The sequence below is a fragment of the Hyla sarda genome, chromosome 2 (assembly GCF_029499605.1).
Source record: "Hyla sarda isolate aHylSar1 chromosome 2, aHylSar1.hap1, whole genome shotgun sequence".
NCBI classification, from domain to species: Eukaryota; Metazoa; Chordata; class Amphibia; order Anura; family Hylidae; genus Hyla; species Hyla sarda.
The window spans coordinates 375308588-375372018 of NC_079190.1; the positions used below are offsets into that span (position 1 = coordinate 375308588).

Below are 63431 nucleotides of genomic sequence, written 5' to 3' on the forward strand. Positions count from 1 at the left end.
ACATTATTTTTTCACTACATAATGATGAGAGAAAACTAGATTTGGTAACATAACAAAAGGAGAAAAAAGTCAAAGGATCTGAAAACGTTCCAAATACATTGTATGCACACATTTATTTATTTTATTTATTTCTCTTTTTGGCAGGATCCAGCAAATTCCACACCTTGCTGGATGCTTAAAAATGTTGTTGTTGTTTTTTTTTTTTTTTAAAGCGTAAAAATCTTTATCTATGGTGTTGGTCTATGCAAATGTTAATCTCTAAAAGAATGTACAAACAGGCATAATGGGGGAGATTTATTAAAACCTGTGCAGAGGAAAAATGCCCCAGTTGCCCATAGCAACCAATCAGCTCACTTCTTTCATTTTGCAGAGGCCTTGTTAAAAATGAAAGAAGCGATCTGTTTGGTTGCTATGGGCAACTGGGCAGCTTTTCCTCTGCACAGGTTTTGATAAATCTCCCCCAATGTGTTACATCACTCTCTGGGCTGCGGGCAGCATGGGGTTGCCAAGCCCTGAAGCTCCCATTCACCTAACATCACTAATCACACAGAAAAAAGTAACGTCACTTCTTTTTTTTGCACCGTTTCCCTGCTCCCACTGAAGTTCACTAGAGAGGGGTTTTCAAAATTGAAATAAAATCATTTTTTACATGGAAATCGCTGTGGTTACCATGCCAAAAACATGCAGTTGTAAGCATGCATAAATAGGACTCAAGATGAAAGCGTCATGGCTGTGCACTTACAGTACACACAATTTACAACTAATCATGTGGAACAAAAAAGTGTTGGGGGAGTAGATGCCCTTATTGTGCTGTGCTAAAAGAGGAGTCCCAATGAGGACATAAATCATCTTTTTTCCAAACTGAATAACCCCATTCTTGGCACTGCAAGCCACCCTTGGTCGTACCCCCCCCCCCCCCCCCCCTCCACCCTGCACAGGCTCTAGTTTAGCTAAGTTTTTCTTATACAAAGGTATCCACAGTTGTACACAATATTCCATGTGTGATCTGATTAGTAATTTGTATAAAGCGAAAAACTAACTTGCCATGAGTATCTACACTGTTTTGATGTATCCTATGATTTTACTTGCCTTGACAGCAACTATCTGGCATTGATTGCTAAAATTAGGTTTACTGTCCACCAATATCCTCAAGACCATTTCTTCAGTAGCAGTTTTGCTCGGTGTTATCCAGGGGGTTATCCAGGAATAGAAAAATAGACTTACTTTCTATCAAAAAACACTCCCCATCTGTCTCCAGGTTAGTTGTGGTTCCGCAGCTCAGTTCCATTGAAGTGAATGGAGCCAAGTTGTGAAATCACACTCAACCTGGAGACAGATGTGGAGCTGTTTTTGAAATAAATTAGCTGCGTTTCTATTCCTGGATAACCCCTTAACCTTTTCAGGACGTAGGGCGTATGCATACACCCTATATCCCGAGTCCTTAAGGACGTAGGGCGTATGGATACGCCCGTGGGAATTCCGGTCCCCGCGCTAGCCGGTTGGGGACCGGACCGGGATGCCTGCTGAAATCATTCAGCAGGCATCCCGGCACATCGTCGAGGGGGGTCCTGAGACCCCCCATGTCGGCGATCGGAGAAAATCGCATGTCAATTCAGACATGCGATTTTCTCCTATTCCGGGCTGATCTGGTCTCTGGTGACCCGATCACCTGGAAAATAGGGATGATCGGAGCTGTCAGTGACAGCCCCGATCATCCTGAGGGATAGGAGCAAGGTTGCAGCACTGCGATCTCCTCCTATCCCCTGCCATAAGTCAGAAATGAGTTCTGACCAATTACAGTGCACGACAAGGGGGTTGCCATGGAAACCCCCCGCTCTGCCCACCCCTGGATGTCGGGCAGAACGGGGGGAGAAGATGGCGGCTGGTACCTGGAAAGAAGATGCCATGGGGACCGCCGATCTTCAGTGGAGACTGCGGAGATCAGCTGCGCAGGTAGGGAAGCGACGGTGGGGGGGGGGGGAGGAAGGTGGCAGTAAAGCGATCTTTACTGCTGTCCTTCTAGTGGTTGCCAAACTGCAACTCCCAGCATGCCCAGACAGCCAAAGGCTGTCTGGGCATGCTGGGAGTTGTAGTTTTGCAACATCTAGAGGGTCACAGTTTGGAGACCACTATTACAGTGGTGCCCAAATGGTAGCCCTCCAGATGTTGCCAAACTACAACTCTCAGTATGCCTAGACTGCCCAGTTATGCTGGAAGTTGTAGTTCTGTAACATCTGTCCCTTCAGATTTTGCAATTTTCATGAAAACTTAGAAAATTGCTGCTATATTTTGAAGCCCTCTAATTTTTTCAAAAAGTACAAATATATCCATTTTATGATGCCAAAATAAAGTAGACATATTGGGGGAGATTTATCAAAACCTGTCCAGAGAAAAAGTTGCTGAGTTGCCCATAGCAACCAATCAGATCGCTTCTTTCATTTTGCAGAGGCCTTGTTAAAAATGAAAGAAGAAATCTGATTGGTCGCTATGGGCAACTGGGCAACTTTTCATCTGGACAGGTTTTGATAAATCTATCTCATTGTATTTGAGAATCAATATAACATTTATTTGGAATATTCATTTTCTTTACAAGCAGAGAGCTTCAAAGTTAGAAAAATGCAAAATTTTCAAAATTTTCATGACATTTTGGGATTTTTCACCGAGAAAGGATGCAAGTAACGACGAAAATTTACCACTAACATAAAGTAGAATATGTCACGAAAAAACTATTTCAGAATCAGAATAATTGGTAAAAGCATCTCAGTTATTAATGCAGAGTCATTAATGCATAAAGTGACAGTGGTCAGAATTGCAAAAAGGGCTGCGTCCTTAAGGTGAAAATGAGCTGCGTCCTTACGTTGATTTTTTTTTTTTTAATCAACTGGTGCCAGGAAGTTAAACAGATTTGTAAATTACTTCTATTAAAAAATCTTAATCCCTATTACTTATTAGCTGCTGAATACTACAGAGGAAATTCTTTTCTTTTTGGAACACAGAGCTCTCTGCTGACATCGCGAGCACAGTGCTCTCTGCTGACATATCTGTCCATTTTAAGAACTGTCCAGAGTAGGAGAAAATCCCCATAGCAAACATATGCTGCTCTGGACAGTTCCTATAATGGACAGAGATGTCAGCACTGTGCTCGAGATTCAGCAGACAGCTCTTTGTTCCAAAAAGAAAATAATTTCCTCTGTAGTATTCAGCAGCTAATAAGTACTGAAAGGATTAAGATTTTTTTTATAGAAGTCATTTACAAATCTGTTTAACTTTCTGGCACCAGATTAAAAAATCCACCCATTGTACCCCTTTAATGCATAATTGTATCATTTGCTTCTTTGGTCCTAGTACATAACCTTACATGTACCTATATAAATCTTAATTTTCCATTCTTCTTACCAAGGCTTCAAGTTTCCCAAATCTCCTTGTAATAATGTATTATTCTCTTCTATGTAGATTATTTTCCAGGGCTTAGTATCATCTGAATATATTGAATTTATACTCTGTATCTGTTCACACATTCGTATTTTTTATGTTTACATGTTATCTAAAATTATTAATACCTTTCTCTTTAAATCATCAATGTTTTCCCTTAAACACTAAAAATACAATCTAGAAGAACATTGCTACTTTTGAAAAAAAAAAAACCTTGTACAAATTAATCAGTTTTGTTATGATCAATGGACGATTAAAAAAAAATAAAAATATAAAAAGCCAGACAATAGACTTGGTGTAAGAAAACAAATAGTGTGCGTGTTACTTATCTGGGAGCAGGTTAGAAACACAAGCAATCAGAGCTGAACTAAAATCAATAGACCTCTTTACATTGTATAGAAAACAAGCTGGATTCTGTTTATTCACCCATAGAAGACAAGAGATCGGCCATCTAACCTCTACATTTTACTAGCTATGTTTGATGGACCTTATAATTTGAACCGACATGAGATGTAGCTTGTATTTATTACGGAACGCAATAAACATGGGTTCGAACGTATGCACTTTTGACAACATGTCACATGTAAGTTCAAACAGTGCGTAGGAGAGTGATGGCTAGCACTGCTGCTGATGTCAGCCGACACTAAGCAGTACCCCTCTAGGAAAACGCACTGCTACCGCAACTCTACAGCAATGCCGAAATAGTGGGGCTCCGTCCCAAACAGATGCAGTCAAGCAGTAAAAGTACAAGAAGTGAAGCGGGCGGCAACTCACTTAAAGGGGTACTCCGGTGAAAAACTTTTATTTATTTTTTTTTAAATCAACTGGTGCCAGAAAGTTAAACAGATTTGTAAATTACTTCTATTAAAAATATTAATCCTTCCTGTACTTATTAGCTGCTGAATACTACAGCGGAAATTATTTTCCGTTTGAAACACAGAGCTGTCTGCTGAATCACGAGCACAGTGCTCTCTGCTGACATCTCTGTCCATTTTAGGAACTGTCCGGGGTAAAAGGAAATCCCCATAGCAAACATATGCTGTTCTGGACAGTTCCTAAAATGGACAGAGATGTCAGCAGAGAGCACTGTGCTTGTGATGTCAGCAGACAGTTCCGTGTTTCAAAAAGAAAAGAATTTCCACTGTAGTATTCAGCAGCTAATAAGTACAGGAAGGATTATGATTTTTTTAATAGAAGTCATTTACAAATCTGTTTAACTTTCTGGCACCAGTTGAATTAATATTCAAATGAGTCCATAAATCTGCAGATAAAAAATAAAATAAAAATACAAATAAAATAATTCCGTGAAAGGTGTTTGGATTTGTGGCAAAATGACTGTAACATAAAGTCAATTAAAAAATTAATAAAAAAGTTGATGAATGGATGATACAGAGTATCTCTCACCACTGCTTCTGGCTTGATCTGTTGTAATAGATGAGTCGCAGCCTTGTGTTCCTCATGTGCCCCAATGAGTAGAAGGGGGCACAGGTTGATATGTCTCCCTTAGCAGCCCCGTTGGCAGGGGGGCGCAAATAGATGTTGCGTACCGTGAGCTCCGATAGCGGGGGAGCATGCAGCAGTTTCAGCGCTGGGGACCTCGTTCGCTGACCGGCTTAGCACAGACGGCACTAGTCTGGCACTCTGGCAGGAGTGCCAGTCGGCTCGGGTGCGACAACGGGTCTGATGATGGTGGTACGCCGGGAGCAATGGAAGGTCCAGGATTGGCGTCCCACGTGGAAGCAGGAGATGAGGCTATGCGATGCAGTAGATGGTAAGGTTACAGCCAGGCAGGGCGGAGTAAGACAGGTAGTACGGAGGTAGTATGGAGTAGGAGTAGTACTCCGCCCTGCCTGGCTGTAACCTTACCATCTACTGCATCGCATAGCCTCATCTCCTGCTTCCATGTGGGACGCCAATCCCGGATCTTCCATTGCTCCCGGCGTACCACCACCATCAGACCCGTTGTCGCACCCGAGGAGACTGGCACTCCTGCCAGAGTGCCAGACTAGTGCCGTCTGTGCTAAGCCGGTCAGCGAACGAGGTCCCCAGCGCTGAAACTGCTGCATGCTCCCCCGCTATCGGAGCTCACGGTACGCAACATCTATTTGCGCCCCCCTGCCAACGGGGCTGCTAAGGGAGACATATCAACCTGTGCCCCCTTCTACTCATTGGGGCACATGAGGAACACAAGGCTACAACAGATCAAGCCAGAAGCAGTGGTGAGAGATACTCTGTATCATCCATTCATCAACTTTTTTATTAATTTTTATTGACTTTATGTTACAATCATTTTGCCACAAATCCAAACACCTTTCACGGAATTATTTTATTTGTATTTTTATTTTATTTTTTATCTGCAGATTTATGGACTCATTTGAATATTAATTTATACAGTATACTGTTTTTAAAAGTGCATACAGTTCCGTCAGTTTTTATAGAAAAAAAAACATTTTTGAAAAACGGATTGAAAACAGTATGGCAAAAGTGTGATGTGAACCCAGCCTAATGGTGATGCTGCTGCAAAAACCTTCTAGAGGAGGGGCACAGTTGGGTGGTGGTATACCTATCACTTTACGATATCCTGCTATGTGGAAATTCTGTTCTATCTTACCAGATGCAGCAAACCACCCAAAATAAATAAATAATAAAAATTACAAAAGCAATTTTTTCACTCCCAACAGGGTATACTTGCTGGAACGTTTGGTTTAAATCATTGTATTTTCCAATACTTCCATGTGTATTTTTACACCAGCAGGCATCTGTCAACAAAAAGGAAACCTTTAGGCACCTTTATTTTAGTGTTAAAAAGAAACTGTTATTTACCATGGGTTACTGCAAATCGCTGTAACCTTGACATTAACTTAGCCTTGAAACCACTTTAAGGGTACGTTCACACGTACAGGATCTGCTGTGTGTTTTTGCTGCATATTTTCTGCAGCTGATTTTGCTACCCAATTGAAGTTAATGGGTAGCAAAATCAGCAGCGCAAAATATGTAGCACATGTGACCGTACCCTAAAACTACTTGAATACATTCATTGGTGACATAGCAGTGTTATACAGGGCCTTCGAGCTCTTAGGCAGTGTTGTACACGTGTTTTGAGGTTATTTTATTGCCGGTTCGCAGAGAACTTGTTCACCCTAGGGCTGGGAGGTATGGCCAAATATGTGCATTGCGGTATTTTTGTAACTTATGGCGGTTTCACGGTATATAACGGTATTCCCCCTACCCCCTCCCCCAAAATTAATTATCAGCCCAGCGCTGTCCTCAGGGTACTACTCACGTCACCCACAAGTGCTGGCTCCTCGTCCTGCTTGTTGCGGCCGCTGGCGCTGACACTCTCTATACTGTGCGGTATCCCTATGCCCGGGCTCCAAAAGTTATGCTGGGGACTGGAATGTCGGACAGCCGTCAGCCTATCACCGGCCGCAGCGATGTTCTGCTTCGGCCAGTGATAGGCTGAACCCACTGTCATGTAAGAAGTCGGCTTCTTACATGACAGTGCTCTCAACCCATCACCGGCCGAGGCGGAACATCGCTGCGGCCGGTGATAGGCTGATGGCTGTCCAACGTTCCATCCCCGAGGAAGCTGGTCCAGACCGATGGGGAAGGAGAGTTAAAGTTTATTTTGTTTACCTTTTTTAGCCCGGGCATAGGGATACAGTATAGAGCAGTGGTTTGCAATCTGCAGACCTTCAGATGTTGTAAAACTACAACTCCTAGCAACGGCTGTCCGGGCATGCTGGGAGTTGTAGTTTTGCAACATCTGGAGGTTGAAGACCACTGGTATAGAGTGTCAGCGCCGGCGGCAGCAACAAACATGAGGACCAGGAGGGCAGCTTGCGGGTGACATATGTGAGTAGTAGCGCTGGGCTGATAATTAAAGGGGTTATCCAGGAAAAAACTTTTTTTTTATATATATATATATATCAACTGGCTCGAGAAAGTTAAACAGATTTGTAAATGACTTCTATTTAAAAAATCTTAATCCTTTCAGTACTTATGAGCTTCTGAAGTTAAGGTTGTTCTTTTCTGTCTAAGTGCTCTCTGATGACACGTGTCTTGGGAAATGCCCAGTTTAGAAGCAAATCCCCATAGCAAACCTCTTCTAAACTGGGTGTTTCCCGAGACAGGTGTCATCAGAGAGGATTTAGACAGAAAAGAACAACCTTAACTTCAGAAGCTCATAAGTACTGAAAGGATTAAGATTTTTGAATAGAAGTAATTTACAAATCTGTTTAACTTTCTGGGGCCAGTTGATATATATAAAAAAGTTTTTCCTGGAATACCCCTTTAATTGGGGGGTAGAACAGCGCTCGCGGTCACATATGATTAGTTCCCAGATGAGGGGACAGCACAGCGCTGGGCTCATTCATTCCCGAGGGGGGGGGGGATTGGGGGCAAACCGGTATTGCGGTATGGGTTAAAATTCATATTGTGCAGCCCAAAAATTTTGGTATTCGGTATGAACCGGTATACCGCCCAGCCCTAGTTCACCCCCAAACCAAACTTTTTGAGAAAGTTCGGCAAGCCCACCGAAGGAAAAGTTTTCAGTGGGAATTGTTGAAGGTTGTAGGTGGAAAATGATATTCTTATAGTACTTCTACGTTTTCTACAGTGCGAAAACAATAGTTACCAGAGTCTGAATCAAGTACTGTATAAGAGTCTGGCTATCATTTCAGATCACTAGGTGACATTGCTCTGTTTAGTATCTGAAAGCGAACTTCTGCCACCATGTGTTAGAAATGAAGCACTTTTAAAGGAAAAGTTCACACAAAAATCAGAAGGTGTTTAGTATGTGAAAAAATTGTTTAAGGGTAATACTTCACATATTATTGACAAAGATACTTTATTAGGGTACGTTCACACATACAGGATCCTGCGTGAAGTACCCTTAAAGGGAATTTATGTCCCTGTACTAGAGCCACATGCATTGTGTGTTGCGGTATCGTGCTCAATACCTCGCTGTATTACAAACTGTAAACTATATTATATACAGTATCTAATGGAACATTGCACAATTATTATTTTATTTGCCAATGTATTCGTAAGGAATATAATAGAAAAAGGCTCTGTATCACAACAGATTACAAAAGTCTATGGAGGGGGTCGTGTATTTAGCAATAATAAACTTGTAAATAGGAGATTTTATGGAAACGCATTTACTTTACTTTGTGATTATGTTGCTTTTTGTTACTTTCATGAGATAATAATTGTTTATCTTTATATACACACTACAATGAAATAACGGCATGCATCTTTGGTATTTGGCCCCTAAATGTTAGCATCAGATCCTTTAAGTCCTGTAAATAGTGAAGTGTGACCGCTATCGATCAGACTTGTTTTCCAAGCACATATAGCAGATGTTCAATCAGATTAAGGTCTGGGGAATTTGGAGACCAAGTCAGCACCTTCAACTCTTTGCCATATTCTTCAAACCTTCTAGAACACATTTTGCAGTATGCTGCTAACTGAGGGCACTGCTATTAGGGAATAGCTGTGCAAAGGAGTATACTTGGTTTGTGAACTCAATTCTTGTCTCCAGCCTCATTCCACTAAGAGAAAAGAAGAGAAATAATAATGGCAGCATCATATTTATAAGGGTCAGGTATGCCTAATCCACCCGCTGCTTTATCCTTAAAGGGAAACTGACAGCTGGTTCACTTATACTAAACCCAATACACAGAGCTATATTAAAAATAATTGTGCGACAAAATTGAAGAAAAAATGCCATTTTGTAAATTTTGTGGGCTTCCGTTTCTACACTTATCTTTATTCTCTAGGTCCATACGATTAAAATGATACCCTACTTATATAGGTTTGATTTTGTCTTACTTTTGGAGAAAATCATAACCACATGCACGGAAAATAATAAAAATGTCCCTTTTCTGACCCCTATAACTTTTTTTTATTTTTCTGCATATGGGGCGGTATGGGGGCTCATTTTTTTGCACCATGATTTGAAGTTTTTATTGGTACCATTTTTGTTTTGATCGGAATTTTTGATCACTTTTAATAAAATTTTTTATGGTATAAAAAGTGACCAAAAATACGCTATTTTGGATATTGTAATTTTTTTTTTTACGTGTACACCATTGACCGTGTGGTTTAATTAATTATATATTTTTTGAGTTGGGGCATTTATGCACGTGGCGATACCACATATGTTTATATTTATTTACATTTTTTTTATGGGAAAAGGGAGGTGATTCAAACTTTTATTAGGGAAAGGGGTAACATCACATTTATTAACTTTTTTTTTTTGCAATGTTATAACCCCCATAGAAGACTATAACATGCATTACATTAAGCAGTGTTATCGGCGGTCAATTGCGCAAGCCTGGATCTCAGGCTTGGAGCAATCAATTGCCAATCGGACGTGCAGGTAAGGTACCCTCCTTGTGCATCCCAGCTGATCGGGACCACCACGGTGGTCCCGATCAGCCCGACAGCCGGGAATGTTTCTTTTTTTTTTTTTACTTTAGATGCGAGGACCCCTCGGGTCGGTCCCGGCGGCTAACGGTATCTCATCCTGATCATGTACATGTACTTTGTATGTGTCTGTCACCTACATTTCTCTCAGAATTAGCTTTATTTCTGAAATACCTTAATTCTATCCACCAAAACAGGGGGGCGGGTACTCACTGTGATAACCACTCCCCCTCCTCCCCCTCCCTCTCCTCAGTCCAGTGCTTCCCAAGCAGGGTGCCTCCAGCTGTTGCAAAACTAAAACTCCCAGCATGCCTGCACAGCCAAATGATGTGTGGGCATGCTGGGAGCTGTAGTTTTGCAACAGCTGGAGGATATGATTGTAGTCCCCCTTTATTACACACACACACACACACACAGGCTTCATATATTATAACACATACACATTAGATAGACACACTGATATACACACATACACATATATCCACACACACACACACACACACACATGCAGAGGCACTTACTTTTTCGTCTGCAATGCAATGTGATTCTGCCTCTCTCACTGCTGTGTGAGAGTCGGCAGCAGTCTTCCTGCCCCTCCCCTTCTCTTCACATGAGTCTCTGCAGTGTGGACAGCCCCTCCCCCCTCCAAACGTCCCGGAGTCCAGGACGAAGCAGTGTTCACAGAAGCACTGAATGCATTCCAGTGGCAGAGGGGGCAGTTGTTTGACTGGGTTTTTCTATATGAAATACTGAAAATTTTCTAATGAAAGCAATTGCAAAACCTATTGGTTTTGCATGATTTACAACATATCAAAAGTTTTTATATCTGACTGTGCCTATTTAAGAGGTTAAAGGGGCTATGTGGGGACCAAAAAAGAAAAAAAGATACTATGTACTTACATAGTCCCCCGGCTTGGTTCTGGAACCCTTAACTGCTCCCTGATGCATCTCGGCAGTCCTCACTGCTGAGACCAGTGGAAATGGGGCGTGGCTCATTGTTATGATGTCATAAGGGGTGTAGCTTGACAAGCTGATAGAGGGGATCCTTGGTTGGACTATGTTAAAAAAAAAAGTAATGGTGTGTTGGCATGACAATGTAAAGGTGCGTGGCTTAAAAGGGGAGAAAACCATTACAAAATGTCACATGATCTCTGTCTCTGTTGGGAGAGGGTGAAAGGAGATAGAGTAAACAGAGAACAGCAGGTTTTTCTTCACTTTCTGCTTGTAATAGTATATTACAACAGGGGAAAAGGGACCAATACAGGTAAAAAGTCTATATTACAATACGTTGGTCTGGTTATAAAGGGACAAAATATGAATAATTTTTGCTATCTGTAGTACCCCTTTAAGATCCATTACGCAAATAGGTGTGACCCTAGCCTAAGAAGATCATGAAAGATCATTGGAGTGACATTTGTAATGACCATAGCAAACCTTGCGTTGAGCCAATCACATACTTGGCCATATCCCTTTGCATAGCAGAACGTGACAGCTTTAATGCCGTTCAATGCTGTAATTAAAGCTGAAGCCGGGTGCGTATATCAGCAAACTGGAAATTGCAGAGACAGACAATACATGTGTCGGAACGCCAATCATTTTAGGGGATGAGCTGAGGAAGCAAAAAGGAACAACATAGAAATCAGTGTTAGTTCAGTGAAACGATGATTGTATAAATTATGGCCCATTAGATGCCTAAACTTAGAAGAAAAGTCTGAGGCAATTACTGTTAGATTGGCAGTAAAAAAAAGCCCAAGAGTATGAGCTTCCAACTATTAATAATGCAACTGCGGTGACAGTCCCATATACAAGGCACAAAAACGGAGCTTTCTCTAATTAACGTTTTCAGCTGTGCCAATATATACATTAAATGAAACTTATTTTACAGTGTATTGTGTGCTTATGTCTAGACATGGCAGAATTGGTTTTGGCAAGTTCGGGATTTAGAGCAAACGGATGAAGAGCAAAGAAGATAATTCACTTTTTTCTAATTATAGTATGTACATCCAGCATACAGCATGAAGCCACTTCTGTACGCTCACCTGATACTTACAGCTACATTTAGTAACAAGGCATTATGAAGCAAACATTGGTTACTATTTTAAAATCTACCTTGAAATCAAATGGTTCTTTGATACAAATTGCTGCGGATGAATCACTTACCATATCCAACAGTGGCCTCTAGTGGTAGTTTGTATCAATGCAGGGGATTTACAGAAATTAAAACTGGACACATTTGGAGATTTATGCAACAGTGAAAATTGTACGTGTCAAACCTTGAATTACTGTGTTTTCTAATATGGAAATGATACTGTTCAGAATAGCGGATGTTGAACACCTTAAATCATAGTATCACCTCGAGCTATGGATCTGAAGGCTCTAACAGTCAATGGAACACTATGATATATTTTGTGTTAAAACAATGCCAGGCAACCAAACAAAAGGATCACATCATCTATATACATAGCTACATTAGAACACAATCACACATTGTCACATCATCTATATACATAGCTACATTAGAACACAATCACACATTATCACATCATCTATATACATAGCTACATTAGAACACAATCACACATTGTCACATCATCTATATACATAGCTACATTAGAACACAATCACACATTGTCACATCATCTATATACATAGCTACATTAGAACACAATCACACATTGTCACATCATCTATATACATAGCTACATTAGAACACAATCACACATTATCACATCATCTATATACATAGCTACATTAGAACACAATCACACATTATCACATCATCTATATACATAGCTACATTAGAACAAACTCTAAATATGCACGCACTACAAAGTTTTGTATATTCACAATAGTAGGTAAAGTGCCCTAAGGAAAAACCTGCATGTGCTGTCCTGTAAATTACCCATTTTTGTGATTTCTGTATATACAGTGGTCCCTCAGCATACGATGGTAATCCGTTCCAAATGGACCATCGTTTGTTGAAACCATCGTATGTTGAGGGATCCGTGCAATGTAAAGTATAGGACAGTGGTCTATAACCTGCGGACCTCCAGATGTTGCAAAACTATAACACCCAGCATGCTGGGAGTTGCAGTTTTGCAACATCTGGAGGTCCGCAGGTGTTAGACCACCGGTAGATGAAGTTGTACTCATCTGTCCCCGCCGCTCCGGACCGTCACCGCTCGTCACCGCTGCCCCTGATGTCGCCTTCCATCGCTGTCGCTGCGTCCCCGTGGTGTCCCCGACGCTCCGGCAAGGCCTCTGCTTCCCCGGCATCCTCGCTCTCCGTCGCCACCATCACATCGCTACGCACGCCGCTCCTATTGGATGACGGGACGGTGTGCGCAGCGACGTGATGATGACGATGGAGAGCACCGACGATGCAGAGGATCCCAAAGAGGACGCGCCGGAGCCCCGAGGACAGGTAGGAGACCATCACCGGAGCACACAGGGCACCGTAAATGGCTATCCGGTGGCAGCTGAAGCAGTCTGCACTGCCGGATAGCCGCTTATGCGATGGCCCCGACATAGAAAAGTATCGTATGTTGATGCTGCCTTCAACATGCGATGGCCTCTGAGAGGCCATCGTATGTTGAAATGATCGTATGTCGGGGCCATCGTAGGTCGGGGGGTCACTGTAAAACATACTCTTTAAGAATGTGTGTAGAATGTTAAACCCTCGCAGTGAATAAGAGCACCACACAACTGCAGCAAATTGTGAAATGGCTACATTCACAACTAAAAAGCAGCCTGTATTTTTGGTATACGTCAGCATGCTAGTAAAAGAATACTGCAGTGATGAGACTTTATCCCCTTTCTCTGCAAAACCAGAAGATTCATGGGAAATGTAGGCAGCATTAGAAGAAAATTTCAGCAATCAAATAGGAATAAAAAATGGATGAAAACCCATGCCTGTCACTAGAGCTGGGCGGTATGACCAAATATGTGTATCCCGGTATTTTTTTAACTTATGGCGGTTCCACGGTATATAACGGTATTTTCACCCCCCCCCCCCCGCCCCAATCATGTGACCCCCGCGCAGTGTTCGGCTCCCCCCCCCCCAAATCATGTGCCCCACCAGCACTGTTCTGCTCCCCCCAATTAATGATCAGCCCAGCGGGGTACTACTCACAGATGTCAAGCACTGCCCTCCTCCTCTTTGTTGGGGGCCGCCGGCAATGGAACTCAATGTACGCCAGTGGTCTCCAACCTGCGGACCTCCAGTTGTTGCAAAACTACAACTCCCAGCATGCCCGGACAGCCAATGGCTGTCCGGGCATGCTGGGAGTTGTAGTTTTGCAAGAGCTGGAGGTCTGCAGGTTTGAGACCACTGCTGTACGCTGTATGCCTATGCCCGGGCTGCAAAAGATACAGAAAATAAACTATAACTTCCCTACGTCGGCCACACGCTGGGGACTGGAACGTCGGACAGCCGTCAGCCTATCACCGGCCGCAGCGATGTCCCGCCCCGGCCAGTGATAGGCTGAGCCCACTGTCATGTAAGAAGCCGGCTTTTTACATGACAGTGGCCTCAGCCTATCACTGGCCGGGGTGGGACAGCGTGCGGCCGACGTAGGTAAGTTACAGTTTATTTTCTTTATCTTTTGCAGCCCGGGCATAGGGATACAGTGTACAGCAGTGGTCTCAAACCTGCGGACCTCCAGCTGTTGCAAAACTACAACTCCCAGCATGCCCAGACAGTCGTTGGCTGTCCGGGGATGCTGGGAGTTGTAGTTTTGCAACATCTGGATGTCTGCAGGTTGGAGACCACTGGCGTACAGTATAGAGTTCCAGCGCCAGCGGCCCCCAACAAAGAGGAGGAGGGCAGTGCTTGAAATGTGTGAGTAGTACCCCGCTGGGCTGATAATTAATTGGGGGGGGGGGGGGCAGAACAGCACTGGCGGGTGACATAGGATTAGTTCCCCGATGTGGGGACAGTGCAGCGCTAGGCTGATAATACATTCCCAAGGGGGAGGGGCCCAACCGGTATTGCGGTATGGGGGAAAATTCATATCGTGCAGCGCAAAAAATTCTGCATTCGGTATGAACCGGTATACCGCCCAACCCTACCTGTCACATCAACACATCTGTCTTCAGGTTTGTTGTGGTTCTGCAGCTCAGTTCCATAGAATGAAATGGAGTCAAGTTGTACTACCACACAACCTGGGGACAGACATAAGGCTAGGTTTCCACTTTTTTTTTTTTTTACAAAAACGCCAATAAAAACGCCCATTCTGCCGCATGGCGTTTTTTTTTTGTGAAAAAACGCTGCGGCCAGATGTTAGATGCAAGTCAATAGTAAACTGCTAAATGCCAAATCCACTTGGCGTTTTTCAGTTTGGCGTTTTTTTAATCCTTTTGGCGTTTTTGGGCTCCTTGGCAGTTTTTAAAAAACGACCTCTTGTCGAGACTTTGGCGTTTTTTCGGGAAAATCTTGGCCAACAAAAACGCCATGTGGGTTTTAAATTTGGCATTTTTTCAGGCGGTTTTTATTCTCTTTTGGACTTTAGCGATCCAAAAAAGTGTTGGAGATACCTTTTTTATTAAAATTTAGTAGGGTACCATTAAAAAATAATAATAAAAAAGATACAGTAGTGATGGAAAAAATTGTATTTAACGAAATATATCTTTTTTATAACAAAATTTTTATTAATTTTTAAACAGGGATCAATTTATGTGTGCGGGTAGGGCACTAAAAATGTAGCCGACAATAATAAAAATGTAGTGTGTGTGTGTTTCACTTTTTTTTTTACATTTTTTAGGTAGTACTACTACTCCCAGCATGGAACACACTGTTCCATGATAGGAGTAGTAGTTACCTGTACTAATTGAAAGATCGCTGGGGTCCCTTGCGATCCTCCTGTATAATGTATAGATGCGGCAGCCGCTCTCCTATGGTCCCCTGCAATGCCGTATATATACACATATTCATATTTCCCGCAGAGAGCTGTGATTGGTCAGATGGTTCCAGCCAATTACAACTCTGTGGGAAATAGGAATATGTGTATATATACGGCTGTGCAGGGGACCATCAGCCGCTGCATCTATACATTATACTGGAGGGTGTCAGGAGAAGTGACACTCGCTGCGATCTGTCTATTAATGCAGATACTACAGCTCCCAGCATGGAGCAGAGTGTGCTCCATGTTGGGAGTATTAGTACCTGCAGTAAGGGACAGATCCCAGGGATGTCATTTCTCCTGACACCTGCTGCGATCAAAGTGACTGTCGGGATCAGCTGTTCTCAAGGCTACAGAGCCGGGAGATCAGCTGATCCTGAGCAGTAGGTATACATCGTATACATACTGCCCAGCAAGAACTTACAGTGAGCCTGCAATATGTATACAGTATACACATTGCTGGCTCACTTAACCCCTTGCTGAGCTGTGCGCTATGCACCAGCCCAGCAAGGAAAGAGTTAACTTACACTGCTCCGCCCCTAGTGATGACGTCGTTAGGGGCGGAGCTACATACGCGATCCAGGCTGGCAAGGGTATAAGGCTCTGTTAACATTGTCCGTATTGGATAATGTGAACAGACCCTTCTGGCAGTGTCTACCCAGATAGGGAGACTCCAGCTGTTGCTAAACTACAACTCCCAGCATGCCAAGACAGCCAAAGGCTGTCTGGGCATGCTGGGAGTTGTAGTTTTGCACCAATTGGAGGCTCACTGTTTAGGTAGACATTGCATTATGGGCGCTCTCACCTGCAGAGAGCACAAAAAATGTCCTAACCTATTTTTTTTGTGTTTTTTTTCTTCTCGTTTCAGATCCGTGTATGCAGAGGATAACGACGGATTCGATGGATTACGACGGATGAACAGGATTTTTTTTATATTTTAATAAAATGGTTAACGAGGGCTGTGGGGGAGTGTTTTTTAAAATATTTTTTTTTTCCCAATGTGTTGTGTTTTCTTTTTTTATTGAATATTCAGGCTTAGTTATGGAGGCTGTCTAATAGACAGAATCCATGACTAAGCCGGGGCTTAGCGTTAGCCCCAAAAACAGCTAGCGCTAACCCCCAATTATTACCCCGGTACCCACCGCCACAGGGGTGCCGGGAAGAGCCAGTACCAACAGGCCCGGAGCGTAAAAAATGGCGCTCCTGGGCCTAGGCGGTAACAGGCTGGCGTTATTTAGGCTGGGGAGGGCCAGTAACAATGGTCCTCGCCCACCCTGGTAACGTCAGGCTATTGCTGCTTGGTTGGTATCTGGCTGATACTGAAAATAGGGGGAACCCTATGCGTTTTTTTTTTTTTTTGTTTGTTTTTTATTTATGAAAAAAAAAACGCATAGTGTTCCCTGTATATTCAGTATCAGCACGATAACAACAAAACAGCAACAGCCTGGCGTTACCAGGGTGGGCGAGGACCATTGTTACTGGCCCTCCCCAGCCTAAATAACGCCAGCCTGTTACCGCCTAGGCCCAGGAGCGCCATTTTTGATGCTTCGGGCCTGTTGGTACCGGCTCTTCCCGGCACCCCTGTGGCGGTGGGTACCGGGGTAATAATTGGGGGTTAGCGCTAGCTGTTTTTTGGGCTAACGCTAAGCCCCGGCTTAGTCATGGATTCTGTCTATTAGACAGCCTCCATAACTAAGCCTGAATATTCAATAAAAAAGAAAACACAATGGAAAAAAATTTATTTTAAAAAACACTCCCCCACAGCCCTCGTTAACCATTTTATTAAAATATAAAAAAATCCTGTTCATCCGTCGTAATCCATCAAATCCGTCGTAATCCTCTGCATACACGGATCTGAAACGAGAAGAAAAAAAAAACACAAAAAAAAAAATAGGTTAGGACATTTTTTGCACTCTCTGCAGGGGAGAGCACCCATAATGCAATATCTACCTAAACAGTGAGCCTCCAATTGGTGCAAAACTACCACTCCCAGCATGCCCAGACAGCCTTTGGCTGTCTGGGCATGCTGGGAGTTGTAGTTTAGCAACAGCTGGAATCTCCCTGTCTGGGTAGACACTGGCAGAAGGGTCTGTTCCCATTATCCAAAACGGACAATGTGAACAGAGCTTCAGACTAGCTTGAATATGTCTGACGTCATCACTAGGGGGCGGAGCTACACGGACCTGCAGTGACAGAAACGAGGGAGGTAAGTGGACGTCCTGTTCTGTATACACTATATACAGCTATCTATAGATAGCTGTATATACTGTATACCGCCCAAAGGGGCTATAGGAGCAGGGAGTCCTGTCAGTCTGGTGACAGGATTCCCGGCTCCTGTATAGTATACATGGGTACACTATGCCCCCTGTATACTATACAGCCGGGGAGGTGAGTAGTGATGCTGTACATCACTCCTCATCTCCTTACACTCTGTGGACCGGGCGCTCAGCATCCGACCCACAGAGTGGTACCTGAAGACAGTGAGAAAACTGCCACAGGGTACAAATTTGGCTGTTTCCACACACCAGGGAAAACGCCAGAAAAACGCCAGAAAAACTGCCAAAACTCAGGAAAAACCTGTGGCAGTTTTTCTGGCGTTTTTGCTGGAGTTTTTTTAGGTGTACAAAAAAAACCAAGTGGAAACCTAGCCTAAAGGTGTTTTGAAACAAATTATCTTTTTTTCTATTCCTGGATAACCCCTTCAATGACTTATATGCCACATGTTGGAATTTCTCAATGTTATCTTGGTTAAAAATAATAATAATAATAATAAAATGATTGATGATAAAAAATTAAAAAAAATACAGAACTTGAAAAAAAGTTAAAATAGTTTTTTCCCCTTTAAAGGGAGTTTCTGGATTTATATAACTTAAAAAGTACCTGTCACCAAATAAACTGATCTCAACTACCTCAGGCTATGTTCCCTAACTACTCCTAATACCCCTCCTGCCCTTAGAAAAAAATTCAGAGCTTTAAAAAGCTGTGTATCTTACATTTATTCTTGCTCACAGCAGGAGAAAGTGGGCGTTTCCCAGCAGGCATGACATCACTGAAGCCTGTTGGGGGACCACTTCTGCCCTCACATTGTTGCAGCATTGTGATGAATAGAAGACCTCAAGCTCTGTGTATGTTTCAGTCTGAGCAGTATTCATTGAGGCTCTCCTGCAGGTTTCAGTCTGTTCAGCTTTCTGTGAAAATCTGTGGAGCTTTCACTTTCTGTGCAGCTGACAATCAAGCTCCATGCAGAGAAACACTTCCTGAGTTCGGATTCCTGCCAGGTGGGGAGACCAAACTCATTGTATTAATTGTGGCAGGGAACAGAACAGAGCCACCTAGTGGCCATTTTTTATATTACATTTTAAACATATTTATGTTGATAATTTTAAAAGCAAGTGAATGGGAAAGCGTCTGCTAATCACACAAGGAACACGGTATTAAAAGTATTATTTGGTGACAGGTACTCTTTAAAGGGGTACTCCGCTGCTCAGCATTTGGAACAAACTGTTCCGAACACTGGAGCCGGTACCGGGAGCTCATTACATCATAGCCCCTCATGATGTCACGTCTCACCCCCTCAATGCAAGTCTATGGGAGGGGGAATGATAGCAGTCACGCCCCCTCCCATAGACTTGTATTGAGGGGGTGAGGTGTGACTTCATGAGGGGGCGGGGCCATGACATCACGAGCTCCCGGTATCGGCTCCTGCATTCGGAACAGTTTGTTCCAGAGGCTGAGCAGTGGAGTACCCCTTTAAGTTAGAAATTTCTGCTATAAAATCTGCCAAGTGTGAATATACCCTAATACGTCCAAGGAGCAAAAAAATAAATTGTCACTCACCCATGACTAAAGCGTTCAATCTTCAATCGTTCAATCTTGTATTCACACACACAGGATCTGCTGCATATTTGATGCTGCAGATTTGAAGCTGCATAATTGTAAAAAGGCTGTATTCAATCATTTAGTGTACACTGAAATCTGTAGCTTCAAATATGCGGCATCACATATGCAGCAGATCCTGTGTGTGTGAATGAACCCTTACTAGAAGTTCTGATGTTTGGAGACAGTGGTCAGCGCAAGGCTGACTGACAATTATATAGCAGGGATGGTTGTTTCCTGGCTAGCATGTTTTTGCTTGAGGCTAGAACTCCTGCCCCAGCAGCCTTCACCCCCTCTCTCTCTGCAAAGCCAGAGGATTCATGGGAATTGTATTGTTTTTCCAGTCCTATGTCCAGGATGTGAGGCAGCCCCGGATTCTTGGCAATGTCTAAGAGCACAATATGTGAAAACTTGGTAAACCCTGACAGTAAGGATTTGCATAGGACTGTCTGCTCACTGGCTGCCAGAGCATGGAGGTCATACACTGTAAGTGTCATACTTTCTCCATAACATATGCTCCAGAAAAAAAAAAATATGAGGTGAAAATGATAAAAAAAAAATTGTGGGGGAGGGGAGGGCTTCTTATTTACTCAATTCACTGTGCAGTCCAACTAAAATGTTATCTTGATTCTTTAGCTTGACATAATTACAACATTACCCAATTTTTATCGTTTCCATCATATTTTTTTTTTACTACTTTAAAAAAATTCTAAGCCTTTTTAGAAAACATTTTTATTTTTTAATTGCCATTTACTGACCCCTATAATTTTCTTTTGTTTTCCGTATACAGCGATGTATGATGGCTTATTTTTTGTTCTGTGATCTGTAGTTTTTATCCATTTTGGTGTTAATCGGACTTCTCTTTTTACTCCATTTTGTCTAGGATACCCCATGACCACAAAAACACAATTTTTTTTTTTTTTCAAATTACGCCATTCACCACACAGGATTATTAATATTATATTCTAATAGTTTAGACATTTCCTTAAACGTCAGTACCAAATATGTTTATTTTTATTATGTTTACATATTTCTTACATGATTAATAGGGAAAGGCAGGTGATATTAACTTTCAATATGAAAGGGTTTTACCCCTCCGCAACACATGATGGATGTAGTCTGTCATTGTGCCCCATGTGTTATGGGAAAATGAAGGAAGTCATTAAAGGACATCTGCAGTGCTGGGCAAAAAAACTTTTTTTTTAAATCATTTAATAGGTCTTTGAAAGACCTTTCCAACGATGTCTCCCCCATCAAAATTGGCACAGTCTTTCTCCCGTTATGAGCACACGAATTACTGAGGAGAAGTAAAAGTAAAACTACATCTCCCATCATGCCTTGTGCTTACTTCCTGTAAGCTGCTGCCCTCCCCCTGTTCTATCCCCCCGAGCAAATTATTATATTGTAACGCCCACATCTCCCTTCCCTATGCATACACCCTCCCCTTCTGCTCATCTCCCCCTCCCCATGCTGGCTCCTGTCCAGTGATGAAGCAGGCTGCCTCCGTGCTCACTGTAGACAGACAGTCTGCATAGCTAGAATCAGCAGTGTGGGCACTGGAGAGTGGATAGTGAAAGTAAAAATGGTTAAAAAAAAACATAATTGTTTGTCTATAAAACTGTCCTGAAAGGGGTCCCTCCATCTTTTTCACAACTACAACTCCAAGCATGCCCAGTTATTTTATATGCTGTTCGGGCATGCTGGGAATTCCAGTGGTGCCTCCAGCTGTTGCAAGACTACAAATCCCAGCATGCCCTGTCAGCTTTCTGCTGTATGTGCATGCCTGGAGTTGCAGAGGTGACTCCAGCTGTTGTAAGACTATACATCCAAGCATGCCGAGACAGCTTTCTGCTGTTTGAGTGTATAAAGCAGAGCCGAGTGTGTGATCATATGTATACAGCAGAGCCGAGTGTGTGAATGTGTGTATACAGCAGGGCCGAGAGTGTGATTGTGTGTATACAGTAGAGCTGAGTGTGTGATCGAGTGTATATAGGAGAGCCGAGTGTGATTGTGTCTATACAGCAGAGCCGAGTGTGTGATTGTGTGTATACAGCAGAGCCGAGTGTGTGATCAGGTGCATACAGCAGAGCCGAGTGTGTGATCGTGTGTATACAGCAGAGCTGAGTGTGTGATCGAGTGTATACAGCAGAGCAGAGACTCACAATCACACTCGGCTCTCCTGTATACACTCAATCACACAAGTAGTCTCCTGAGAGTTGTAGTTCACCAACACCTCTATTGTATCTCAGTAGTCTCCTGGGATTTGTAGTTCACCAACACCTCTATTGTATCAGTAGTCTCCTCGGAGTTGTAGTTCACCAACTCCTCTATTGTATCTCAGTAGTCTCCTGGGATTTGTAGTTCACCAACTCCTCTATTGTATCTCAGTAGTCTCCTGGGAGTTATAGTTCACCAACACCTCTACTGTATCAGGAGTCTCCTGGGAGTTGTAGTTCACCAACACCTCTATTGTATCTCTGTAGTCTCCTGGGTGTTGTAGTTCACCAACATCTATATTGTATCTCAGTAGTCTCCTGGGATTTGAAGTTCATCAACACCTCTATGGTATCTCAGTAGTCTCCTGGGAGTTGTAGTTCACCAACACCTGTATTGTATCTCTGTAGTCTCCTGGGAGTTGTAGTTCACCAACACCTATATTGTATCTCTGTAGTCTCCTGGGAGTTTTATGTCACCAACACCTCTATTGTATCTCTGTAGTTTCCTGGGGGTTGTAGTTCACCAACACCTCTAGTGTATCTCTGTAATCTCCTGGGAGTTGTAGTTCACCAACACCTGTATTGTATCTCTGTAGTCTCCTGGGAGTTGTAGTTCACAAACACCTCTTTTGTATCTCTGTAGTCTCCTGGGAGTTGTATGTCACCAACACCTCTATTGTATCTCTGTAGTTTCCTGGGGGTTGTAGTTCACCAACACCTCTAGTGTATCTCTGTAATCTCCTGGGAGTTGTAGTTCACAAACACCTCTATTGTATCTCTGTAATCTCCTGGGAGTTGTAGTTCATACACCAGTGTTTCCCAACCAGGGTGCCTCCAGATGTTGCAAAACTACTACTCCCAGCATTCCCTGGTTGGGAAACACTGGCATACACACACACATAACAGGGACTACAACTCCCAGCATGTGTCATTCAGTAGTCCCCCCCTCACACACAGAATCATCTCCAGTATGATATTTATTCCCTGTAGTCTATACACCACCATCCCCTGCAGTGTAATATGTCTCCTTCACACACACGTCCTCCCCTCCCTGCTCTGTGGTTTGCTCTGTGTTTTCCCCCATGAAAACTTGAAACCTCCCCGTGAGAAGTGAGGTCCTATGTAGACAGAGCAGGGGAGGGGGGAGGAGCTGTGGACGTCCTCATTCTCCCCCTGCTTGAATCTTACAGATAGGGGCGTTTCTGAGGCTGAGCCTATGGCTGCCTCAGAAAGCACCCGCTCATGCATATGCATAAGCAGGGAGGACCTGACAGAGGCTAGGGGGAGCACAAACACTGCTGGGAGAAAGAGATCTCCGTCCCCAAGATGGCGGCTGCAATGTAATGAATAGGGGACGGACGCAGGACTACTGGGCTATGCTGGCAACTCTAATATCTCAGAAACGGCTGCATATAGGTAAATAGAACTAATTGACTGAATTGTATAACTTTTGTTTGGGGAACATTTGGGCAGGGATTTTTGACCACTACAGTTGTCCAATTGGTACAATTGGTCCCGCAATAAACAAACCCTCATACAGATGTGTAAATGAAAAAATAAATGAATTAAAAATAAATGAAAGTGCTCAAACAAAAATTGGCCCAGTCCATAAGGGATTAATGTATGTGTATTGAACTTTTATAATTTTTTTACACTTTATTGGTCCCCATAGGGGACTTTGATGAGAAATCATGTTTTTCATACAGATCAGTGCAGTTGAACGGCATTGATCTGTGTAACCTGCGCTCCGTTAGTGCCTGCTACAAGCAGCCACTATCCACTGGAGATCCCAGACAACGTCAGGAGAGTTAAGCAGAACAACCTCCCACCCTGGAGTGCTGCAGGGCGGCAATCCACACAGTTACACCACCAGAGACCTTTTAAATGTCCCTTTAGCCTTACTAAACTGGTGATCTTCTCATGCTGGCTCTTAGTAGCAGGCCCCAGCTAATGAAAATAGTTAGGGGCTGCTTAGTTTGGCACGGGCTCCAGTCATACCTCTTTAGTGGCACCATGACGTGTATACACAGCATGGGTGGTTAAGGAGATAAAATTAAGGTGCTTGTCCCTTGTTTAGCATTAACTACACAAACTATTCCCTTTTTTGTACAGGTGGCAACTACCAGCCACGCATGAAAACCGCCGCCAAAAATGTGTTACTCACACAAGGTGTCCCTTTTTAAGGCTGCCCACCTTAGAACTTCAACTCTCATCAGTGGTTTCTCATAGCCTCTAAGTACAGACTTGGTTACACCTTTGGTAAGCCCAGTATTATACAGCCTCAGCACCTGTGCTGACTTGGAGCAACCTGAAAATCAGGAAGGAAATGAAAGATCCTACTACCAAACCTGCCTTTCATACCATAAAATCCAGGCCTAATCACAGGACTTACCAAATAGTTAAAAGTAGTTTAACAATTTCCTGGACCTTATCCAGCTTTCCCTGAATGCAAAATGTGCTTCCGGAAACCTGGTGTCCACATAACACAGGTACCTCAGGGAAATATAGTGATTCTCAACAACCATTTATGTTACTGCCGTACACCCTATAGATGATAAAGTATCATATCATAGTATCACATCATAGTCTACACAATCTTGAGAGTGCAGTGTCCCTGAAACCTGCCTGGCTAGAAGCCTGACCTTGCAAAATCCTGTAAACACGTCTGATCTTTTTGGCAGAAACATCATTTTAGGTACAATACAAGATGACTCTACAACAGCTTTTAGCAAACTCCATCCATCAAGATGGTAAGTAACCTGATAGAGACAACGTAATCTAATGCTAATTCATGCACTGTTTTAACACAGGTACATTTATGCACAAAAACAGATGTATTAAATCACAAGTACCATCTGTACCGCTGCCTTATATTTATGCAGCGCCATGAATTACATTAAACATCCCAGTTCTACTCTCCCTTCCATAATAAACGGAAACAAGAATAGTTTTACAAAAAAAATAAAAAAGGCAACTTGGATGGGAAACAATATACTTCTTAAGAAACCGTAGAGAGGTCAGATCACGTGGTGAAGAGCAGAACAACCTTTTTGATCTGGCTTTTGTTTGCGACTTTTTTTTTGTATATGTCGAAATTTTCCCTTCATACTCGACAACTGCAAAGTGAAAACTGAAAGGTTCTTAGGTAAGGGTGTTTGCTACTTTATGCTTACACACAAAAGTCGCACAGAAAAGTGCCTAGGCACACGTGTAACTTTTTTTGCGCCTGGAGTAAGCAAAAATGATTTTCTAAACACCATGATAAATGTCCCCTATAGTATTTATAAATATGAATAAGTCCCTAAGAAAAATTCAAATCACCTCCCTTTCCCATTTTTTAACTGACAACATATAAAGAAACATAAACGTGGTATCACCGTATGTTGAAATGCCAGAATTACTAACATATATTAATGAAACCGCACAGCATTAATGTAAAGCCAAACAACTGTAAAATAAATAAAAAGCCGCAAAAATGCCAGAATTGCTGTTTTGTGGTTGCTTCTTATTTCAGAAAACAATTTTAAAAAGTCATCAAAAAGTCCTATCAGAACAAAAATGGTACCAATAAAAACTACATATCCTGGTGCAAAAATATACAGCCCCATAAAAAAAAAAAGTTATAGGTATCTGAATAAGGCTATTTTAACCTCTTTAGGACATAGGACGTTCTGGAACGTCCCCGCTACCTGGGCTTTAATGCCAAGGACGTTAGAGAACGTCCTGTTGTATTTCCGGTCTCTGCCGCGCGCCGGGCAGAGATCGGAACGGCATGTCTGCTGAAATCTTTCAGCAGGCCTGCCATGCAAATGCCGAGGGGGGTCCAGAGACCCCCGCATGTCGGCGATTGCCGAAGATCGCTTGCGAAATCACGCAAGCGATCTTCAGCGATTCGGGTCACTTGTGACCCGATGACCTGGAAATAAATGGTGATCCGCGGTGTACAATTCACCGCCAATCACCTACCGTTGCTGGGGAGTGGTGACAATACTGTCACCGCCCCAACAACGCTGCTGTTGGCCGGCGATTGTCCAGCCAATAGCAGAGCGGCAGAGGAGGGGTTAACGGCTCCTTCCCGCTGCTGGACCCACTGTTTTCGTTCAGTCAGCAGGTGCAGCAGGGTGCAGAAGCCGTGGATCCCCTCTCGGAGCTCCGGAGCCCCCTCAAGAGCCTTAGAATAGGGTGAGATCATTGAAGGGACAGGTAGGAGTTTAAATGGTTAAAAAGTGAAATAAAAGTAAAAAAAAAAAAAAAAAAGTACCTCCCCCCCCCCCTATTAGGGTCTGATCCCTGACCCGGGGTCCTATTAGGAGTTCAGGGAGCTGCGTGTGCCACCCCCTTTTTTTTTTTTTTATAAAAAAAAATCCCCCCCTGACCCCCTAATAGGTCCCCCAGGGTCCTATTAGGGTCTGATCCCTTACCCAGGGTCCTATTAGGGGTTCAGGGAGCTGCGTTTGCCTCCCCTTTTTTTTTTTTTTTGGGCCGCAGCTTATCATTTTTTTTTCTATTACTGTTCTACACTTTTTACACCAAGCACCACACAGTACATAACCCCCCCCCCCCCCCGCACACACCCCCTTCCCCCCGCCACCGTAGAAAAAAGGCGATGGCCCGCGGGGCATTTTTGGCAGCGGAGGCTTACGCTTTTTTAGCCTACGACTCCGAATCTGCCAGTGAGGACGATGAATATCCAACATTTGTGTGTTCTTCATCGCCCTCCTCATCATCCAGCAGTGAGGATGAGTCCCCTGTACGGCGGTGGAGACGCCGCCAGGCAAGGCCATGCACCCCCCATGGGAGTGACACAGTGGCCGACACTAGTACGGTTGGCAATGCCGCTCGTAATAGGAGTCCGGCCCCCCAGACAAGTGCACCGGAGCCCCCTTCCGATGAACCTGTCTGGAGCCACCCAGAGGGTTGGCGACTCAGGAATCCGGATTGACATGGCTGGCTTCACTGATCTGGACTTTTTAAAGTTTTTTTTCAGTTACAGCCTGGTCAATCTAATGGTTAAGCAAACAAACTTGTATGCCCAGCAGTTCATTGCCCACCACCCCAATTCCTTTTTGGCCAGGCCCAATGAATGGCGCGCCACTGATGCAGCGGAAATGAGGACATTTTGGGGCCTCACGCTGCATATGGGCCTGGTCAAAAAACCAATTGCTCGTCATTACTGGAGCGGGGACGTCCTCTACCAGACCCCGCTTTACAGTATGGCGATGACACGGAACCGGTATGAAGCCATTTGGAAATGCCTGCATTATGCAGATAATGTGGCATGTCCGCCCCAAAGTGATCCCGCCCATGACCGGCTTTACGAAGTGAGGCCGGTCATCGATCACTTTGGGGCCAAATTTTTGGAGTACCGCACAGGGACCTCTCGGTAGATGAGTCTCTCATCAGTTTTAAGGGGAGACTCATCTTCCGCCAGTACATTCCCTCGAAGCGGGCGCGGTATGGCGTGAAGCTCTATAAACTTTGTGAGAGTACCTCCGGGTACACTTACAAGTTTAGAGTGTATGAGATTCCCGTATTGAACCCCCAGAATGTCCCCCCACTCTGGGTGTTAGCGGGAAAATCGTTTGGGACCTTATGCACCCATTGCTGGATAAGGGTTTCCACTTATACGTGGATAACTTTTATACCAGCATCCCTCTGTTCAAATCCCTTTCCACCAGATCCACGTCCGCTTGTGGGACCGTGCGGAAGAACCAGAGAGGCCTCCCTCTAAATTCTGTTAAGACGCCTATCCCCAAGGGTGAGTCCCGTGCGCTGACCCATGATAACCTGTTGTTGGTGAAGTATAAGGATAAGAGGGATGTCCTTATACTCACCACTATTCATGGGAACGGCAGCACCCTGTCCCTGTGCGAGGTACCGTGGGACCGGTCCTCAAGCCCGATTGTATTCTGGACTACAATCGGTAAATGGGGGGAGTTAATCTCTCAGATCAAGTCTTCAAGCCATATAATGCCATGCGGAAAACACGGGCATGGTACAAAAAAGTTGCGGTCTACATGGTACAGGTTGCCATGTACAACGCTTTTGTACTATCCCAGAACACTGGCAACACAGGGATATTCCTCCAGTACCAAGAAGAAGTCCTAAGGTTCCTGATCTTTGCTGACCGGGAAAGATCAGGCCGGACTTCCCAAGGGTCTGGAGTTATAGGCGCCAGGATCATCCCAGGCCAACACTTTCCAGGTGAGGTTCCCCCCCCCCCCCCCCCCCCCAGTGGAAAGAAGGGACGATCGCAGAAAAAATGCAGAGTGTGTTACAGGAAGGGGAGACGGAGGGACACCACCACTCAATGTGACACTTGCCCACATAATCCGGGCCTCTGCATAGGCTGCTTCGGGGAGTATCACACTTCCATGGAGCCCTAAATTTTCCCTTTTCAGTTTAATTTTCCATAATTTGACCAATGTACCAAGTCCAGAGTACATTCCAAAATTTAACCCCCATAAATCACTAAATTGCCCAAAAAAACCTGGGAAAAAAAAAACCTGATAAGACCTCTGGGGGTGTTTGTTCAAAAATGGGTCATAGGTCACTGAGTCACTATCATCAGGGACTTTTTATGTTGCCTCAAATGTGCAGCGCTCTCTCCACCTGAGCGGGTGTGCATTTGAGGCAACAGGTTAGGGACGGCCACACACATCAAATTCCCAGAATAATGGTTCAGAGCATAGGGTTTGGGGCGGGCATATTTTTTTTTAGTTTTGGCTATGCTCTGGGTCATCATTCTGGGAACATATTCTATTTTATTATTATATTATTTTCTGGCCCACTGTACCCCATATTATTGGCCTCTGTACCCCACCTGTCTACCCCAGTTACGGCCCGTTGTCCCCCATAGTGTTCCCCTATTTTAGGGCTCAGTGCTCCCCCCCCCCATTAACGCTCCTTGAGGGGGGGTCCCACATCCTGACTGCTATAATAAGCTCAAGGCCCCTGACTGACCTCCCACTCCAAGACCTGGTGTGCACCGCGGAGCAAAAATCATTAAAAATTAAGGTATGTCCTTACTTCAAAGAAATGTATTTACAAATTTTGGGGGGTATTTTCTGCTATTAACCCTTGTATAAAATGTAAAATTTGGGGGGAAACACATTTTTGTGAAAAAAAACACATTTTTTTTTTTTTAACATATGCATAAGTTGTGAAACCCCTGTGGGGTATTAAGGCTCACTTTACCTCTTGTTACATTCCTCAAGAGGTCTAGTTTCCAAAATGGTATGACATGTGGGGGGTATTTTGCTGTCCTGGCACCATAGGGGCTTCCTAAATGCGACATGTCCCCCACATTTCAGCAAAGTTTGCAAATGTGACTCCTTCTCTTCTGAGCATTGTGGCGCTCCTGCAGTGCACTTGACGTCCACTTATGGGGTACCTCCATACTCAGAAGAGATGGGGTTACAAATTTTGGGGGGGTCTTTTCTACTATTAACCCTAGCAAAAATGTGAAATTTGTGGGGAAACCCACATTTTAGTGAAAAAATTATTTTTTTTTTTACATATGCAAAAGTCGTGAAATCCCTGTGAGGTATTAAGGTTCACTTTACCCCTTGTTATGTTCCCCAAAGGGGTTTAGTTTCCAAAATATGCTGTCCTGGCACCATAGGGGCTTCCTAAATGTGGCATGCCCCCAGAGCAAAATTTGCTTCCAAAAAGCCAAATGTGACTACTCCTCTTCTGAGACCTGTAGTGCGCCAGCAGAGCACTTTTCACCCCCATATGGGGTGTTTTCTGAATCGGAAGAAATTGGGCTTCAAATTTAGGGGGGTATTTTTGCGAAAACAAGCATTTTAGGTAAAAATTATTATTTTTTTTTTTACATATGCAAAAGTCGTGAAACCCCTGTGGGGTATTAAGGTTCACTTTACCCCTTGTTATGTTCCCCAAGGGGTCTAGTTGCCAAAATATAATGCCATGTGTTTGTTTTTTTTTTTGTTTTTTTGCTGTCCTGGCACCCTAGGGGCTTCCTAAAGGTGACATGCCCTCCAAAAACCATTTCAGAAAAATGTTCTCTCCAAAATCCCCTTGTCGCTCCTTCCCTTCTGAGCCCTCTACTGCGCCCACTGAACAATTTACATAGACATATGAGGTATGTGCTTACTCGAGAGAAATTGGGCTACAAATACCAGTAAAAATTTTCTCCTTTTACCCTTGCAAAAATTCAAAAATTGGGTCTACAAGAATATGCGAGTGTAAAAAATGAAGATTTTAAATTTTCTCCTTCACTTTGCCGCTATTCCTGTGAAACACCTAAAGGGTTAAAACACTTACTGGATGTCATTTTGAATACTTTGGGGGGTGTAGTTTTTATAATGGGGTCATTTGTGGGGTATTTCTAACATGAAGACCCTTCAAATCCACATCAAAACTGAACTGGTAACTGAAAAAAAGTGAGTTTGAAAATTTTGTGAAAAATTTGAAAATTGCTGCTGAACTTTGAAGCCCTCTGGTGTCTTCCAAAAGTAAAAACTCATCAATTTTATGATGCAAACATAAAGTAGACATATTGTATATGTGATCCAAAAAAATTATTTTCAATATCCATTTTCCTTACAAGCAGAGAGCTTCAAGGTTAGAAAAATGCAAAATTTTCACTTTTTTCATAAAATTTTGGGATTTTTCACCATGAAAGGATGCAAGTTACTACAAAATTTTACCTCTATGTTAAAGTAGAATATGTCACGAAAAAACAGTCTCAGAATCAGAATGATAAGTAAAAACATTCCAGAGTTATTAATGTTTAAAGTGACAGTGGTCAGAATTGCAAAAAAACGCTCCGGTCCTAAGGTGTAAAATGGCCCGGTTCTTAAGGGGTTAAGCATACTGATTTTCTTAAAGGGGTACACCGGCGCTTAGACATCTTATCCCCTATCCGAAGGAACATGCTCCGGGGACTGATTTTAACTGGGGTGCTGCGTGCAAGATCACAGGGGTCCCCAGCGGCGGGACCCCTGCGATCAGGCATCTTATCCTCTATCCTTTGGATAGGGGATAAGATGTCTAAGCGCCGGAGTACCCCTTTAAAGAGTAAAAAAAAAATTAAATGCCATAAAACAAAACCTATATGAATTGCGCACTGTTGTAATTATATGGACCCATAACATAAAGATAACGTGTCATTGTTACCGTAAAGTGAACTGTATAGAAACGAAACCACAAAAAAGATGCAAAATGTATATACACTGCTAAAAAAATAAATAAAGGGAACACTTAGCCTAGGTTCAGACTACGGAATCTCCAGGCAGAAAATTACGCCTGCAGATTCCGAGTGCGGCCAGTGCCGGCTGAATCAGTCGGCGCTAGGATGCGGGGACACTGCAGCCTCCAATAGACTGCAATGTGTTCCGCGAGTAATTTCGCCTAAAGGATGAGCAATGCTGTTCTTCAGGCGGAAATTTTCAAGCGGATTTTCCGTTCACAAATTCCGCTTCACAAGTTCCGAAGTGTGAATTTGTGAACGGAAACAAATTCACTATATTATACATTTTAGCAAGCGGAATTTCTGCCTGCAATTTCAAAGCAGAATTGCAGACAGAAATTCCGCAGTGTGAACCTAGCCTAAGATAACACATCCTAGATCTGAATGAACTAATCGTATGAAATACTTTCATCTTTACATAGTTGAATGTGTTGACACTCAAAATCAAAGTGGAAAACCACACTACAGGCTAATCCAAGTTTGATGTAATGTCCTTAAAACAAGTCAAAATGTGGCTCAGTAGTGTGTGTGGCCTCCACGTGCCCGAATGACCTCCCTACAACAACTGGGCATTCTCCTGATGAGGTAGATGGTCTCCTGAGGGATGTCCTCCCAGACCTGGACTAAAGCATCCGACAACTCCTGGACAATCTGTGGTGCAACGTGGCGTTGGTGGATGGAGCGACATGATGTCCCAGATGTGTTCAATCGGATTCTGGTCTGGGGAATGGGCGGTCCAGTCCATAGCATCAATGCCTTCCTCTTGCAGAAACTGCTGACACACTCCAGCCACATGAGGTCTAGCATTACCTTGCATTAGGAGGAACCCAAGGCCAACCGCACCAGCATATTGTCTCACAAGGGGTCTGAGGATCTCATCTCAGTACCTAATGGCAGTCAGCCGACCTCTGGCAAGCACATGGAGGGCTGTGCGGCCCCCCAAAGAAATGAAATTACTGACCCACCGCCAAACCGGTCATGCTAGAGGATCTTGCAGGCAGCAGAACGTTCTCCTCGGTGTGTCCAGACTCTGTTACATATGCTCAATGTGAACCTGCTTTCATCTGTGAAGAGCACAGGGTTCCAGTGGTGAATTTGCCAGTCTTGGTGTTCTCTGACAAATGCCAAATATCCTGCCAGGTGTTGGGCTGTAAGCACAACCCCCATCTGTGGACGTCGGGCCCTCATGGAGTCTGTTTCTGACTGTTTGAGTGGACACATGCACATTTGTGGCCTGTTGGAGGTCATTTTGCAGGGCTCTGGCAGTGCTCCTCCTTGCACAAAGGCGGAGGTAGCGGTCCTTCTGCTGGGGTGTTGCCCTTCTACGGTCTTCTCCACATCTCATGATGTACTGGCCTGTCTCCTGGTAGTGCCTCCATGCTCTGGACACTATGCTGACAGACACAGCAAACCTTCTTGCCACAGCTCGCATTGATGTTCCATCCTGGATGAGCTGCTCTACCTGAGCCACTTGTGTGGGTTGTAGACTCAGTCTCATGCTACCACTAGAGTGAAAGCACCACCAGCATTCATAAGTGTCCAAAACATCAGCCAGGAAGCATAGGAACTGAGAAGTGGTCTGTGGTCACCAACTGCAGAACCACTCCTTTATTGCTAATTGCCTATAATTTCCCCCTGTTGTCTGTTCCATTTGCACAACAGCATGTGAAATTGATTATCAATCAGTGTTGCTTCCTGAGTGGACAGTGTGATTTCACAGAAGTGTGATTGACTTGGAGTTACATTGGGTTGTTTAAGTGTTGCCTTAATATTGTTTTTCCATTTTGCCTTTTTTGGGGGGGCTTTGCCATAGATTTTTGGATAAAATGAAAGGTGTCATTACAAAGTACAATTGGTCGGGCATAAAACAAGCCTCATATAGCTTTGTAAATGGAAAAATAACAGTTTAGTAAAAGGCGAGGACAAAAATGAAAACTTAAAAATGAAAATTGGCTGTGTGCTCAAGAATAGGGTACTTAATGGGGTACTCTGCCCCCTGGAATCTTATCCTCTGTCTGACCCCTGGACCCCCGTGATCTCCCTGCAGAACCCGGTGTTTGTTTAGAACGCTGGCTGCGGCACTGGAGCCTCGTGACGTAACGGCCACGCCCCCTTCCACAGACTTGAATTGAGAGAGGGGGCCGTGGCCGCGACTTCACGAGCCTCGCAGAGGTCGCAGGGATATGGCGGGACCCCCACGATCTGACATCTTATCCCCTATCCTGGATAGGGGATAAGATGTCTAGTGGCAGAGTACCCCTTTAAAGTGATAGGTACCCATTAAGGGCACACAGCCATTGTGCTTCTACCCCTTCAGGGTGCGTTCAGCTTTTTTTGTTTGCACCACATGGACCCTGAATGAATCGGAGCAGAACAGACACGGCTGGGTCCCATTGACTTTGGGGGTCTGTTAGGTGGGGTCTGTTGTTTCACAGGAGTTGAGCGGAGAAAAATATTAGGACATGCAGGATTTATTTCTCCGCTCAATTCCTGTTTGGTTATTTATTTGCACAGAACAGACCAGGAAACGGGTAGAGTAGTTCCCATCCAGGGTGCCTCCAGCTGTTGCAAAACTACAACTCCCAGCATTCCTGCACAGCAAAAGGCTGTGCGGGCATACTGGGAGTTGTAGTTTTACAACAGCTGGAGGCACCCTGGTTAGGTAAGGAGTTAATAAAGTATTAAAACATAATACAAATAATGTAAATGCTTTGGGTCTCCGAATGTTGGAATAAATAGGGACTTTTCTTCTGTCATAAGATCACACAGTCCTGTTGTTTTTGTAGCATGTGATAAGGATGTTGATGTCACGTGACACCGGGCACGCCCACATCGCTTCACTCCAGGTTGTAGCGCTTTCAGTCTGGGAGGGTGAGCATCACCATGAGCGGCCCTGGTAACTGCACAGCATCCCCGGGGACAAAGGAGGACAGGGCCGCTACAGGGCGGACTGACCGGCCGCAGTGTAAGGACAATGACAGCGAAGACGCCTTCTCCGACATCAGCGACTCCGAGCTCCTGCAGCTTCAGGACACAGAGGAGACCGGTGAGTGACGTCACGGGGCGTGGCCACGGCTCCCGCTCAGATAAGCCCGGACTAGCCCGTGTCTAGTGACCAGTGTGCTCTATATAATGAAGCTTCTGTAATGAGGTATATAGTTGTGTCATCTATATACCCCCAGCAGCGTCTATTCTGCTTTATTCTATTCTTATGGAAAAAACGATAGATTCTCTTAATTATTTATTAAAACGATACCCAATTATAGAATTATAGTTTTTCTATTATTGTACAACTTTAATAAGAAGTCAAACATTATTGAACAAAATTAGTATATTTAAAATTCTTCTATAACTTTTTTATTTTTCCGTATATGAGGATGTATGAGGGCTAATTCTTTGCGCCATGATGTATAGTTTTTGTTACCATTTATGTATAGATTTTTTTTAATTGCTTTTTATTTCAGATATAGGATGTGATCTATTTTTTCGAGCTTCGGTATTTTATTACGTTTATGCCGTTCACTGTACAGGATCATTAACATAATATTTTAATTGAACATTTCCGCAAGTGGCGATACCAAATATTTTGATTTATTTTTTACCCTTTCGTTTTATGGTTAAAAAAAGGCATTTTTTGGGGGGGAGATGGGAGGGGCTTATTCACTTTTATTAAAACTTTTTTACACTTTTTTAGTGCACTATATAATGCTTAGTGGACTATATATTGCAATCTTTAGATTGCTAATACTGATCAGTGCTATGCATAGGCACAGCACTGATCAGTGTTATCTGCAATTTACTTCTCTGGTCTGCTGGACGGCAGACCAGAGAAAAAGACCCCATGATAACGGCAGCAGGAGGCAGGTAAGGAGACCTCCGTCCGCCATCTTGGATTATCTAATCTGGCCACCAGAATTGCCACAGATGCCGTGATCAATATTGATCGTGGAATCTGAGGGGTTAATGGCATTGGGTCCCTGGCTGCCAATAACAGCTGGGTCTATGATGCGAGCGCAGCTCCTGCACTGGCTTCATAGCTGCAACAGGACGCAGGACAAACATGTACATCCTAGGTGTCCAGGGCGTACCTGTATGCCCTACATTTTCTAGGGGTTAATGACACCCCATAATACACAGATTAACAAATTTGTTTTCGATCTAGGAGCCAGCAAAAAGTTAGCAGCCAGATTGTTTTTAAACAACTAGCGTAATTTTTCAGTTTTTACGTGGTGAGCTGTAGTTTTTACCGGTCCCACTTTTTAGTATTGACTTTTTGATCACTTTTAATTAAAAAAATTCTAGGATAGGATACAAAATCTGCAATCTTGGTATTTGGAATTTTTTTATGTGATCATTTAAGGTTATGTTCACATGGCAGAATTTGTGCGGAATGTCTGTAAGGAATATTCCACACAGACATTCCCCTGCTGCAGAGTCCCATTGATTTTTATCAGATTTGTAAATTACTTCTATTTAAAAATCTTAACCCTTCCAGTACTTGTCAGCTGCTGTATGCTCAACAGGAAGTTGAGTTGTTCTTTTCTGTCTGACCACAGTGTTCTCTGCTGACACCTCTGTCCATGTCAGGAACTGTCCAGAGCAGGAGAGGTTTGCTATGGGGATTTGCTCCTACTCTTGACAGTTCCTGAGACAGACAGGTGTCAGGAGAGAGCACTGTGGTCAGACAGAAAAGAAATTCAAAAAGAAAAGAACTTCCTGTGGAGCATACAGCATCTGATAAGTTCTGTAAGGATTAAGATTTTTAAATAGAAGTAATTTACAAATATGTTTAATTTTCTGGCACCAGTTGATTTATAAAAAAAAATAATAATAATAATGTTTTCCAGTGGAGTACCCCTTTAAGTGCTTCAGGTTTCTGCACCAAAACTCGATAAAGAACATCTGTAGTAAACAAGTCATGTGTCACTGAACCCAAAGGCTCTAATGGTGTAGCCCAGTGTTTCCCAACCAGTGTGTCTCCAGATGTTTTAGAACTACTACTCCCAGCATACCCGAACAGGCTTTTAATTTTCTTTAATGTTATTAGTATTAATCATTTAATAAATATATCATTATTTTATTAATCATTATTTTTTATTTCATTTTTATTATAGGCGACAGACCTTTACCAGAGAATAAAGACAAACAAACAGAATATGGGACGATTAGTATGGAACAAAGGTACGAGAGTATTTTTTTCACGAAAATGATTGCATGTTCCTCTGTGTTGCTCTGATTTTTATGTAGAGACATTTTGAAGGTTTTAGGAATGTTATGTTATGGGGCTATTCTCTCTTAGCAGCATCACTTCTAGGGATGAACATGTAGATGATGAGGTAGATATTGGCACGCCTTGTTAATGTTCGTTATGTATGACGTAGTAATTGTATGACATTGAAAATGTAGTTATGCAAGGCATGTATGGCAGTCTTTTGCCACAATTTGCACCCTAAGGGCTTGTTCACACGGACATATTTTATTGCGAACCCCAGTGTGTTTTCTGCTGCGAGTTTAAATGGGGACTGGCTCTCTGCGGCAGATTTTCCACTGCAGAAAATCTGCCACAGACCTCATTAAAGTCAATGGGGTCTGCGTCAGATTACCAGCGGATTATGTTCCTACCCAGTGACTTTTCTGGATTTGCAGAAAATGATGTATGTGTGAAGTTACCCAAACTCTATGCCTATGGCAACCATTCAGATTGCTTCTTTGAAAATGTAAGAAGCAATCCGATTGGTTGCTATGGGCAGCTGCACCACTCTTCCTCTACACAGGTTTTGATAACAACCCCCCCCCCCCCCCCCAATCCCCCTATGTTCTTTTATAATGATAAAGTCATCTGAGAAGTCATCTGAGAATTTTTGTAAGTTCTCCAGTGTCACCTGAAGAACAGCAAATTCGGGAAATACAATTCAAATACTGGGAAACTATTTTTAAAGAAAAGCTATATGCATTTCTGTCTCTAGGGGCGCTCCAGGAAAAAGGTGCAGTTTGGTTATGTCTGGGCTCCATTTTGTTGGGATTACTGTAGTTAAAGGACAACTGTAGTGGTACCGTTTTACATATGCCCATGCCCGGGCCTCAAAGATAAACAAAATAAACTCATACATGCCTTCCTACGAGCCCCCGTTGGTCCGGCACAGGCCTCATGGTCTGGCAGTGGTGACGTCATTCCACTTCCTGAGGACGGGGAAGCTGCAGAGCCGTCGGCGTATCACCGGCCGCAGCAATGTCTCGCCCCGGCTGGTGATAGGCTGAGCCGACTGTCATGTAAGAAGCCGGCTAGAGCTCCTTACATGACAGTGGGCTCAGCCTATCACCAGCCGGGGCGGGACATCGCCGCGGACGGTGATACGCCGACGGCTCTGCAGCTTCCCCGTCCCCAGGAAGTGGAATGACGTCAGCACTGCCGGACCGTGAGGCCTGTGCCGGACCAACGGGGGCTCGTAGGAAGGTATGTATGAATTTATTTTGTTTATTTTTGAGGCACGGGCATATGTAAAACGTTACCACTACAGTTGTCCTGTCCTCTCAGATCGACCTTAAAGGGGTATTCTGGCTTTATACAGTGGGGATTAAAAGTTTGGGCACCCCAGGTAAAAATTTGTATTAATGTGCATAAAGAAGCCAAGGAAAGATGGAAAAATCTCCAAAAGGCATCAAATTACAGATTAGACATTCTTATAATATGTCAACAAAAGTTTGATTTTATTTCCATCATTTACACTTTCAAAATAACAGAAAACAAAAAAATGACATCTGCAAAAGTTTGGGCACCCTGCAGAGTTACTATCTTGTACTGCCCCCTTTGGCTAGTATCATAGCTTGTAAACGCTTTTGTAGTCAGCCAAGAGTCTTTCAATTCTTGTTTGAGGTATCTTTGCCCATTCTTCCTTAGAAAAGTTCCAGTTCTTTGAGATTTCTGAGATGTCTGTCATGCACTGCTCTTTTAAGGTCTATCTATAGATTTCCAATTATGTTGAGGTCAGGAGATTGTGAAGGCCATGGAAAAACCTTCAGTTTATGCCTCTTGATGTAATCCCCGTGGATTTCGAGGTGTGTTTAGGATCATTATTCATTTGTAGAAGCCATCTTCTCTTTAACTTCAGCTTTTTCACAGATGGCATCAAGTTATCAATTTGCTGAAATTTTATTGAATCCATTTTTCCGTCTACTCGTGAGATGTTCCCTGTGCCACTGGCTGCAATACAACCCCAAAGCATGATTGATCCACCCCATGCTTAACAGTTGGACAGAGGTTCTTTTTCATTAAATTCTGTTCCCCTTCTTCTCCAAACGTACCTTTGCTCATTCCGGCCAAAAAGTTCAGTTTTAACCTCATCGGTCCACAGAACTTGTTTCCAGAAAGCATCAGGCTTGTCTATATGTTCATTTGCAAAGTTCAAACGTAGATTGTTGTGGTGAGGACGTAGAAGAGGTTTTCTTCTGATGACTCTTCCATGAAGATCATATCTGTACAAGTATCTCTTTATAGTGGAATAGTGTACCACAACTCCAGTGTCTGCCAGATCTTTCTGGAGGGATTGTGCAGTCAAACGTGGGTTTTGAATAGTTTTTCTCACAATCCTGCGAGCTGTTCTGTCTGATATTTTTCTTGGTCTTCCAGATCTTGCTTTAACTTTCACTGTTCCTGATGACTGCCATTTCTTAATTACATTCCGAACAGAGGATATTGACATCTGAAAAGGTTTTGCTATCTTCTTATAGCCTTCTCCAACTTTGTGAGCGTCAACTATTTTCAGTTTCAGATTTCTAGACAACTGCTTAGAAGAACCCATGGTGCTGATTGTTGGGGCAAGGTCAGATGAGTCTGGGCATTTAAAACCTTTGAGATTGACATCACCTGGTCTTCCCAGATGATGATTGAGAACAATCCATGACACTGGCAGGTCTCAGCTTTGCAAAGGGGGCAGTGCATGCAATAAATTCTGCAGGGTGCCCAATTTTGGAAAGACACATTTTTTTTTTTTTTCTGTTATTTTGAAAGTGTAAATGATGGAAATAAAATCTAACTTTTGTTGACATATTATAAGAATGTCTAATCTGTAATTTGATGCCTTTTGGAGATTTTTCCATCTTTCCTTAGCTTCTTTATGCACATTAATACACATTTTTACCTGGGGTGCCCAAACTTTTGATCCCCACTGTACACGCTACTCGTGACGTCACGCCACGCCCCCTCCATTCATGTCTATGGGAGGAGGCATGACATGAATGAAGGAGGCATGGCGTGACATCACGAGGAGCATGGCCGTTTCGTCACGTCTGGGTCTCGGAGGTAGCGCCCGGCATAGAATGCCGGTGGCTGCACCAAGATTGCCGGGGTCCCCAGCGGCAAGACTCCTGCGATCATACATCTTATCCCCTGTCCTTTGGATAGGGGATAAGATGTATAAAGCCGGCATATCCCTTTAATTATCATTTATCTATCTGATTCCTATTAATGTTCTCCCCATTACATACGTGCCTATTTTCTGAGTCTGGCAGACTAGTAAATTGGTTTTATTTTCCTACTCTCAGTAAAATGGGAAGACCAACATCCAGCATTGACATGATTTTAAATTTATAAAACTACTTCAAATTACTACTCCTGAGGAGAGGCTAATATCACTCATATCCTACTAGAGTACAGCAGTGTTATAAGAGGGGAGGATGATATCACTCATATCCTACTACAGTACAGCAGTGTTATAAGAGGGGAGGATGATATCACTCATATCCTACTACAGTACAGCAGTGTTATAAGAGGGGAGGATGATATCACTCATATCCTACTACAGTACAGCAGTGTTATAAGAGGGGAGGATGATATCACTCATATCCTACTACAGTACAGCAGTGATATAAGAGGAGAGGCTGATACCAGTCACACCTTATTACAGTACAGAAGCGTTATAAGAGGGGAGGCTGATATCAGTCATATCCTACTACAGTACAGCAGTGTTATAAGAGGAGGCTGATATCAGTCATATGTTATTACAGTACAGCTGTGTTATAAGAGGAGAGGCTGATATCAGTCATATGTTATTACAGTACAGCTGTGGAGAGGCTAATATCACTCATATCCTACTAGAGTACAGCAGTGTTATAAGAGGGGAGGCTGATATCACTCATATCCTACTACAGTACAGCAGTGTTATAAGAGGGGAGGCTGATATCAGTCACACCTTATTACAGTTCAGAAGGGTTATAAGAGGAGGCTGTTATAAGAGGGGAGGCTGATATCACTCATATCCTACTACAGTACAGCAGTGTTATAAGAGGAGGCTGATATCAGTCATATGTTATTACAGTACAGCAGTGTTATAAGAGGGGAGGCTGATATCAGTCACACCTTATTACAGTACAGAAGGGTTATAAGAGGAGGCTGATATCACTCATATCCTACTACAGTACAGCAGTGTTATAAGAGGAGGCTGATATCAGTCATATCTTATTACAGTACAGGAGCGTTATAAGAGGGGAGGCTGATATCAGACATATGTTATTACAGTACAGCAGTGTTACAAGAGGAAAGGCTGATATAAGTCACATCTATTAACTTGAACATATAAAAGAATCTACCTTTCCCCCATATATTTACTTTGTGGTTTACTATTCCTCTTTTTAAGTGAAGTGAATTTAGTTTCTGGAGAAGGTCTGTATCAAGACGGGACTGGAGACACTCTGCAGCGAAAACGTAAAACAGAACTAGAAACACCACTGGAGCGGTATTTCCTTAAATATCTGACTGTGACGGACATTTGCTCCCAGGTCTGGTGTGAACAGCAGATGGTATACAAAATGGAGCGTCCAGCACTAATAGAGCCAGAGAAAACAGCCGCCATGAACCATGGATCTAGTATACATTTGGCCAGAGGTTAGTACATCTTTACATACTTCATATATGTATGTAGTAGCAAACACAGTATCTCAGCTCTCTCCCTCAAAGCCCGGAGCGCCCAGACTGCCGTGGGCTGCACCTAGTATGGGTAATCGGAAAGAGTGGAATGTCCAGCACAATTGGGTACAGAACGGAGCAATTTATTGTAGAATATCACCTCAGTACAAGGACATAGTGTACAATGGTGATGCGTTTCGGCCCACCAACTGGGCCTTAGTCATATACATTTGGCCAGAGGTTAGTACATCTTTACATACTTCGTATATGTATTTGTCTATGGCTTTTGTTGGTCTTATTGTTCTTTAAATCTGTACATTTATAAGCTTCCAACTTCTCTTCTTTTTGGGAGCCAGTTAAAGCTTCCTTAATGTTTTCATATTAGAGTCTCCATAACCAGTTAGCTTTATTAGCAATGTTGGTGACAGCCCCTTTAGGCATTATAGTTGCTGCCATTATCCCCTTAAAGGAAAAATGTCAGAATAGTCACCTGCACAAACCAGTGGTACTGCCTGGTAGTGCGGGTGACGCTGAGAAAAACGATGCTTATAATGCCTGGATCCATTGCTCCGTTCGTCTGATATCTCCTTCTTTCTGTATATGCAAATTAGCAGTAAGTGGCATGGGCGGGGTTACGATTCAACCTTCAGACACTGTGACGTCAGCTGTTTCTTTGGCTCCCAGCCCGGCTAATCATTATTCACTGCCTCCCTCCGTCTCCTCCCCTCCTCCCTGCTCTGTAATCACGTTTACTGCGCATGTGCAGCCTCCTGACTACGCCCGGAAGTGGCCTCAGCGCAGGTATGAAGCCTCTCTGAGGCCACTTCCGGGTGTAGCCAGGATGTTGCACATGCGCAGTAAATGCGATGACAGAGCGGGGAGGAGGGGAAGAGGGCGAGGGAGGCAGTGAATAATGATTAGCTGGGCCGAGAGCCAAAGAAACAGCGATGACGTCACAGTGCCCGAATCGTAACCCGCCCGTGGCACTTGCGCTAATTAGCATATTCAGAAAAAAGGAGATATCAGATGAACAGAGCAATGGCTCCAGGCATTGTAAGCATCGTTTTTCTCAACGTCACCCGCACTACCAGGCAGTACCACTGGTTAGTGCAGGTGACTATTCTGACAGTTTTCCTTTGAGGACATGTTTTTTTTTTTTTTACTTTTATTTTTTTTTCTTCGTCTTCTAAAAGCCATAATGCTTTCAATTTTCCACTTACAGACCCATACAGTATAATGGCTTGTTTATTGCGCCACCAACTGTACTTTATAATGACATCACTTATTTTACCACCAAATTTACAGCAAAATAAAAAAATTGTGGGAAGAAATTGAAAAAAAGCAATTGTCCGGGCCAATTTTCGCTTTTACACTCTCGTTTTTCCTCCTCGCCCTATAATAATAGCCATAAATAACTACTATTATGATACCTTTAAATTTTTCCATAACATATGCTCCGAAACAAACAAAAAAATATTGGTGAAGTGAAATTGAAATAGTAAAAGATAATTTAGCAAATGTAGTGGTTTTCTTTTCTACACCATTTACCTTGTGGTTGAGCTAACATGTTGTTTTGATACTTTAGGCCAGCCTGATTACAGCAATACCAGATTTGTATAGTCTCTTTAATTGTATAGTCTCTGTAATGTTTTACTAATTTAAAAAAAATTCTGAACTTTTTTGAATTTTTTTTTACCGTAATTGTCTTTTTCTGACCCCTGCAGTTTTTTAAATTTATTTATTTTTATTATATTTTTTTTTATTTTTTTTTACATTTACGTTATTAACCGTACGGGATACATAATGTTATATTTTAATAGTTTGTCCATTTACGCACGCAGCAATGTTTATTTTTATTTTGTTTACATTTTTTTATGTAGGAAAAGGAGGTGATTTGAGCTTTTAATATTGAAGGGGATATTATGTGTCTTTTAAACTTACATTTTTTTTTTTTACACTTTATTAGTCCCTTAGGGGACTTTTAGGAGGAATCATTAGATTCCTCATGCAGATTAATAGAGTTCTATTGAACTCCATTGGTCTGTGTGCTCTGCGATCCATTGATAGAGCCTAGTCCAGCCAGGCTCTATCAATGACAGAGCCATGGACACCAGGGAACAGAGGTAAACCCTCTGGCTACTTCTATAGTGGATTGACCCCCTCCCCCCGCGCGATCGTGCTGCAGGTGAGGCGATCCACCCCACTAGCCCACCAGCGGCAATCTAAAGGGTTAATAGCCAGCCGCGATGATCGCCGCATGCTGGCTATTAGCGGTGGCCCCCAGCTACTGAAAACAGCTGGGGGCTGCATACACTCCTCTGCATTGACCTCTTTTGACCCCTGCTACGTCTTTATTTTTCTCTGTATGGGGACGTTTGAGGTTTTTAGGTCTTAAGTTTTTAGTGATACTATTTTTGTATTGATGGGACTTTTTATCGCTTGTTATTCATTTATTTTCTGGTATTAGAAGCGACCAAACACGCAATTCTTGGTTTTTTATTCCCGTTTACGCCATTGACCGTGCAGTTAAATTAACATTATATTTTTATAGTTCAGACATTTAGGCACGCAGCGATACCACATATGTATAACTTTGTTTTTTTTTACATAATTTTATTTAAAACCTAGGAAAAGGGGGGAGTGATTCAAACTTTTTTATACTTTTTTTTTTAGTCCGCATAGGGGAGTATTACATGCAATCCTTGGATTGCATACACTGTTCAATGCTATGCCATAGCATAGCATTGATCAGTCTTATCAGTACTCCATTGCTCCTGCCTGAAATAGCTGGCTGCAGCATAGGAGCGCCGATCGGATGCCAGGGAAGGAGGTAAGAGACTTCCCTCTGTCCGTACAGCTGATTGGGACATCACAATTTCCCCTAGATGGTCCTGATTAGCTCCACTGAGCTGCCGGTAACAGATTTCGGCTCTTTTAGACTACTTGGTCAACTTTGATCGCAACGTATAGTTAATGCAGACATCGACCTGAACAGCGATGTCCGGCATTAGCCACTGGTCCTGGCTGCTTATAGCAGCCAGTACCGTCTGGGTATGATGCGAGCTCAGCTCCTGAGCTCGCTTCATACCCCTGCCATGCCGCTGCACAGTTTATAAATGGCGTTCTGCGGCAAGGGGTTAAGGGTTGTCACTTAGCAGGTCTTGATGAGACCAGGATATGTGAAAGACTAAAATATGCTGAAAGACTTCACAATGGAGCGTGACTTGGGGACCAATATGTCAAAAGTTAACACTTATTTTAGGATAGAAAAAAGTTACTAATGTGAAAATGGACACATTTTGATGTCTTTACCAGTTGTTTTCTTTTCAGAGCATGTTTTTGACAGATGTTGTGCACGCTATTATTTTTGATTTTTTTTTCCCCTAGTGCTTTGTACGCTATATCTGCAGCTGTTGGCAGAAGGTGCCCCTCAAAGACCTCCTGTGTGCACTCTATGTATTTTTTAATATCCAATTCTTTCCCATTTTTGTGGCCCTCATGAAGAAGGCATAAAAAAATGTTTACAGGGGTCTACACCTCTGGGACCTGCACCTATCATGCTACCAACGGAACTGATTGAAAGCTGTTTTACACCCGTAGAGGTCAAGAGGAGTTATGGAAACCTCATAGCTCGTAGTACCATGCTGTGTAAACAACTTCCATTAAACGGGTTATCCAAGATTAGATAAAATCATTTGCTTTCTGCAAAAAAAAGCAGCACGTCTGTCCACAGGTTGTGTGTGGTATTAATAGGGGTACTCCGGAAATGCAGCGTTCTAAACATTTTTGTTCAGAACGCTCGGAACCGGAGGCCGTGATCGTGCCATCATGGCCACGTGTGACGCCACGCCCCCTCCATTCATGTCTATGGGAGGGGGCCTGCAATACAATACACAAATTGAGGCAGCTACACTTTTCTTATCCTGGGTAACCTCTTTAGGATATGTTCACGCTGAGAAAATTCAGCCCTGGTGTGAATATCCCTTCAAGACACTGACATTTGCCACTGAATTATAGATGTATTCATGTATATGATACCATATGAAAATTGAAAAAATAAAAAATATAAATATTTTTTCTTCTTCTCTTAAAGAACTAGAAGTTCATGATATTGTGCCAGTGAACACAAAGACTCGTGAAGACTCTTGGGCAATAAAGTGTCTGAATATTTTAGCTATGATACCAATTTTGCAGTCTGGTGAGTAACTTACATACACTTGAAAATGCATGAATATAGAAAATGATCCTTCTGAATGGTTAAGTGCAGAAACATCTAGCAGTAATGGTTTATTTTATTGTACACCTTGGCCATTTATATGGAGACACCTTAATAAAATGGGAATGGTTGGTGATATTAACTTCCTGTTTGTGGCACATTAGTGTATGTGAGGGGGGAAACTTTTCAAGATGGGTGGTTACCATGGTGGCCATTTTGAAGTCGGCCATTTTGAATCCAACTTTTGTTTTTTTTTAATAGGAAGAGGGTCATGTGACACATCAAACTTATTGGAAATTTCACAAGAAAAACAATGATGTGCTTGGTTTTAACGTAACTTTATTCTATGAGTTATTTACAAGTTTCTGACCACTTATAAAATGTATTCAATGTGCTGCCCATTATGTTGGATTGTCAATGCAACCCTCTTCTCACACTCTTCACACACTGATAGCAACACCACAGGAGAAATGCTAGCATAGGCTTCTAGTATCCATAGTTTCAGGTGCTGCACATCTCGTATCTTCACAGCATAGACAATTACCTTCAGATGACCCCAAAGATAAAAGTCTAAGGGGGTCAGATCGGGAGACCTTGGGGGCCATTCAACTGGCCCACGACGACCAATCCACTTTCCAGTAAACTGTTCATCTAGGAATGCTCATACATTGGATAGATCCCTCCAAGACTGTTGGAACACAAAAATTTACGGTATGGTGTGGTATATGGGGTACAAAGATAGTGGGGCCATTCTTCATCAATGGAAACCTCAAGGCCACTGGATATGCGAAATTGCTACATGATGATGTGTTTCCCTCTTTATGCACTGAAGCTGGCACGTTCCCTGAGTTTTTCCAGCAAGATGGTGCGCCACCACATTATGGGTGTCAGGTCCGAGCATTCCTAGATGAACCCTGTATTATAGCAAGTTTGCTTGGGTGTTAAAAAAAAAGGGACTACAACAAAAATTAGTGTTCACCAGGGGGTGGAAGGGATTCACTGAAGTAATGCTATATACTCATTGCAGCATAGCCACGCCCTGTGGAGGCCATGTGACCTATTACATATGTAAGGGAATTCATCATGCTGTTTAGATTGTTTTTTTTTTTTATCTAAAATTGACTCAAAAAAAGTCTGTCACTTCCCCTGCGACTTTTGTGCGACTTTTGCTTTTGATCATATTTGAAAGTGAACTACCATTTGCAGTGCTTTACACTCATTTTATACAGTGGGCACTGATTCATTATCTGCGACTTTTCTCTGACAGTCTCAAAAAAGTCTCCAAAAAAGTTGCAGCACCGTGATTTACACACAAATTCACACCATGTCACTTTAGCCCTGGAAAGCAGTCTAAACGAGTAGCAGGGGCATAGGAGCCGGTTAATTCATCAAGTGGCGTGCAACCTTTGGTGAATTTGGAGCAGGAAGGTGTATTCTTAGGCAAGTGTTCACATCTATAATAGCACATATACTAGTAAAATATTGATGAATGCCCCTCATTGTCTCTGGCTGCATGGCATGCTGGGAAAGGTCAGCGACAATGGCGATATGAAAAGACTTGCACTACATACAGCACTTCTGATGGTGTGGGTCTCATGCATGAAAACAGGACAAAGTGGTGCACGGACATGATAGAAGCATTTTACACAGTATTGTAGCCTAGCATGGGCTTAACCCCTTAAGGACTAGGCCATTTTACACCTTAAGGACCAGAGCGTTTTTTGCAATTCTGACCACTGTCACTTTAAACATTAATAACTCTGGAATGCTTTTAGTTATCATTCTGATTCCGAGATTGTTTTTTCGTGACATATTCTACTTTAACTTAGTGGTAAAATTTTATGGTAACTTGCATCCTTTCTTGGTGAAAAATCCCAAAATTTGATGAAAAAAATGAAAATTTAGCATTTTTCTAACTTTGAAGCTCTCTGCTTGTAAGGAAAATGGATATTCCGAATATATTTTTTTTTGGTTCACATATACAATATGTCTACTTTATGTTTGCATCATAAAATTTATGAGTTTTTACTTTTGAAAAACACCAGAGGGCTTCAAAGTTCAGCAGCAATTTTCCGATTTTTAACAAAATTTTCAAACTCGCTATTTTTCAGGGACCAGTTCAGGTTTGAAGTGGATTTGAAGGGTCTTCATATTATAAATACCCCATTATAAAAACTACACCCCCCAAAGTATTCAAAATGACATTCAATAAGTGTTTTAACCCTTTAGGTGTTTCACAGGAATAGCAGCAAAGTGAAGGAGAAAATTCAAAATCTTAATTTTTTACACTTTCATGTTCTTGTAGACCCAATTTTTGCATTTTTGCAAGGGGTAAAAAGGAGAAAATTTTTACTTGTATTTGAAACCCAATTTCTCTCGAGTAAGCACATACCTCATATGTCTATGTTAATTTTTCAGCGGGCGCAGTAGAGGGCTCAGAAGGGAAGGAGCGACAAATGGTTTTTGGGGGGCATGCCGCATTTAGGAAGCCCCTATGGTGCCAGGACAGCAAAAAAAAACACATGGCATACCATTTTGGAAACTAGACCCCTCAGGGAACGTAACAAGGGGTAAAGTGAACCTTAATACTCTACAGGTGATTCACAACTTTTGCATATGTAAAAAAAATATATATATTTTTTACCTAAAATGCTTGGTTTCCCAAAAATTTTACATTTTTAAAAAGGTTAATAGCAGAAAATACCCCCCAAAATTTGAAGCCCAATTTCTCCCGATACAGAAAACACCTCGCATGGGAGTGAAAAGTGCTCTGCTGGCGCACTACAGGTCTCAGAAGAGAAGGAGTCACATTTGGCTTTTTTGAAGGAAATTTTGCTCTGGGGGCATGCCGCATTTAGGAAGCCCCTATGGTGCCAGAACAGCAAAAAAAAAACACATGGCATACTATTTTGGAAACTAGACCCCTCGGGGAACGTAACAAGGGGTAATGTGAACCTTAATGCCCTACAGGTGTTTCACGACTTTTGCATATGTAAAAAAAAAAAAAAAAATTTTACCTAAAATGCTTGTTTTCCCAAAAATTTTACATTTTTAAAAAGGGTAATAGCAGAAAATACCCCCCAAAATTTGAAGCCCAATTTCTCCCGATTCAGAAAACACCCCATATGGGGGTGAAAAGTGCTCTGCTGGCGCACTACAGGTCTCAGAAGAGAAGGAGTCACATTTGGCTTTTTGAAAGCGAATTTTGCTCTGGGGGCATGCCGCATTTAGGAAGCCCCTATGGTGCCAGGACAGCAAAAAAAAAAAACACATGGCATACCATTTTGGAAACTAGACCCCTCGGGGAACGTAACAAGGGGTAGTTTGAACCTTAATACCCTACAGGTGTTTCACGACTTTTGCATATGTAAAAAAATATATATTTTTTTTACCTAAAATGCTTGTTTTCCCAAAAATTTTACATTTTTAAAAAGGGTAATAGCAGAAAATACCCCCCAAAATTTGTTAGGCAATTTCTCCCGAGTATGGCGATACCCCATATGTGACCCTAAACTGTTGCCTTGAAATACGACAGGGCTCCAAAGTGAGAGCGCCATGCGCATTTGAGGCCTAAATTAGGGACTTGCATAGGGGTGGACATAGGGGTATTCTACACCAGTGATTCCCAAACAGGATGCCTCCAGCTGTTGTAAAACTCCCAGCATGCCTAGACAGTCAACGGCTATCTGGCAATACTGGGAGTAGTTGTTTTGCAACAGCTGGAGGCTCCGTTTTGGAAACAGTGGCGTACCAGACGTTTTTCATTTTTATTGGGGAGGGGAGGGGGGCTGTGTAGGGGTATGTGTATATGTAGTGTTTTTTACTTTTTATTTTATTTTGTGTTAGTGTAGTGTAGTGTTTTTAGGGTACAGTCGCATGGGCGGGGGTTCACAGTAGTTTCTCGCTGGCAGTTTGAGCTGCGGCAGAAATTTTGCTGCACCTCAAACTTGCTGCCGGATACTTACTGTAATCCTCCGCCCCTGTGAGTGTACCCTGTACATTCACATTGGGGGGGGGGGGGGAACATCCAGCTGTTGCAAAACTACAACTCCCAGCATGTACGGGTTATCAGTGCATGCTGGGAGTTGTAGTTTTGCAACAGCTGGAGGCACACTGGTTGTGAAACACCGAGTTTGGTAACAAACTCAGTGTTTTGCAACCAGTGTGCCTTCAGCTGTTGCAAAAGCTACAACCCCCAGCATGTACGGACAGCGGAAGGGCATACTGGGTCTTGTAGTTATGCAACAGCTGGAGGCATACTACTTTGGCTGGGGATGCTGGGGATTGTAGTTATGCAACAGCTGGAGACACACTGGTTTGCTACTTAACTCAGTGTGCCTTCAGCTGTTGCAAAACTACAACTCTCAGCAGTCACCGACAGCCAACGGGCATGCTGGGAGTTGTAGTTATGCAACCACCAGATGCACCACTACAACTCCCAGCATGCACTTTAGCTGATTGTGCAAGCTGGGAGTTGTAGTTACACAACAGCTGAAGGTACACTTTTCCATAGAAAGAATGTGCCTCCAGCTGTTGCAAAACTACAAGTCCCAGCATGCCCATAAGGGAATGCTGGGAGTTGTGGTGGTCTGCCTCCTGCTGTTGCATAACTACAGCTCCCAGCATGCCCTTTTTGCATGCTGGGAGCTGTTGCTAAGCAACAGCAGGAGGCTGTCACTCACCTCCAACGATCCTCGCCGCACAGGTGAGTCCCTTGTCGTTTCCGCCAGCGCCGCTGCTCCTGGGGCCCCGATCCCAACAGGGGCGCTGGGGATCGGGGTCCCCAGCACCCGGGGTGCACGTCCCGCACCCGCTCACGTCCTCCGGAAGAGGGGCGGAGCGGGTTGCGGGAGTGACACCCGCAGCAGGCGCCCTGATTGGTCGGCCGGTAATCCGGCCGACGAATCAGGGCGATCGTGAGGTGGCACCAGTGCCACCTCACCCCTGCGGGCTCTGGCTGTTCGGGGCCGTCTCTGACCCAATTCCGGGTCACCGGGTCACTGGAGACCCGATTGACCCGGAATCCGCCGCAGATCGCTGGACTGAATTGTCCAGCGATCTGCGGCCATCGCCGACATGGGGGGTCATCATGACCCCCCTGGGCGATATGCCCCGATGCCTGCTGAACGATTTCAGCAGGCATCGGGCACCGGCTCCGCTCCAGATGGTTGCGGGGGGCCGGTAAAACACATGACGTTCTCATATGTCATGTGTCCTTAAGGACTCGGAAATGGAGACGTATGAGAATGTCATGTGTCCTTAAGGGGTTAAAGGCTGGAGAAAAAAAATCTTGGAATGCCCCTCAGCTCACTAGACCAGTGTGAACATGTGTTGATGGAGGACAACGGCACATCCAGGTGGTGGAGCTTGAACTGAGCGGTCCCCCGTATCACATAGCTGCATCGAAAGGAAGGAGTGTCCAGCTCTCAACAAAAACGGTGGCGGTAAAAACTTCACTTTTAATACACAACGATTAAAAATATGGATCCAAAAATAAATCAATAAAATATGAGACGAAACACCGTTTCATCTCATATTTTTAATCGTTGTGTATTAAAAGTGAAGTTTTAACTTCCACAGTTTTTGTTGTTTGCTGCAAATACTTAAAGGGGTTATCCACCATAAGGTGATTTTAGTACGTACCTGGCAGACAGTAATGGACATGCTTAGGAAGGATCTGTGCTTGTCTTGGGGATAAATGGCTATGTTGTGAGATTACCATAATACTGTGGCTAGCTTTTTGTGAACTGGTATTTCCTGTTTGAGTTTTTCTTTTTGCCTACAAATCCCATAATTCCATTGTCCTCCCTCCCACACATCAGCCACCCCACCCATTGAAACATAAATTAGCTACTTCCATTCAAAAGACCTGTGGTTTTCAATCAGGGTGCCTACAGCTATTGCATTAGTTGCAGATCAATCTCTCCCACCAAGCGATTGCTCCACCCATTGAAGCAGACAGGCTCCCTGTCATCAGCTGACTAGTGAGTCAGGTCTTGGCCGCATTGCAACCTGGGAAAAATCTGAGACAACAGTCATTTTGTATGCTGTTAAAAATATATATTGGGGTGAAAATCACAGAAGAATTGTGAGAAAACAGTCACACACAGGTACAGACACTATGTTATGAACTACACTAACTTTACAGCCCCTGTAGCATAGTCAAATAAAAAAAAATCCTGGAATACCCCTTTAAGAGTACATTTCTCAGAATGCATATCACAAACACTAAACAAACAAGAAGTTCTGTGTGACTTATGTTCTCCTTTTGGTGACTGTGGGTGTACAACATATTGTCAGCATATAAATCATTTTGTTACTGTGTTGCTAAAATCTGTCAGTTCGATTAAATAGGGAAGCAGCAGAAGACAATGTGTAATGTTACAGAGTTATTTTCTCGTTTACACCTTTTCTGCTTATAGGTGGCCGCGTTCGGGAATTTCCAGTTTTTAGGGAACTTGATGGTATATACGTGGTGGGAGTAATAGATGAATTGGGATACTCTTCCAAAGGTGAGCTAGAACTCCGAGAACTAAAAACCCGAGCTAGCACAACCCTACCAGGAGCTGCACAGAAGAGGAGTCATGAGATCCAGGTAATGCCTCACATCCGTCTACAATCCAAATTTTAAATACACATTTTCCTAGGCTGTGGCATATTTTTTGTATTACTGGAAAATTAACTAATACTAGTACTACTTGTGCTACCACAAAATCCAGGTACTAAAATACATTGTGGAAATTTATATTAGAGTGTATTCACACACGATCCGTTGCAGATTTGAAGTTGTATGTTTCGCAACTGCAAGTCCTCAATTGTGGATCCGGTATGTGTTAATACACCCTAGTGGTCTATTCACAAATACAGTATTCTGCGCAGATTTGATGCACAGGATTTTCTGCTGCAGATTTCAATGTAAACTGAATGACTGAACACATCTTCAAATCCTGCGCAGTAAATCTGTGCATAAAATCTGCGCAGAATACTGTATGTGTGAATAGACCACTAGTGTCTAAAAACACCTGTCTTTATTGCCCTTTAGTAACCAATCAGTTCAGGATTCATTTCTTACACTTGTAAAATGAAAGCAGAGCTCTAATTTGTTGCTATGGGCTACAAAGGCTATGTTCACACGGCAGAGTTTCTACATGGATTTCCACATTGAGTTTATAGCCTATTAACTTCAATGGGATTCCACAGTCCCATTCAAACTGCAGAATTTTTGTTGCAGACATTCCACAGCAAAAATTCAGCATTCTGTAAAAATTTATTTTGCAGAATTTGGCTGTGGAAGCCCATTGAATTCAATGGGGCTTTTTTTTCTCCACTAAATGTGGATTTGGTGCAAATTTTTTGCTAAATTTTACGTGTAATTAATACAGGCACTTTTTTTTTTTTACATGCACTGGTCCTGATTTGCTAAGATGGTAGTGTAGGTTTCTTTGTGGGTTTTAATTCCCTACAATAATTTTTCCCACCGTATTTACTAAGGTTTCCCTATATTTTGCACTTTTTCCTACATTTTCCTTTTTTTACACATGCTCTGATCTGTAGGGTTTTCCTCAGCTCAAATCCACTACATTTTCTGTGGGAACCTTAGTAAATATGTTGAGTTTTTGTGAAAATGTCGGGAACACGCCCCTTTTATGTGGACACGCCCCTTTCATGATAGCCACGCCCCTTTTCCTGATAACCATGTCCCTTTTCCTGATAACCACGCCCCTTTCCCTGGTAACCACGCCCCTTTAGCCTGACAGAGCATGTCGGGTTTGCAATAGTAAATGAGGGCCACTGTGTATTCATGAAAAATCATGCAGAAATTCATTAAAAAGATGCGGAATTCCGGGCCAAATTCATGCGGTCGCAGAATTCACGATTCTTTTCGGAATTTTTGCTTTGTGAACGTAGCCTTAGGCACTCTTGATATTCCTGCCCCATTATTTTAGAAAAACACCACTAAAAATCCCAACAAATGCACAACATTTTAAGAGGCATTTTTAAACTTAAAAAGCAGATTAAAAAAGTGTCCTAAATGGACTTTTTCTAAAATGTTGATGGCCGGTGATTGGCTGAGTGGGCCATCACTGAAGACTGTTTCCAAGAGTGGGGCCTGAGCACGTAGCCAGTCCCCGTACAGGAGATTGTGGGTGGGGGGGGCACGACCACTGGGGTTAGGGATAGAGGATAAGTTTTATTTCCTCAGAGTTCCCCTTTTATATTTCTGGTGTCTTTGTTCTGCTGAGAGACCTTTTGGAAATGTTGCCAATCTAGGGTTGTTTCTAAACTGTCTTTTTATTGAGAGTAGGAGAGGTATAGTGGTGTCCTTATGTTCTGACAACCTGAAGCTTTAGAGAGGTCATCTAGTATAAGAAAACTGCTGCTTATTTATTTTTTTGTGCTTAGTTTTAAGTAGTACCGCAGCTCAGTCCCATTCACTTCAATAGAGCTGAGCTGTAATACCAGACACAACCTTTGGACAGAAGTGGTGCTGTTTAATGTTCCCAACGCTGCCTTTCAGTTCAAATGATACCCATGATTTGACACTTTCAGGTTTCCACCAACCCCTATATTCTTCTGTTTTAGTTCCTTGTGTTATTAGTACAGTGATGCCTCAACATACAATAGTTTCAACATACATTGGTCTTTTCTGGACCATTGTAGCTTGAAACCAGACTCAACATACAATGCTACAGACAGTCCAGATCTGCAAAACGTGCCAATGGCTGGAAGAACTGACCAATCAGAAGTGCATGCACTGACTGGCTGTCTGGTAGCGCCTCCTACAGTACAGGGAGGAACTACAAGTCCTGTACTACTCCTTATCTGTGCCAGGGTTAGCTGCTCCTTTAGACACCAAGTAAGGGCGGCTCCATTTGGGACACTGTGTGTACTGTATAGGACCCTGAAGAAGCTCTTGTCCCCTACATAAACCATTGTTTCTCAACCAGGGTGCCTCCAGCTGTTGCAAAACTACAACTCCCAGCATGCCCGGACAGCCAACGGCTGTCCGGGCATGCTGGGAGTTGTAGTTTTGCAACAGCTGGAGGCACCATGGTTGGGAAACACTGACATAGACTTTGATTTACAGTTCCCAGCAGCTCTTTCTTACTTTTATATGTAAGGATTTGCTTTATCTGTATTAGTTATCTACTTTTTTATTTAATCCTCACTTTTTCCTATTTTTGGATGACATTTTGGTGGCTTCAGAACCAATTACCAGGTTTCCATAGAGTTATGGACTCAACATACAATGGTTTCAACATACAATGGTCATCCTGGAACCAATTAATATTGTAACTTGAGGGTCTACTGTACTTTATTATGTTTTGGGGTTTTGTACATTTTTTGTTTAGAGCAGTGTTTCCCAACCAGCATGCCTCCACCTGTTCCAAAACTCCAAAGAGTTAAAGGGATACTCCGGTGAAAAACTTTTTTTTTTTTTTTTAAACAACTGGTGCCAGAAAGTTAAACAGATTTGTAAATTGCTTCTATTAAAAAATCTTAATCCTTACTGTACTTATTAGCTGCTGAATACTACTGTGGAAATTATTTTCAGTTTGAAACACAGAGCTGTCTGCTGACATCACGAGCACAGTGCTCTCTGCTGTCATCTCTGTCCATTTTAGGAACTGTCCAGAGTAAAAGGAAATCCCCATAGCAAACATATGCTGTTCTGGGCAGTTCCTAAAATGGACAGAGAAGTCAGCAGAGAGCACTGTGCTCGTGATGTCAGCAGACAGCTCTGTGTTTCAAAAAGAAAAGAATTTCCGCCGTAGTATTCAGCAGCTAATAAGTACAGGAAGGATTAAGATTTTTTAATAGAAGTAATTTACAAATCAAAAAATACAATGTAGCCCGGACCTTCTAGGTGAGTAAATAAAAATGGATATACGTGGATCGTGCTTCAATAATAATTATCATTTATTATAAAATATAGATAAGATTTCGACACTTCTCACAGGGCCCTTGTGAGAAGAACATACATATTAAAAGGCAACCTAACAATGTATTTAGGCAATAGTAATTAAAACTATAAACTTGGCATAGGATAATAAAATAAAATAGCAGAGCAAGATCTGTACCATACAAATATATTAAAGAGTTGCTCTTCTAGATATTTAGGGTAGATATGTCCCTTTTAGATACAGTAGCAAACAGTCTGTAATATTAGAAATTGTTACCGGTCTGTAAATGGTAACTCAGGCGATGGGTATTGCTCCCGCAATGGCTGAGTGTCCGTGGTGTGCACAGTTCTCTGTGCGGTGCTTCCAATTGTGAGCCTGGTCCAGTAGGATCTGAGCGCGGTGGCAGTCGCTGTCGGCTGAGGCGCTGGCAGGCGCCGAAGATCGCAGTGGTGTCCGGGGACTGCTGGCGCTGGCGTGCACTGGAGTTGGTATTCCTCACCGCTTTGCTAGTTGGTAGACAGGACCATGTACTGGAGGGCTGGAAGTTCACCTCGTGGTGCCGGCGTCTGACGTCAGAGCCGGGATGGCTGCACCAGGATGGTTACACCGGAATGGATCTGAACTGCTGAACCGGGTAGGTAGCAGAGTAAGAGCGCTAATGATGGTACAGTTCATAAAAGGTAACTGGCCATAAAATTTAGGCACAGTTCGAGTACTACTATGCCAGTAGATAACGACTAGACGCGTTTCAGGGTTGTATAATGTAACCCTTTCCTCAGTAGTCATGATGACTACTGAGGAAAGGGTTACATTATACAACCCTGAAACGCGTCTAGTCGTTATCTACTGGCATAGTAGTACTCGAACTGTGCCAGTTGATTTAAAAAAAAAAAAAGTTTTTCACCGGAGTACCCCTTTAAAGGGGCCGGAGCATCGTTACGTCACGGCTCCGCCCCTCGTGACGTCACGGCCCGCCCCCGTCAATACAAGTCTATGGGAGGGGGCGTGGCGGTCGTCACGCCCTCTGCCATAGACTTGCATTAAGGGGACGGGACGTGATGTCATGAGGGGCGGAGCCATGACGTCACGCTGTTCCGGCCCCTGTATCGCCCGTCATTACGCACAGAGCGAACTCGCTCTGTGCAGTAATGATGGCGGGTTCCGCAGCGGCGATCCCGGGGGTCCCCAGCAGCGGGACCGCAGCAATCTAACATCTTATCCCCTATCCAAAGGATGCCAGGGGCGGAGTACCCCTTTAAGCAACAGGATGAATAATATTTTGTGCAACATATCCCTGTGTCTTCTAGGTCTCTCTTTACAAGCTGCTATTTGATGGGATGGTCAGCAGTGTCATCCAGCCTGATGGTTTCATGCAGCACTTGAAGCTGAGACCGGAACAAGAATTAGGACCTCAAGTGAAGGAGCACGCCTTGAAGTCTGGGCTGACGGTGTCAACATTCAGAGACGTGTTGGAATTGACTTGTCTGAACCTCACGTATAGTGAATTGCCTATGGTTGACAGCCTGAAGCTGGAATATTGCTTTCAGGGGGATGGTTCCCTGCTAGGATGTAGTGAAGTGAGGTTTGAAAAGGAGAAAGTTTTGGAGCAAGCAACATTTTACTTCTCCTATTGGAAGGGACTAAGGGAGGTGCAGGGGGTGGACATAGAGGATGCTTGGAAGTGCAGAATGTGCGAATATTCAAGCATCTGTGAGTGGAGAACACACAGGACCAAACATGTTGCCTTACAGACTAGGAACAAGAGATTGAAATGAACATTAACATTTTATTTTACCTCAATTGATTGAATTATTGATACTGACTATTGACATAATTCTGTAACCAATATTTTAATGTAGCATTTCAGGAGTCTTAAATAGGACTAGACGTGTACATTGTATATTACATCAGCGTTTTATACGCATCTCTTATATCTCCAAAATGTTTAACCCCTTAAGGACGCAGGACGTAAATGTACGTCCTGGTGCGGTGGTACTTAACGCACCAGGACGTACATTTACGTCCTGTGCATAACCGCGGGCATCGGAGCGATGCCCGTGTCAAGCGCGGCTGATCCCGGCTGCTGATCGCAGCCAGGGACCCGCCGGCAATGGCCGACGCCCGCGATCTCGCGGGCATCCTCCATTAACCCCTCAGGTGCCGGGATCAATACAGATCCCGGCATCTGCGGCAGTGCGCGATTTAAATGAACGATCGGATCGCCCGCAGCGCTGCTGCGGGGATCCGATCATTCAGAACGCCGCACGGAGGTCCCCCCACCTTCCTCCTTCCGGCTCTCGGCGTCTTCTGCTCTGGTCTAAGATCGAGCAGACCAGAGCAGAAGATAACCGATAACACTGATCTGTTCTATGTCCTATACATAGAACAGATCAGTATTAGCAATCATGGTATTGTTATGAATAGTCCCCTATGGGGACTATTCAAGTGTAAAAAAGAATGTGAAAAAATGTAAAAGTAAAAGCAAAAAAAATGTGAAAAATCCCCTCCCCCAATAAAAAAGTAAAACGTCCGTTTTTTCCTATTTTACCCCCAAAAAGCGTAAAAAATAAATGTTATAGACATATTTGGTATCGCCGCGTGCGTAAATGTCCGAACTATTAAAATAAAATGTTAATGATCCCGTACGGTGAACGGCGTGAACGTAAAAAAAAAAAAAAAAAAGTCCAAAATTGCTACTTTTTTAATACATTTTATAAAAAAAAAATTATAAAAAATGTATTAAAAGTTTTTATATGCAAATGTAGTATCAAAAAAAAGTACAGATCATGGCGCAAAAAATGAGCCCTCATACCGCCGCTTATACGGAAAAATAAAAAAGTTAGATGTCATCAAAATAAAGGGATTATAAACGTACTAATTTGGTTAAAAAGTTTGTGATTTTTTTTTAAGCAGAACAATAATATAAAAGTATGTAATAATGGGTATCATGTTAATCGTATCGACCCTCAGAATAAAGAACACACGTCATTTTTACCATAAATTGTACGGCGTGAAAACGAAACCTTCCAAAATTAGCAAAATTGCATTTTCTTTTTCATTTCCCCACAAAAATAGTGTTTTTTTGTTGCGCCATACATTTTATGATATAATGAGTTATGTCTTTACAAAGGACAACTGGTCGCGTATAAAACAAGCCCTCATACTAGTCTGTGGATGAAAATATAAAAGAGTTATGATTTTTAGAATGCGAGGAGGAAAAAATGAAAACGTAAAAATTTAATTGTCTGAGTCCTTAAGGCCAAAATGGGCATAGTCCTTAAGGGGTTAAAAGGGGAACTCTGGAGGAAAAATAATGTTTTCATAAACTGATTAACTGGTGCCAGAAAGTTAAACAGATTTGCAAATTACTTCTATTAAAAAATCTTAATCCTTCCAATAGTTATTAGCTTCTGAAGTTTTCTGTCTAACTGCTCAATGATGATGTCATGTCCCGGGAGCTGTGCATGATGGGAGAATATCCCCATAGGAACTGCACAGCTCCCGGGACGTGAGTCATCAGAGAGCAGTTAGACAGAAAACAACAACTCAACTTCAGAAGCTAATAACTATTGGAAGGATTAAGATTTTTTAATAGAAGTAATTTACAAATCTGTTTAACTTTCCGGAGCCAGTTGATATATAAAAAAAAGTTTTGGCCTGAATACCCCTTTAATTCTTCCAGTACTTATCAGCTGTGATATTCTCCAGAGGAAGTTGTGTAGTTCTTTCCAGTCTGATCACGGTGGTCTCTGCTGCTATCTCTGTCCATGTCAGGACCTGTCTGGAGCAGGAGAGGTTTACTATAGAACAGTGGTCTTCAACCTGCGGACCTCCAGATGTTGGCTGTCCGGGCATGCTGGGAGTTGTAGTTTTGCAACATCTAGAGGTACGCAGGTTGGAGACCACTGCTATAGAGATTCATTCCTGCCTTGGACAGTTCCTTACATGGACAGAGGTGGCAGCAGAGAGCACTGTGGTCAGACTGGAAAGGACTATTACTTTTTCAGAAGCTGATAAATACTGGAAGAATTAAGATTTTTTAAATAGAAGTTATTTACAAATTTGTATTACTTTCTGGCACCAGTTGATTTAAAAATAGCTTAAAGTACCTCTTTGAATTTTTATGCATTGATTTTAGCATATGTCATATGCTGGCAGCTCAGATGGTTTTAAATGTATTATAACTGTTTTTATCAATGAAACTGATATTTCATAATATTTAATGATCAAAAAGATACCTCAAAAATATTGTCAAAGAATTACGGAGGCACTATTATTCATTCACAGGATTGTAGAGTGTTATGTAATAAAGCTTAAAGTGATAGTCAAATTTTGGAAGATTATCTCCTATCCACAGGATAAAGGATGACTCGATCTGTGGGGCCAACTTCTAAGATCCTCTTGGATCCCGAGAGCAAAAGATAAACGTCTTGTGAAAAAACAGAGCTGCAGAGCAAAGGGAAGGCACTCCTCCATTTATTCTGTTGCGCATTTTCCCTGCATTGTTTTGATTGGTGGGAGTCCCAGGAAAACAAATGTATATAACTTTGGTACTGTTGTCATGGAAGTGACCTGCAGAATGAAGCTAACATTCCATTTTTAACATTCGGTGATCGTCCCACAAAATTGTAGAATTTATTTTTAATTTTTTTTATAAACCATGGAATTGTTTTTCATGGTCTCTCAATACATTGGCCCCGATTTACTATTGTAAACCTGACCTGTTTTGTTGGGTTGTGCGCCAGAAAAAAATACATGGCCATCTCTCCATTTTACTGAGAAAACCCAAAAAAGGGGCCTGGCTGTTGTGAAAAGGGGGTGTGGTCTCTGAAAAGGAGACGTGTTCCCGACATATAACCTCTTCAGGACGCCGGGCATATGCATACGCCCTGCATCCCGAGTCCTTAAGGACGTGGGGCGTATGCATACGCCCGTGGGAATTCCGGTCCCCGCTGCTAGCCGGTTGGGGACTGGACCGGGATGCCTGCTGAAATCATTCAGCAGGCATCCCAGCACATTGCCCAGGGGGGTCCTGAGACCACCCCCCCCCCCCCCCCCCCCAAATGTCGGTGATCGCAGAAAATCGCATGTCAATTCAGACATGCGATTCTCTGCTATTCCGGGCTGATCGGGTCTCTGGTGACCCGATCACCCGGAAAATAGGGATGATCGGAGCTGCGATCTCCTCCTATGCCCTGCCATTGGTCAGAACTGATTTTGACCAATGCCAGAGCAGGACAAACCCCCGTTCTGCTCACCCCTGGGTGTCGTGGGGAACGTGGGGATAAGATGGAGGCCGGTACCTGGAGGAGAAGATGCGTGGGGACCCTGATCGTCGCTGGAGACTGCAGAGATCCTGGCTCAGGTAGGGAGATGACGGTGGGGGGGGGGCCGGGTGAATGAAAGTGAAAGTAAAGTGATCTTTACTGTGGCAACCACTAGAAAGGCCAAACTGCAACTCCCAGCATGCTGGGAGTTGTAGTTTTGCAACATCTGGAGGGTCACAGTTTGGAGACCACTGTTACAGTGGTGCCCAAATGGTAGCCCTCCAGATGTTGCCAAACTAAAACTCTCAGCATGCCTAGACTGCCCAGTCATGCTGGGAGTTGTAGTTCTGTAACATCTGTCTCTTCAGATTTTGCAATTTTCATGAAATTTTAGAAAATTGCTGCTCTACTTTGAAGCCCTCAAATTTTTTCAAAAAGCAAAAAAAAATGTCCATTTTATGATGCCAACATAAAGTAGACATATTGTATTTGTGAATAAAAATACAATTAGTTAGAAAAATGCAAAATTTTCATGAAATTTTGGGGGTTTTCCCCAAAAAAGGATGCAAGTAACGCCGAAAATTTACCACCAAAATAAAGTAGAATATGTCACGAAAAAATATTCTCAGAATATTTGGTAAAAGCATTTTAGAGTTATTAATGCGTAAACAACGGTGGTCAGAATTGCGAAAAAGGGCTCAGTCCTGATGTGAAAAAGGGCTGCGTCCTTAACCCCTTAAGGACGCAGGACGTAAATGTACGTCCTGGTGCGGTGGTACTTAACGCACCAGGACGTACATTTACGTCCTGTGCATAACCGCGGGCATCGGAGCGATGCCCGTGTCATGCGCGGCTGATCCAGGCTGCTGATCGCAGCCAGGGACCCGCCGGCAATGGCCGATGCCCGCGATCTCGCGGGTGTCCGCCATTAACCCCTCAGGTGCCGGGATCAATACAGATCCCGGCATCTGCGGCAGTGCGCGATTTAAATGAACGATCGGATCGCCCGCAGCGCTGCTGCGGGGATCCGATCATTCAGAACGCCGCACGGAGGTCCCCTCTCCTTCCTCCGTCCGGCTCCCGGCGTCTCCTGCTCTGGTCTGAGATCGAGCAGACCAGAGCAGAAGATCGCCGATAACACTGATCTGTTCTATGTCCTATACATAGAACAGATCAGTATTAGCAATCATGGTATTGCTATGAATAGTCCCCTATGGGGACTATTCAAGTGTAAAAAAAATGTAAACAAATTTAAAAGTAAAAGTAAAAAAAAGTGAAAAATCCCCTCCCCCAATAAAAAAGTAAAACGTCCATTTTTTCCTATTTTACCCCCAAAAAGCGTAAAAAAATGTTTTTATAGACCTATTTGATATCGCCGCGTGCGTAAATGTCCGAACTATTAAAATAAAATGTTAATGATCCCGTACGGTGAACGGCGTGAACGAAGAAAAAAAAAGTCCAAAATTCCTACTTTTTTAATACATTTTATTTAAAAAAAATGTATAAAAAATGTATTAAGTTTTTTATATGCAAATGTGGTATCAAAAAAAGTACAGATCATGGCGCAAAAAATGAGCCCTCATACCGCCGCTTATACGGAAAAATAAAAAAGTTATAGGTCATCAAAATAAAGGGATTATAAACGTACTAATTTGGTTAAAAAGTTTGTGATTTTTTTTAAGCACAACAATAATATAAAAGTATGTAATAATGGATATAATTTTAATCATATTGACCCTCAGAATAAAGAACACACATCATTTTTACCGTAAATTGTACGGCGTGAAAACGAAACCTTCCCAAATTAGCAAAATTGCGTTTTTCTTTTTAATTTCCCCACAAAAATAGTGTTTTTTGGTTGCGCCATACATTTTATGATATAATGAGTGATGTCATTACAAAGGACAACTGGTCGCGCAAAAAACAAGCCCTCATACTAGTTTGTGGATGAAAATATGAAAGAGTTATGATTTTTAGAAGGCAAGGAGGAAAAAATGAAAACGTAAAAATTAAATTGTCTGAGTCCTTAAGGCCAAAATGGGCTGAGTCCTTAAGGGGTTAAAAAAAAATCCCAACATATTCACTAAAATTTCCACAGAAAATGGGGTTTATTTACTAACGTGATCCCGACTCTTTTTTTGTCCCTTGCGACACAATTTGCGACCAAAAAAAACAAAACCCTCCATTTTACAAGAAAAACCTGAAAAGGGGGCATGGTCATTGGATAAAGTGGGCGTGGTCCCGACAAAGGGGGCGTGGTCCCGACAGTTTTGAAAAATCCCAACATATTTACTAAGGTTTCCACAGAAAAAGTGTTGTATTTGAGCTGAGAAAATCCCGACAGATCAGAACATGTGTAAAAAAAAAAAAAAAAAAAAGCAAAATGTAGGGAAAAGTGCAAAATGTAGGGAAACCTTAGTAAATACCTTGGGAAAATACCAGTGGGAAATCAAAAACCACTAAGAAACCAACACTCCACTCTTAGTAAATGAGGCCCATTGAGGTTTATTTACTAAGATTGTCAGGTTTTTACTAATGGGAAAAGTTGTTTCAGACGTGCAGGATTCCTCTCTATTTACTATTGGGAAAAGTCGGGAACATTTTCTGACCAGATATTTCTAGGTCGATTTTTTCCAGCCATTTACCCACAGGATTTTCTGTGAATTCCATAGTAAATCAGTCGGGTTGTGAAACCACGCCCCTTTTTGGCCGGCCATGCCCCCTTTTCGACAGACCACGCCCCTTTTCCGGGTTTGTCGGGTTTTTCAGGTGCAGACTGTCGCACACTGGCGCAGACATGTCTCAGGCATAATAACCAGACAAAAACTGGTCGGTTTCAGCTTAGTAAATGAGGCCCAATGTGTTGCATATGAGCTGAGGAAAACCCCACAACTCAGAGCATGTGTTAAAGGACATCTGAAGCGTGATTAACACTTATCCCCTATCCACAGGATAGGGGATAAATGTTTGATCGCGGGGGGTCCGACCGCTGGGACCCCCTGTGATCTCCTGTACGGGGCCGCGGCTGTCCCGTGCAGGGGGCGTGCCGGCCGCAGCATGACGGCACGC

The 63431-nt window shown here is 43.0% G+C and overlaps 1 protein-coding gene across 1 annotated transcript; it reads left to right on the plus strand.

Annotated features, from left to right (window-relative positions):
- The first annotated feature begins 33692 nt into the window (after window positions 1–33692).
- EXO5 (exonuclease 5) lies at window positions 33693–58452 on the plus strand. Its single transcript, XM_056558438.1, has 6 exons — window positions 33693–34119; window positions 36188–36254; window positions 40706–40953; window positions 45068–45172; window positions 51613–51785; window positions 56403–58452. The coding sequence occupies exons 1-6, from the start codon at window positions 33957–33959 to the stop codon at window positions 56868–56870; spliced, it is 1224 nt and encodes a 407-aa protein (XP_056414413.1). The 5' UTR covers window positions 33693–33956; the 3' UTR covers window positions 56871–58452.
- The last annotated feature ends 4979 nt before the right edge of the window (window positions 58453–63431 follow it).

Excerpts from the sequence above, each read along its gene's own strand:
- EXO5 (XM_056558438.1), top strand. The coding sequence starts at position 33,957 with ATGAGCGGCCCTGGTAACTGCACAGCATCCCCGGGGACAAAGGAGGAC. Across the intron at positions 36,255-40,705 it reads ACGATTAGTATGGAACAAAG|TGAAGTGAATTTAGTTTCTG; the intron begins GTACGAGAGTAT and ends CCTCTTTTTAAG. Across the intron at positions 45,173-51,612 it reads GATACCAATTTTGCAGTCTG|GTGGCCGCGTTCGGGAATTT; the intron begins GTGAGTAACTTA and ends TTCTGCTTATAG.